Below are 72,089 nucleotides of genomic sequence, written 5' to 3'. Positions count from 1 at the left end.
TAAAACATGATAAACATCACATGCAATCAAATAGTGACATGATATGGCCAATATCATTTGCTCCTTTTGATCTCCATCTTCGGGGCTCCATGATCATCGTTGTCACTGGCATGACACCATGATCTCCATCATCATGATCTCCATCATCGTGTCTTCTTGAAGTTGTCTCGTCATCTATTACTTCTACTACTATGGCTAATGCTTTAGCAATAAAGTAAAGTAATTACATGACGTTTATGTTGACACGCAGGTCATAAATAAATTAAGACAACTCCTATGGCTCCTGCCGGTTGTCATACTCATCGACATGCAAGTCGTGATTCCTATTACAAGAACATGATCAATCTCATACATCACATATATCATTCATCACATCCTTTTGGCCATATCACATCACACGGCACATGCTGCAAAAACAAGTTAGACGTCCCCTAATTGTTGTTGCAAGTTTTTACGTGGCTGCTATAGGTTTCTAGCAAGAACATTTCTTACCTACGCCAAAACCACAATGTGATATGCCAATTTCTATTTACCCTTCATAAGGACCCTTTTCATCGAATCAGATCCGACTAAAGTGAGAGAGACAGACACCCGCTAGCCACCTTATGCAACTAGTGCATGTCAGTCGGTGGAACCAGTCTCACGTAAGCGTACGTGTAAGGTCGGTCCGGGCCGCTTCATCCCACGATGCCGCCGAATCAAGATAATACTAGTAATGGCAAGTAAATTGACAATATCGACGCCCACAACTGCTTTGTGTTCTACTCGTGCATAGAAACTACGCATAGACCTAGCTCATGATGCCACTGTTGGGGAACGTAGCATAATTTCAAAATTTTCTACGCATCACCAAGATCAATCTATGGAGTCATCTAGCAACAAGGGAGAGTGGAGTGCATCTACATACCCTTGTAGATCGCGCGCAGAAGCGTTCAAGAGAACGGGGTTGATGGAGTCGTACTCGTCGTGATCCAAATCACCGATGACCTAGTGCCGAACGGACGACACCTCCGCGTTCAACACACGTACGGTTGGGAAGAAGTCTCCTCCAACTTGATCCAGCAAGGGGGAAGGAGAGGTTGATGGAGATCCAGCAGCACGACGGCGTGGTGGTGGAAACTACGGCGATCTCGGCAGGGCTTCGCCGAGCACTGCGAGAAGGAGAGGTGTCACGGGAGGGAGAGGGAGGCGCCAGGGGTTAGGGTGCGGCTGCCCTCCCTCCCCCCACTATTTATAGGACCCCTAGGGGGCGCCGGCCCTAGGATATGCCATCTCCAAGGGGGCGGCGGCCAAGGGGGGTGGAGTGCCCCCCAAGCCAAGTGGGGAGCCCCCACCCCTAGGGTTTCCAACCCTAGGCGCAGGGGAGGCCCATGGGAGGGGTGCACCAGCCCATCTGGGGCTGGTTCCCCTCCCACTTCAGCCCATGGGGCCCTCCGGGATAGGTGGCCCAACCCGGTGGACCCCCGGGACCCTTCCAGTGGTCCCGGTACAATACCGATTACCCGAAAACCTTCCCGATGGCCGAAACTTGACTTCCTATATATAAATCTTCACCTCCGGACCATTCTGGAACTCCTCATGACGTCCGGGATCTCATCCGGGACTCCGAACAACTTTCGGGTTACCGTATACTAATATCTCAACAACCCTAGCGTCACCGAACCTTAAGTGAGAAGACCCTACGGGTTCGGGAGACACGCAGACATGACCGAGACGACTCTCCGGTCAATAACCAATAGCGGGATCTGGATACCCATGTTGGCTCCCACATGCTCCTCGATGATCTCATCGGATGAACCACTATGTCGAGGATTCGATCAATCCCGTATGCAATTCCCTTTGTCAATCGGTACGTTACTTGCCCGAGACTCGATCGTCGGTATCCCAATACCTTGTTCAATCTTGTTACCGGCATGTCACTTTACTCGTACCATAATGCATGATCCTGTGATCAACCACTTGATCACATTGAGCTCATTATGATGATGCATTACCGAGTGGGCCCAGAGATACCTCTCCATCATACGGAGTGACAAATCCAAGTCTCAATTCGTGCCAACCAAGCAGACACTTTCGGAGATACCCGTAGTGTACCTTTATAGTCACCCAGTTACGTTGTGATGTTTTGCACACCCAAAGCACTCCTGCGGCATCCGGGAGTTGCACAATCTCATGGTCTAAGGAAATGATACTTGACATTCGGAAAAGCTGTAGCAAACGAACTACACGATCTTTAAGCTATGCTTAGGATTGGGTCTTGTCCATCACATCATTCTCCTAATAATGTGATCTCTTTATCTATGACATCCAATGTCCATAGTCAGGAAACCATGACTATCTTTTGATCAACGAGCTAGTCAACTAGAGGCTCACTAGGGACGTGTTGTGGTCTATGTATTCACACATGTATTACGATTTCCGGATAACACAATTATAGCATGAATAATAGACAATTATCATGAACAAAGAAATATAATAATAACCATTTTATTATTGCCTCTAGGGCATATTTCCAACAGGCCAGCCGGCCCTTGGGGCGCGCCATGAGAGGAGGAGTCCTCCTCCTAGTAGGAGTAGGACTCCCCTTTTCCTAGTCCTACTAGGAGGGGGAAAGGAAGGAGGAGAGGGAGAAGGAAAGGGGGGCGCGGCCTACCCGGCCAGCCCTCTCTCTCTCCACTAAGGCCCATGTGGCCCATTAGTTCTTCGGGGGGGTTCCAGTAACCCTCCGGCGCTCCAGTTTTCTCCAAAATCACCCGAAACACTTCCGGTGTCCGAATATAGCCGTCCAATATATCAATCTTTATGTCTCGACCATTTTGAGACTCCTCGTCATGTTCGTCATCATATTCGGGACTCCGAACTACCTTCGGTACATCAAAACACATAAACTCATAATACCGATCGTCACCGAACGTTAAGTGTGCGGACCCTACGGGTTCGAGAACTATGTAGACATGACCGAGACACGTCTCCAGTCAATAACCAATAGCGGAACCTGGATTGTCATGTTGGCTCCCACATATTCTACGAAGATCTTTATCGGTCAAACCGCATAAGAACATACGTTGTTCCCTTTGTCATCGGTATGTTACTTGCCCGAGATTCGATCGTCGGTATCTCAATACCTAGTTCAATATCGTTACCGGCAAGTCTCTTTACTCATTCTGTAATGCAGCATCCCGCAACTAACTCATTAGTCACATTGCTTGCAAGGCTTATAGTGATGTGCATTACCGAGAGGGCCTAGAGATACCTCTCTGATACATGGAGTGACAAATCCTAATCTCGATCTATGCCAACTCAACAAACACCATCGGAAATACCTGTAGAGCATCTTTATAGTCACCCAATTACATTGTGACGTTTGATATCACACTAAGCGTTCCTCCGGTATTCGGGAGTTGCATAATCTCATAGTCATAGGAACATGTATAAGTCATGAAGAAAGCAATAGCAATAAACTAAACGATCATAGTGCTAAGCTAACGGATGGATCTTGTCCATCACCTCATTCTCTAATGATGTGATCCCGTTCATCAAATGACAACACATGTCCATGGCTAGGAAACTTAACCATCTTTGATTAACGAGCTAGTCAAGTAGAGGCCTACTAGGGACACTCTGTTTGTCTATGTATTTACACACGTAGTAAGTTTTCGATTAATACAATTCTAGCATGAATAATAAAAATTTATCATGATATAAGGAAATATAAATAACAACTTTATTATTGCCTCTAGGGCATATTTCCTTCATAGCCACCACGCATTTATAAACCAAGGCTTATAAACGTGTGCGGCCTAAATTAAAACATTTCACAATAATAGACATATATAACATGTCTTATTTATTCTGGGGACACCAAGTTCTTGCTGAAAATAAACTCCTAAAGTAGTTATAAATTTAGTTGTGATCTATCCATTTATTTCAGCACAACCTAAAACCTAAAGCTCTGATACCACTTTATAAAAAATAAAGGAAGCAAGGAGGCACGTCAATACCGCATGCAAAATATCTACCATTTGCTTTGAGTAGTCACGTACATTTACATGCACGCATCAATGCACGACATGCATGCAGCACCCGTCTTGTCTACTATACATGTAGCTTGCCTGCTAGATATCATGGTTAGTTGCATTTTCTTCCATCAATTGGCTAGCTAGCTCTTGTACTACATTGTGCTACCTCATAGGATGGTAGATATTTAGCATGCGGTATTGGCGTGCCTCCTTGCTTGCTTTATTTTTTGTTAAAGTGGTATCATAGCTTCAGGTTTTAGGTTGTGCTGAGATAAATGGGTAGATCGCGAATAAATTTATAACTATTTATCTACATTTTTTCGTATTTCCACTAACTAGAAATGTTTATATATATATTTTAGGCTCCTAGACTATAATCAGATCTTTTATTAGGGATTGTATAAATTGATTCACACAAAATGTAGTTGTTTTGCGTTGCCAATAGAAAATTTAGCAAATCTTACAATGGTTACTTCTAATTAAACTCTAGTGTGTTTTGTCATAGGATATCCGGCCATTAAAAAATATATTTATACAGTTTCTAGATCTTGATGACCAAATATTTCTTTTGCTGAACACTGTAGTAAAACAGATGTTAAAAGTAAAACTCTCTATTTGCTTTGGTTGTTGGGATAGTAATTTTCTTTCACCAGCTAGTCAGAAAATTTAAATATTTTTGTTTTCATCCTAATTAATTCTTAGACATACTTTAGAACGACTTTCACATGTATAGATAAAATAGGTGTACCAAAAAAAGTTCATAGTAACATTTACTTTTGAATTTCGAGGGTGAAATTCTTGTAAGGCGGGAAGGATGTAATAACCAAGATTTTGGGGTTATTATTTAATTTATGGAAATAGATGATTATTTTATAATGATTTTATTAAGCTAATAATTTTGGTTTAATAGTAATTTATTCAGATGAGAATAAGTGCATGCATTCATCTTTGAATGATATGGTGGAGAAGTAACTGTGTGACAGAAATAGATGAATAGAAATTTGCTTTGACTCTTGTCCAGGCCAACAACGAATTTACTAGAGCGTGTTTTGTTTGGAGGAATTAGAGATGGGGAATGAGAGTTGAGGGGTGAGGAGATTAAAAGTTCATTCTTTGATTAGAGAGAATGGGAGTGTAAGTGGGAAGGGAAATGGGAGTTTAAGTGGGAAGGGAAATAGGAGTTTAAGTGGGAAGAAGAATGGGAGTTGAGGAAGCCAATTCCCACTTATTTCTTCCTAGCGGGTACCCTGTTAATTTGTGAGATGAGTTTTATCCCATGCTAATTCTCATTATATACCAAACAATGGAATGGTAGTAAAACTCTACTTTCCATGCCTAATCCCTCCACAAACACCCTTGTGAAAACTCCCATTCCCATGTCCGAGTGGTTACGAAATAGGCTGTAGAAGTAGTATGTGTGCATAAATGTAATAATGAGAAGGATAACATGGGCTTCATGCTAGAGAAAGTTGCTTGTACATGTCATGCACCAGGGAGAAGAAAATATTACAGTAGTAGTACACGTAGCTGACAATTTCTTAGTGCTTAAGGACACATGCTCTTGATATGGTTAGAAGGCCAAGTGCCCTTTTACCTCACCATAGGGATAATGGCCAAGCGTTGGCCCATGGGTCATTTTAGCTAAGATATTTCTACAGTTCAACTGAAGATCGACTCCTATAAATAGGACACCCCTGTTGTTGGCTGGTGCAGCTCCAAACCACAGCTCCAAGAGAAAGCAAGAAGTGAGAAGATGCGAGTGTGTGTGTGTGTGAGAGAGAGAGAGAGGGAGGGAGAGAGAGATGAATAATTCATTCCAATTTCCATGTTTGTAAGATATTTACAGAGCATGCAGGACTGCTAGAGTGAAGAGCAAAGCCATTCAGAGAATATGAGTATATGTACGACTATTGGATTTTTATACGATGGTGATGGGTTTACCTTTTGGGAGAATTATTTCAAAGGAGAAACTTTGCTATTGAGGCAAGTATCTACTCTCCTAACTCCCGAATCTTACGTTATTGTTGTCTCCTTTGATTATCCGACTATGTTGTTGCATCATAGTCTTGTTATTTGCTTCATTGGCTTCTATGCCATTTGAAGGAGACATGTTGCCTTGGAAATCCATTTATTGATGGAATCGGTCTATTTTGAGAGGAACTCATGTAAAGACATGAGGGTATTGTATTGTATGATATTCCAGTGATCCTATTGTTGGTCTAGTCACATCATATTCTGTTCATATATATTAGTGTCATGAAGACAAACATATTGTACCGGTCATAGTTCTGGTATGGGGCTGTCTAGGCTCTCTGCAAAGAATGAAACTTGTTCGGAAGCTTGTTGATGATGGATCCGTAGGAGCGTTCGACACTAGTAAGTCGAGTGGTTGTTTCTTTGGGGATTAAAGAGCTCTACTCTACTAGCGCCTGTGTGGTTCTAGTCAAGATTGTCGACGTTGGAGTACCCCTCTTAAGAGTGTAACAATGTGAAATTTCACCCATATGACTCCTGGGTTGGGAAGCTTGCGGTCATGTGTGATACCAATAATTTCATGGGCCATTTTCGGTACATCTAGTTATGTTGTTCTGTTATCTATTCCAATGAAATTGGCTCCAACAATTGTCACATTATTTATCATCCTTTAAATATAGTTAACCCGTCGTTACTATATCAATATCCTTAAACTCTACTTTTGTTGAATAGTGTAGTATTTGCTTACTGAGTATGACTTGTCGTACTTACCCATGCTTTCTTTATTTTTAGATATAGTTGTCGATTAACATAAGCATGTTCGGAAGACGGACTCATACATAATAGACTTGACAAGTGGGTGGGAAGCGACTAGAGAATATAATATATTTTTTCAGCAACTGTAAATGCAAGGAAATTCTTAAAATGAATATATATGAGATTTTATGATCCACTGTTGGTTTATGCCTGCTTAATCACGCCTTGCGTGACTACATGCCTCTGGTCTATAGGTGAGCGACGGCTGTCTCGCTTGGGCCCAGTCTCGGGGCGTGACATTCGTTGTTTCACACACTACAAGAAAAAGACACATCCTTGACATTTTGGCCTCGAGAAAAAAATTATGTCATAGAAGTGACACTTCCATGACAATAATAGTGACGAAAACATGTATTATTGTGGATGTGGTGGGCACCTATTTCTATGCAGAAAAATATGACAGAAAATCCTTCTGTGATGAAAAAAATCCTAGTAGAATTGAGGGCAAGAATTTTTGGCGATTTCTTGGCTAAGTTCTGCCTCACACTTATATGATGGGTGGTCGGGACCAAGCGAGATGAAGAACTTGAGATGGTTGAGGGCCCTCATCTTCAAGTAAGATATGTTGGAGATAAACCATGTTTCTGAAGGAAATATTCCCTAGAGGCAATAATAAAGTTGTTATTTATATTTACTTATATCATGATAAATGTTTATTATTCATGCTAGAATTGTATTAACCGAAAACTTAGTACATGTGTGAATATAGACAAACAGAGTGTCCCTAGTATGCCTCTACTTGACTAGCTCGTTAATCAAAGATGGTTAAGTTTCCTAGCCATGGACATGTGTTGTCATTTGATGAACGGGATCACATCATTAGAGAATGATGTGATGGAAAAGACCCATCCGTTAGCTTAGCATGATGATCGTTTAGTTTGTTGCTATTGCTTTCTCCATAACTATACGTGTTCCTATGACTATAAGATCATGCAACTCTTGAATACCGGAGTAACACTTTGTGTGCTACCAAACGTCACAACATAACTGGGTGATTATAAAGGTGCTCTACAGGTGTCTCCAATGGTGTTTGTTGAGTTGGCATGGATCAAGATTGAGATTTGTCACTCCGATTGTCGGGGAGGTATCTCTGGGCCCTCTCGGTAATGTACATCACTATAAGCCTTGCAAGAAATGTAGCTAATGAGTTAGTTACGGGATGTGGCATTACGGAACGAGTAAAGAGACTTTCCGGTAATGAGATTGAACTAGGTATTGAGATACCGACGATCGAATCTCGGGCAAGTAACATACCGATGACAAAGGGAACAACGTATATCGTTATGCGGTTTGACCGATAAAGATCTTCGTAGAATATGTAGGAACCAATATGAGCATCTAGGTTCCGCTATTGGTTATTGACCAGAGACATGTCTCGGTCATGTCTACATAGTTCTCGAACCCGTAGGGTCTGCACGCTTAACGTTCGGTGACGATCGGTATTACGAGTTTATGTGTTTTGATGTACCGAAGGTAGTTCGGAGTCCCGGATTTGATCACGGACATCACGAGGAGTCTCGAAATGGTCGAGACATAAAGATTGATATATTGGAAGCCTATGTTTGGACATCGAAATGGTTCCGGATGAGTTCGGGCATTTTTCGGAGTACCGGGAGGTTACCGGAACCCCCCGGGGAGTATATGGGCCTTATTGGGCCTTAGTGGAAAAGAGGAGAGGGAAGGAAAAGGTGGGAGGCGCGCCCCCCCTAGCCCAATCCGAATTGGGAGGGGGGCAGTCCCCCCTTTCCTTTCTCCTCTCCTCCCCTTCCTTCTCTCCTACTTCTACTACATGGAAGGGGGGAATCCTACTGCCGGTGGGAGTAGGACTCCCCTAGGGTGCGCCATAGAGAGGGCCGGCCCCTCCCCTCCTTCACTACTTTATATACGGGGGAGGGGCACCCCATAGACACACAAGTTGATCATTGATCTTTTAGCCGTGTGCGGTGCCCCCCTCCACCATAATCCACCTCGGTAATATCGTAGCGGTGCTTAGGCGAAGCCCTGTTCGAGTAGCAACATCATCACCGTCATCGCGTCATCATGCTAACGAAACTCTCCCTCGAAGCTCTACTGGACCGTGAGTTCGCGGGACGTCACCGAGCCGAACGTGTGCAGATCGCGGAGGTGCCGTATCTTCGGTACGAGATCGGTCGATCGTGAAGACGTACGACTACATCAACCGCGTTGTCATAACGCTTCCACTTATGGTCTACGAGGGTACGTAGACGATACTCTCCCCTCTCGTTGCTATGCATCACCATGATCTTGTGTGTGCGTAGGAATTTTTTGAAATTACTGTGTTCCCCAACAGTGGCATCTAAGCCAGGTTCATGCGTAGATGTTATATGCACGAGTAGAACACAAAGGAGTTGTGGGCGTGGGTATATACATATTGCTTGTTGTCACTAGTTGATTCTTGATTCAGTGGCATTGGTGGATGAAGCGGCCCAAACTGACATTACGCGTACGCTTACGCGAGACTGGTTCTATCGACGTGCTTCGCACATAGATGGCTAGTGGGTGTCTGTTTCTCTAGCTTTAGTTGAATCGGTTTCAATGAACAGGGTTCTTTCTGAAGATCAAAAAGCAATCACTATACTACGTTGTGGTTTTTGATGCGTAGGTAAGAACGGTTCTTGCTCAGCCCGTAGCAGCCACGTAAAACTTGCAACAACAAAGTAGAGGACGTCTAACTTGTTTTTGCAGGGCATGTTATGATGTGATATGGTCAAGACGTGATGAGATATAAGTTGTTGTATAAGATGATCATGCTTTGTTGAAGTTATTGGCAACTGGCAGACGCCTTATGGTTGTCTCTTTATTGCATAAGATGCAAGTGCCAAATAATTGCTTTACTTTATCGCTATGCGATAGCAATAGTTGCAAGAGCAATAGTTGGCGAGACGACCATGTGACGACACGTTGATAGAGATCAAGATGATGGAGATCATGGTGTCATGCCGGTAACAATAGAGATCATGACGGTACATTGGAGATGGAGATCAAAGGCACAAGATGATGATGGCCATATCATATCACATATTTTTGATTGCATGTGATGTTTATCCTTTATGCATCTTATTTTTCTTAGTTCGGCAGTAGAATTATAAGATGATCTCTCACTAAATTTCAAGGTATAAGTGTTCTCCCTGAGTATGCACCGTTGCGACAGTTCGTCGTGCAGAGACACCACGTGATGATCGGGTGTGATAAGCTCTACGTTCACATACAACAGGTGCAAGCCAGTTTTGCACACTCGGAATACTCGGGTTAAACTTGACGAGCCTAGCATATGCAGATATGGCCTCGGAACACTGGAGACCTAAAGGTCGAGCGTGAATCATATAGTAGATATGATCACCATAGTGATGTTCACCATTGAAAACTACTCCATCTCACGTGATGATCGGACATGGTTTAGTTGATATGGATCATGTGATCACTTAGATGATTAGAGAGATGTCTATCTAAGTGGGAGTTCTCAAGTAATATGATTAATTGAACTTTAAATTTATCATGAACTTAGTCCTGATAGTATTTGCATATCTATGTTGTAGATCAATTGCTCGCGTATAGCTTCCCTGTTTTATTTATGATATGTTCCTAGAGAAGACTATGTTGAAAGATGATAGTAGCAACTATGCAGACTAGGTCAGTGATCTGAGGATTATCCTGATGCACCACTAGGTGATAGACCTATTGCAGGAGCAGATGCAGACATTATGAACGTTTGGCAAAGCTCGGTATGATGACTACTTGATAGTTTAGTGCACCATGCTTTACGGCTTAGAACCGGGACTTCAAAAACGTTTTGAACGCCACAGAGCATATAAGATGTTCCAAGAGCTGAAATTTGTATTTCAGACTCATGCCCGAGTCGAGAGGTATGAGACCTCTGACAAGTGTTTTGCCTACAAGATGGAGGAGAATAGCTCAACCAGTGAGCATGTGCTTAGAATGTCTGAGTACTACAACCGCTTGAATCAAGTGGGAGTTAATCCTCCAGATAAGATACTTATTGACAGAGTTATCTAGTCACGATCGCCAAGTTACTAGAACTTCGTGATGAACTATAATATGTAAGGGATGACGAAAACGATTCCTGAGCTCCTCGCGATGCTGAAATCAGCGAAGGTAGAAATCAAGAAAAGCATCAAGTATTGATGGTTGACAAGACCACTAGTTTCAAGTAAAGGGCAAGGGAAAGAAAGGGAACTTCAAGAATAATGGCAAGCAAGTTGCCACTCCCATGAAGAAGTCCAAAGCTAGACCCAAGCCTGAAACTGAGTGATTCTAGTGCAAAGGAAATAGTCGCTGGAAGTGGAACTGTCCTAAATACTTGGCGGATAAGAAGGATGGCAAAGTGAACAAAAGTATATATGATATACATGTTATTGATGTGTACTTTACTAGTGTTCATAGTAACTCCTAGGTATTTGATACCGATTCAGTTGCTATGATCAGTAACTCGAAACATGAATTACAAAATGAACAGAGACTAGTTGAGGGAAAAGTGATGATGTGTGTTGGAAGAGATTCCAAGGTTGATAAGCTCACCATCGCACACTCCCTTTACCTTCAGGATTAGTGTTGAACCTAAAATAAATGTTATTTGGTGTTTGCGTTGAGCATAAATATGGTTGGGTCATCTATATTGCAATACGGTTATTCATTTAAGATGAAAGAATCATTGTTGTTCTATTTACATGAATAAAACCTTCTATGGTCATACACTCAATATAAATGGTTTATTGAATCTCGATCGTAGTGATACACATATTCATAATATTGAAGCCAAAAGATGCAAAGTTAATAATGACAGTGCAACTTATATGTGGCACTGCCGTTTAGGTCATATTGGTGTAAAGCGCATGAAGAAACTCCATGCTGATGGACTTTTGGAATAACTTGATTATGAATCACTTGATGCTTGCGAACCATGCCTCATGGGCAAGATGACTAAGACTCCGTTCTTCGGAACAATGGAGCGAGCAACAGACTTGTTGGAAATAATACATACTGATGTGTGCGGTCCAATGAGTGTTGAGGCTTGCGGTGGGTATCGTTATTTTCCGACCTTCACAGATGATTTGAGAAGATATGGGTATATCTACTTAATGAAACATAAGTCTGAAACATTTGAAAAGTTCAAAGAATTTCAGAGTGAAGTGGAAAATCATCGTAACAAGAAAATAAAGTTTTTACGATCTGACACGGAGGCGAATATTTGAGTTATGAGTTTGGTCTTCATTTGAAACAATGTGGAATAGTTTCGCAACTCATGCCACCTAGAACACCACATCATAATGGTGTGTCCGAACATTGTAATCGTACTTTATTGGATATGGTGCGATCTACGATGTCTCTTACCGATTTACCACTATCGTTTTGGGGTTATGCATTAGAGACAGCTGCATTCACGTTAAATAGGGCACCATATAAATCTGTTGAGATGACACCGTATGAATTATGGTTTGGCATTAAACCAAAGTTGTCGTTTCTTAAATTTTGGGGTTACGATGCTTATGTGAAAAAGTTTCAAACTAGTAAGCTCGAACCCAAATCGGAGTAGTGCGTCTTCATAGATACCCAAAAAGAAACAGTTGGGTACACCTTCTATCACAGATCCGGAGGCAAGATATTTTGTTGCTAAGAATGGATCCTTTCTAGAGAAGGAGTTTCTCTCGAAAGAAGTGAGTGGGAGGAAAGTAGAACTTGATGAGGTAATTGTACCTTCTCCCAAATTGGAAAGTAGTTCATCACAGAAATCTGTTCCAGTGATTCCTACACCAATTAGTGAGGAAGCTAATGATGATGATCATGAAACTTCAGATCAAGTTACTATGGAACCTCGTAGGTCAACCAGAGTACGGTTCGCACCAGAGTGGTATGGTAATCCTGTTCTGGAAGTCATGTTACTAGACCATGACGAACCTACGAACTATGAGGAAGCGATGATGAGCCCAGATTCCGCAAAATGGCTTGAGGCCATGAAATCTGAGATGGGATCCATGTATGAGAACAAAGTATGGACTTTGATTGACTTGCCTGATTATCGGTGAGTCATTGAGAATAAATGAATCTTCAAGAGGAAGACAGACGATGATAGTAGTGTTACTATCTACAAAGCTCGAATTGTCACAAAAGGTTTTCGACAAGTTCTAGGTATTGACTACAATGAGATTTTCTCACTTGTATCGATGCTTAAAAGTCTGTCCGAATCATGTTAGCAATTGCCACATTTTATGAAATTTGGCAAATGGATGTCAAACCTGCATTCCTTAAATGGATTTCTTAAAGAAGAGTTGTATATGATGCAACCAGAAGGTTTTGTCGATCCTAAAGGTGCTAACAAAGTGTGCAAAGCTCCAGCGATCCATCTATGGACTGGTGCAAGCATCTCGGAGTTGGAATATATGCTTTGATGAGTTGATCAAAGCATATAGTTTTATACAGACTTGCGGTGAAGCCTATATTTACAAGAAAGTGAGTGGGAGCACTACAGCCTTTCTGATAAGTATATGTGAATGACATATTGTTGATCGAAAATAATGTAGAATTTTCTGGAAAGCATAAAGGAATGTTTGAAAGGAGTTTTTCAAAGAAAGACCTCGGTGAAGCTACTTACATATTCAGCATCAAGATCTATAGAGATAGATCAAGACGCTTGATATATTTTCAATGAGTACATACCTTGACAAGATTTTGAAGTAGTTCAAAATGGAACAGTCAAAGAAGGAGTTCTTGCCTGTGTTGCAAGGTGTGAAGTTGAGTAAAGACTCAAAACCCGACCACGGCAGAAAATAGAAAGAGAATGAAAAGTCATTCCCTATGCCTTAGTCATAGGTTCTACAAAGTATGCTATGCTGTGTACCAGGCCTATTGTGTACCTCACTATAAGTTTGGCAAGAGGGTACAATAGTGGTCCAGGAGTGGATCACTGGACAACGGTCGAAAATAATATTAGTGGAATAAGGAAATGTTTCTCGGTTATGGAGGTGAAAAAGAGTTCGTCGTAAAGAGTTACGTCAGCGCAAGCTTTGAAACCGATCGGGATGACTCTAAGTCTCGATCTAGATACATGTTGAAAGTGGGAGCAATTAGCTAGAGTAGCTCCGTGCAAAGCATTCATACATAGAAAATTTGCAAAATACATATGGCTCTGAATGTGGCAGACCCGTTGACTAAATTTCTCTCACAAGCAAAACATGATCACTCTTTGGGTATTAATCACATAGCGATGTGAACTAGATTATTAACTCTAGTAAACCCTTTGGGTGTTAGTCACATGGAGATGTGAACTAATCACATAAAGATGTAAACTATTGGTGCTAAATCACATGATGATATGAACTAGATATTGACTCTAGTGCAAGTGGGAGACTGAAGGAAATATGCCCTATAGGCAATAATAAAGTTGTTATTTATATTTCCTTATATCATGTAAATGTTTATTATTCATGCTAGAATTGTATTAACCAGAAACTTAGTACATGTGTGAATACATAGACAAACAGAGTGTCCCTAGTATGCCTCTACTTGACTAGCTCGTTAATCAAAGATGGTTAAGTTTCCTAGCCATGGACATGTGTTGTCATTTGATGAACGGGATCACATCATTAGAGAATGATGTGATGGACAAGACCCATCCGTTAGCTTAGCACGATGATCGTTTAGTTTGTTGCTATTGCTTTCTCCATAACTATACATGTTCCTATGACTATAAGATCATGCAACTCCCTAATACCGGAGGAACACTTTGTGTGCTACCAAACGTCACAACGTAACTGGGTGATTATAAAGGTGCTCTACAGGTGTCTACGGTGGTGTTTGTTGAGTTGGCATGGATCAAGATTGGGATTTGTCACTCCGATTGTCGGAGAGGTATCTCTGGGCCCTCTCGGTAATGTACATCACTATAAGCCTTGCAAGCAATGTAGCTAATGAGTTAGTTACGGGATGTAGCATTACAGAACGAGTAAAGAGACTTGCTGGTAACGAGATTGAACTAGGTATTGAGATACCGACGATCGAATCTCGGGCAAGTAACATACCGGTGACAAAGGGAACAACGTATGTCGTTATGCGGTTTAACCGATAAAGATCTTCGTAGAATATGTAGGAACCAATATGAGCATCTAGGTTCTGCTATTGGTTATTGACCGGAGACATGTCACGGTCATGTCTACATAGTTCTCGAACCCGTAGGGTCCGCACGCTTAACGTTCGGTGACGATCGGTATTACGAGTTTATGTGTTTTGATGTACCGAAGGTAGTTCAGAGTCCCGGATTTGATCACGGACATCACGAGGAGTCTCGAAATGGTCGAGACATAAAGATCGATATATTGGAAGCCTATGTTTGGACATCGGAATGGTTCTGGATGAGTTCGGGCATTTTCCGGAGTACCAGGAGGTTGCCGGAACCCCCCCCCCCCCCCGGGGAGTATATGGGCCTTATTGGGTCTTAGTGGAAAAGAGGAGAGGGAAGGAAAAAGTGGGAGGCGCGCCCTCCTAGCCCAATCCGAATTGGGAGGCCCCCCCTTTCCTTTCTCCTCTCCTCCCCTTCCTTCTCTCCTACTTCTACTACATGGAAGGAGGGAATCCTACTCCCGGTGGGAGTAGGACTCCCCTAGGGCGCGCCATAGAGAGGGCCGGCCCCTCCCCTCCTCCACTCCTTTATATACGGGGGAGGGGGGCACCCCATTGACACACAAGTTGATCATTGATCTTTTAGCCGTGTGTGGTGCCCCCCTCCACCATAATCCACCTCGGTAATATCGTAGCGGTGCTTAGGCGAAGCTTGTTCCGGTAGAAACATCATCATCGTCATCACGCCGTCGTGCTGACGAAACTCTCCCTCGAAGCTCTACTGGATCGTGAGTTCGCGGGACGTCACCGAGCCGAACGTGTGCAGATCACGGAGGTGCCGTATCTTCGGTACTAGATCGGTTGATCGTGAAGATGTACGGCTACATCAACCGCGTTGTCATAACGCTTCCGCTTATACTCTCCCCTCTCGTTGCTATGCATCATCATGATCTTGCGTGTGCGTAGGAATTTTTTTAAAATTACTGTGTTCCCCAATAGTTTCTATCTTAAAACACTTTATCCGACTATTGTGCTATTTCAAACAAAACTAATTTTATGCACATGAGCCATACAAACTTCCTTTGAAGCCACATATAGCTAATTGGCCCTCTTCTGAAGGAGGGATGTTGAGTACACAATATACTCATTGCCCTACTTTTGTTGCACTTCGGAGGTCTATGAAGACGAGGGTGCAGACTACAACTAATATGACAATCTTGAGGAGTGAGGTCTCGTGAACTACATCGACTGCATGTGGCTAAGATAGAGTCACTGCGTATTTTTACTTTCCGCTACTTCTTTGAATGTAATAAATGTCATGAGACGTTGCACTATGTATGTCTTGTGGCAAGTTATAAAACTTGGAATACATTTTAAACGTTTTGCATTGATACCATTTCATTATGCTTTCAAGTTGATCCTGAATTGACAATATACATAGGAAGGTCTAGATGTTAAATTTGAGGTTCTCACATAGTCCATATCGAAGGGGCAGAAGTTAGAGCTTATGGTGCACACTAGTCGATGTACCTTTTTTTAGAAACAATAGCACTGTCTCATTTTCATCCATGTAATATGTAACATGTAACATGTACGAATAACATGTAACATGTACCTTTTTTAGAAGCGAGATATAGGTCGGTACAACAAGTAACATGTACGAATAACACTGTCCCATTTTCATCCATGTCTCACTTATTGGGTAACCAGTAGTTAGTGGCTTTGTCTCGGTGCCTACTGCTACACGCAGCAACCATTCGCCTCAGTGACAACAAGTAGTGGGCTGGCCCATCATAGGATTTTTTTTGTATTCTTCTTTTTATTGCGAGGCTTCTCATTCACAAAAAAAAGAACATGCATTTAAAAATGTTTATGTAGCGCAAAAGTTTTGTTCGCGCAAGTTGAAAAAATGTTTGCAACATTAAAAAATGTGAACACGTTTAGAAAATAATGTTTATGAAATTTTGAAAATTTTTAGTGTGTATCAAAAAATGTTCAATGCATATCAAAACAATGTTCATGTGTATACGAAGAATGTACAACATGTATTCAGAAAAATGTACAATGTGAACATATTCAAGGTGTATCTGAAAAACGATTCACATATATTTAAAAACTTTTAATTTGTATTCTAAAAATGTTCAATTTTTATTTAAAAACTATTTACCATGTATTCAAAAAATATTCAAATATGTATCTGAAAAATTATCGTATATTTAAGGAATGTTCAATGTGTAGCAAAATAAATATTCATGGCGTATAAAAGATGTAGAATATTTACTAAAGAAATTCGAAAATTTCTGGAAAAATAAAATAAAAATAAAAAGTAAATAGGAAAAAAAGAATGAATCAAAAGGAAAACCTATTGGGCAGGCTCACAAGTGTTTGTTGGCGCTAGACAGTCAAAATCCACAAAAAGTCATGCGCTCGCTAGGAATCCGATCACGAAACTCGGGGAGGTCCTATTTGGCGAATCCTATTTTAGCACTGCAGGCCGCTGGTTACTACTGTTTTCCGCAAACCAGCGCCTGCAGCAGGGTTAGTTGGGCTCAGCCCATTCTACTTTTCTTGTTCTGCTTTTAAGCGTCAAAAAGAGGTGCGTGCACCAGGGTTCGAACTCGCGATGAGTGCGTTGCGAGGGAACAAGTAGAACCAGAACACCAGCTTGCACGCTGTTGTAAATGGTCTCGTTTTGTTCCTTTCATCCTTTTTCAAATAATTTGTTTGGTTTTATTTTTTCCGGCTTTTTGGCCTTCTCTCTTCTTGCTTTTTGTTTTTTGTTTTCCTTTTGCTTTTTAAATTTCGCAACATTTTTTCAAACCAATTGACTTTTCTTTTAGATTGATGAACTTTTTCCAAATTCGATGAACTATTTTCAAAATCAATGAACTTTTTCAGATGAATTCGATGAAGTCGTTTCTGATTTTGATGTTTTTTTTCAGATTTATGAACTTTTTCAAAATTTATGAACATTTCTTCAAATTCTATGAATTTTTTCAAATCCAATGAACTTTTTTCAAATTCATGAACTTTTTTTAAAATTCGTGAACATTTTTTTCCAAATGGGTGAACTTTTTTTTCAAAAATTCGATGAACTTCTATTAAAATTAATGAAATTTTTGTTAAACCGATGAACTTTTTTCGAACTCGATGAACTTTTTCCATTTTTTTGTAATTTTCTGAAAATTTGACGAACTTATTTTCAAATCCCATGAAATTGTTTTTGAATTTATGTTTTCTTTTTTTGGATAATTTATATTGGGTATATGTAAGGTTTCACTAAATCAAAACATTAAGTAGTATTGTTTTCTTGTTAGTAGACAATAAAGTTTCTTTTGTGTCGTGGTTAGTGTGGATGGCTGTCAACATTGTGATTCCAGGTTCGAATCCCAGCAATCCCAATGGCGGTGGTAGATTCAAACATTTTTAAAATTTTGAATACTGACATAATTTTTCAGAAACGGGAACTCTTTTCAGCTCTGTGATTTAAAAAACTCAATAGTTTTTGAATTAGTGAACAATTTTTGAAATGCCGAACTAAATTTGAAGACATGAACAATTTTTGGAAAGCAACATTTTTCAAATATGTGTTTTTTAAACCAGAACAGATTTTGAAATTCACGAACAAAATCTGAAAAGCAAGCAGTTTATCAAATTTGTGAACAAATTTTGAAAACAGGAATATTATGAAATTCCAACCATTTTAAAATCATGAACATTTTTTGTAAATTTGAGAAACTTTTTTAAATGTTTTTAATTAATTATAGTTTCTGAAAGAAAACATGTTTTTAACATTTTAAGCATTTTCTAAATTGAGAATGAAAAGAAAAAAACAAAAGAATTAGAAAATCGAAACAAAAAAATATAAACTAAAAATAAAAATAAAAAACCCAAAAAACTAAAAAGAAACAGAAAAGAATCAGCCCAAGAACCTTGTAGAAAGTTAACAAAACCGGTAAAGCCAAATAGAACCTGGTAGAAGGTTCCTAAAACCAGGAGTAATGTATCGGCTTTACTAGGCTGGCCAAATATGTCGTCGCTCAAATGCGTCAAATAGAGAATTCTACATGACTCTGGTCTCGTAGTATGCAGATATAGCATTTGTGCATCGCCATTCCCTACCGCTCTCGTAAGAGCATCTCCAACAAACGCGCGGTAGGGCGGCGCGCTAAAAAACTTTGAAAGGATCGATATGGTTGACTAGAGGGGGGGGGTGAATAGGCAACTAACAATTTTTTAGCTTTTCTTTAACAAGTTAAAGTTTGCATCAAAATAGGTTGTCTAGAAATGCAACTAGGTGAACAACCTATATGATGCAACGAGGATAGGTACACAAGCAAGCAAGAGATATAAAACATGTAAGCTTGCTTAAATAAAGGCACGAGATAACCAAGAGTGGAGACGATGGAGACGAGGATGTGTTGCCGAAGTTCCTTCCCTTTGAGAGGAAGTACGTCTCCGTTGGAGCGGTGTGGAGGCACAATGCTCCCCAAGAAGCCACTAGGGCCACCGTATTCTCCTCACGCCCTCACACAATGCGAGATGCCGTGATTCCACTATTGGTGCCCTTGAAGACGGCTATTGAACCTTTACAAACAAGGTTGGGGCTCTCTCCACAACTTAATTGGAGGCTCCCAACGAAACCACGAAGCGTCACCAGAATGGAATATGGCTCCGAGGTGACCTCAACCGTCTAGGGTGCTCAAACACCCAAGAGTAACAAAATCCACACAAGAAAGTATGGGGGAACCAAATATCCTTTGGTGGAAGTGTAGATCTAGGTCTCCTCCTTCAATCCCTAGCAAATCAACAAGTTTGAGTGGCTAGAGAGAGAGATCGGGCAAGAGAGCTTGAAGGGCATCAATGGTGGAGTGAGAGAAGTCAAAGGTAGGTGTGGTAGGTGGGAGAAGCTCCCTTATATAGTCACCCTCAATATCCAACCGTTACTATGATTTTAGCACTACAGCGGTACAACCGGTCCTCGTCCCGGTACAACCGGGACTCACGGTGTATCTGCAGAACCCTACCAAGCGGTACAACCGGACCAGGGGGGCGGTAGTACCGGCTAAGAAAAATAACCGGACTAACCGCCTGGCCACCGCACAAACACCGCATCAAAACAGGAGCTTGACCGGTACTTGGGCGGTGCCTGGCCGGAACAACCGTATGGCCTTGAGCTCTTGGGTGGCTAAGTCCTGAGCGGAAGAACCGCTCGGACCACCGGTGGTACCGATCATCGTGGAACGACCGGACCAACCGGGCCACTACCGCCCAAGAACCGCATCAAACCAGAAGCGAGAGCGGTACTGGAGCGGTGCATGGACGGAACCACCGCCCCAGCTGTTGCGGAGCATGGTGGCGGTACCACCGCCCGGAGGCAGCGGTACAACCGCTCGAGCACAACTGGTGAGCGACAAGACCCAGCGGTACAACCGCTCCAGAGAGCAGTACAACCGCTGGGCAGAAACAGTGAGCAGAAAAGAAAAGAGGGGAAGAGGCAAGGAAAACTCTCTCTCTCACACACACCTGAGGAAGGCAAAGAGAGGGTGAGAAAAGTGTACGTGAACTGATTCCCCCAGAGCTTTCTAATGAGGATTCCCTCTTGATAGTACGGGTACTCTACGACCAAAGAAAATAAAACCGTAGAGGACACGTCTTCGATCTTTTCCTTCGAGAGGTAATGGCAATCCGATGTAAGTCTAAGCATCGAGAACCTGAAACATAAAGCACACGTTTAGACCACCAAGGGTTGTCATCATCATCCAAAATATAAAGTTGGGAAATGCCCTTTCAATCTCTCCCTTTTTGGTGGATGATGACAACAACACGATTTGCAAGAGATAAGTCAATGAAATCTAGACGGAATTCCCCCTGAATGTGTGCCCCAACAAGTACTAGCTGTTAGAAAGCATGAGCACACTTTCAGGACTAGACTCCCCCTAGATTTTATAGACTCATCACTCTGAGCTCAAAAGGATAGACAATATAATACTTAGAGGCAATAATAACGATTAAGACCTACGAACAGAAAGGTAAACGGAGTAGCAAGTCTCACACACAGCACGGAACGAACCAAGTCCACAAACAAACACAAAACACGAGAACAAGAGAAAACAACCCAAGCAAATCCCCGAGACCTATAGAACCCTCTCCCCCTTTGGCGTCAAGACACCAAAAATGAAAAGTGCGAAGCTAGCGACCCAAAGCTCAGGCGTCCTCCTCTGACTCCTCAGTCGCATCTGGATCTTCATCATCAGAGTCGTCATCGTCGTCGTGATCAGATTCTTCCATGGCATTGTCCGCTGCTGCAAACGAGGATGATGGCTGGGGAGGGGCTTCATCATCAGTCCAGGTGCTATGGATAGAGATCCAACGCTCCTCTGGGGTGATGCTCTTCTCAGAGCCACTCTGAACCTGCATGTTGAGGTGCTTCATCATTGCAATTTGGCAACGCCGTGCAAGCTTCTCATTGACATGTGCCTCATACATCTTCTTCTGGATGTCAGCCTCGAGACAAAAGGTCTTCTTCACTTTGGCAATAAGTTTGGCCACCCACGAAGGCTTGGCCCCTAGCTCCAGCTCAAAGTCCTCATCGTCAGAAGTAGCATAGACATCCTCAGGAGCATGTTCAGGGAAGCGAGGCTCGGCATGCTTCTTCTTCTTAAGGAGCTTGACCTCATGAACAGTGAGGTTGTCTGGAGAAGTGAGGAGCTCTCCAGGACGACGAACAGCCCACACAAAGTTCAGAAAGCACATGACAAACGGAGCGTAGATTGAGACTTTACGCTAGATGACCATGTTGTACATCTCATGCCACAGCCAATTGGACACATCAAACGTTGCCCCTGTCCCACCATGGTCTTCATAGCAACCATCAAATCAACTAGATAGCCATGAATCTCATCTTGATTGCCCACCTTGGGCAAAAGCACATTGCGGAACACTCGGTGCATGATGTCATAGACCTTCTCCAAATCCTTGGATTCTCCAATAATCCCACGGCCCCTAATGTACAGAGGGGCAAGCTTCTCCTTAGGCATGGACTCAGGAAAATCATGAGGGCGAATGCCACCCCTTCCTTGCAGGCCGGTATCCTCGTACCCAATAGCATTGCAGAAAGCCCTCCAGGGAACGTGAAACAATTCATCGCGACACATGAAGGTGAGAGTGCGCGCATCATCTTCTCCAAAATGAACCGTGGCATAGAACTGATGGATAAGTTGAACATCAAAGTCACAGTTGACTGACATGATCTTGACAAGATCAAACTCCTCGCAGAGAGCTAGTGCCTCACCAAAATACTCCATGTTGTTTCTCCAATGATCAAAATCAATTGTCCACTGCTTGGCATATCTGTTCTTGTTGTGCTCAAAGAGTTCATGAACAATCCGCACTTGCATCTCATTCCGGAACTAAACAGTGGTCCAACGGGGAGCAATGGGAACCTCATACGGATTCTTTGAGCGGTAGGCTTCCCAATCCTTGGCTTTCCAACGATGCAACGGCATGACAACACGTTGCTTAGCAGCTACAGACTTTTCACGGCAAGTGGGCTTGGTGGGAATCACAACTTCTTCATCGTCTGACACAACCGATCGCAAGGTCCTTCGTGCCCTCTTCTTGGTCTTGCGAGGAGCAGAGCGAAAACTAGAGCCACCTGAACACACACACGAAAAGAACACACAAAAACCCAACAAGGATGAGAGGATTGCACCACTAGCAGAAAAGGAACAAGTTGCAACAACAGAGAAGATAGAACAATGCTTAGTGGTTGATATACTCCGGTTGTACCGGATCTTCCGCCGGTAGTACCGCTCCAGCGGTTGTACCGCCCGTAGGGGCGGTAGAACCGCTGACAGTGGCACTACCAGGGAAGATAGATCTAACCGAGTCATACGAATCACACAAGTAATATTCCGAATTCTAAGTGCTGCTAACAAGACAGGAGGCTAACAAAGAACTCTTCTAAGCTATAGAACGAACACTAAATGCGGAAAGATGGGTAAAGCCCTAGGCAAGGAATAACCCTAAACAAACATCTAGAGGCAAAGAACACGAGGCATTACCACCATCCATGGGAAGAGATCGGAAGGCCTCCACGGAGAGCCAAGGATACGAAGCGCGAGACGCACTCCGGGGCAGGGGTAGAGATGGCCGGCGGCTAGGGCAAGAAAAAGAGGAACGAGGACGAAGGGAAAAAGACAGCCCTTCAGCCTCGTCGAGTATATATAGGCCCGTACGCACGCCCCGGTAGAACCGCTTAGGGGAGCGGTTGTACCGCTCGTCTGGTACAGACCGGTGGATGGAGGCGGTACTTCCGGTGCCTGGAAGGCAGCGGTAGTACCGGACGTGGGTTACCGTGGGATTGTGCGGTGGAACCGCCCAGGCACCGAACGGAAACCCTTGGGACAGCACAACCCGGTACCAGCGATAGAACCGCTCGGGGTGCCGGTTGTATCGCCCGACCACCTAAGCCCAAGCCAAGATCAAATGAGTGCAATCCGAAGGGAGGAAGAAGGGGCACAAAAACATGAGAGAAACAACACCCTAGGAGAACCTAACACAAAGAGCAAAGAGAGAAAGAGAGAAAACAACACGAGAGCAGCAAGGCTAACTCCAACTCCCTGAAGAGAGGACGGTGGCCGAGGCCACCTATGTTTGAGTCAATTGGTATGGCACCGCGAAGAATTATCCTTGGGTCCATGACCAAAACTCGTCTTTGAAGCACAAGTACCATCAAATATGGCTAATGTGAAAGACACAATCAATTTATGCATAATGGGGGGAGGGAGAGTTCATTGAGAGAACAACACTCCCCCTATGTCCATGCCTACACCTAAACTAGACAACAAGTTGAGCATGGTAGGGTGTGCAAGGGTTCAAGCCACATTGCTCGAATCAATGATATTTAGCTGATGCCTTAACTCGCGAAATCTTGCTTCATCCAAGGGCTTCGTGAAAATATCTGCAAGGTTGTCATGAGTGTTGACATAGTTGAGATCGATCTCTCCTCGTCTAATGTGATCCCGGATAAAGTGATACCGGATCTCAATATGCTTCATCTTGAAATGTTGCACCGGATTGAGAGAGATCTTGATGGCACTTTCATTGTCGCACCAAAGAGGCACTTTGTCACAAGTGACACCGTAATCCTTTAAAGTTTGCCTCATCCATAGGAGTTGAGCACAACAACTACCGGCAGCAACATACTCCGCCTCAGTGGACGAGAGAGACACACAACTTTGCTTTTTGGAAGACCAACTTACCAAAGAGCAACCAAGGAATTGGCACCCTCCGGAAGTGGACTTCCTATCCACTTTGTCTCCCGCCCAATCGGAATCTGAGTACCCTACAAGCTTGAAGTTTGATCCTCTGGGGTACCATAGGCCAAAGTTTGGGGTATGAGCCAAATATCAAAAGATTCGTTTGACCGCCACATAGTGACTTTCCTTAGGTGCGGCTTGAAACCGTGCACAAATTCCCACACTCAACATGATGTCAGGTCTAGATGCACAAAGGTAAAGCAAGGATCCAATCATGGAACGATATACCTTTTGATCCATCACTTCACCATTGGGATCTAAGTCAGGTTGGCACTTGGTGGGCATTGGAGTGGAAGCCGGCTTGACGTCACTTAGCTTGAATCTCTTGAGCATGTCTTGAGTGTATTTGGATTGATTGATGAAAGTTCCTTCTCTTCTTTGTTTCACTTCGAACCCTAGAAAGAACTTCAACTCTCCCATGGAGGACATCTCGAAATTTGAGGTCATGAGAGCGGCAAATTCCTCATTGAAAGCTTTGTTAGGAGAACCAAAGATAATATCATCAACATATAATTGGCACACAAACAACTCCCCTTTGACCTTCTTAGTAAAAAGAGTGGGGTCGATTAGCCCAACTTCAAAACCACGGTCTTGTAACAACTCGGTAAGGTGGTCATACCACGCATGTGGGGCTTGTTTAAGGCCATGGAGCGCCTTATCGAGTTGATACACATGATCGGGAAAGTAGGGATCCTCGAACCCGGGGGGTTGCTTGACGTAAACCAATTCATTAATGGGACCATTAAGAAAAGCACTCTTCACATCCATTTGTTGTAACTTAAAATTATGATGAGAAGCATATGCAATTAACAAGTGAATGGATTCAAGACGAGCAACGGGAGCAAAGGTTTCACCATAGTCGATACCCTCGACTTAGGAGTAGCCTTGTGCTACCAAATGAGCCTTGTTGCGAATGATAATCCCATGGGCATCTTGCTTGTTCTTGAATATCCACTTGGTTCCAACGACATTGTGGTTCCCCGTTGGCCTTGGCACCAATCTCCACACTTTGTTGCGCTCGAAGTTGTTGAGTTCGTCGTGCATGGCATTGAGCCAATCCGGATCTTCTAGCGCCTCATAGACCTTGTGGGGTTCCACACAAGAGACAAACGCGTGATGCTCACAATAATTTGCTAATTGTCTATGAGTGCTTACCCCCTTTCTTAAGCTTCCAAGCACATTCGTCATGAGATGATCCTTGGTGGAGAGCTTGGATGCAATCTTGGTGGCACGACGCTCTAATTCCTCCTCGGTGGTGAGTTGAGGAGCGGTTACTTGATCATCTTGAGCGCCGTCATGAACTTGTTCTTGATCTTGAACTTGCTCGGGGGAGAGAACTTGACCTTGGGCATCACTTGGTGTGTCAACACCGTCTTGAGTATGATCTTGCCCTTGGTCTTGTTCATGAGGTTGAGGGCCTTCACTTTGTTCTTCGGAAGCGTGTGGGCCTTGGGTTGGTGATGGCTCCACTTGAGTGGAGCATTGTCCTTCTCCTTCGGCCACAAGGGGTTCCTCAATGGGTAGGATAAAACCAACACCCATTCTTCTTATGGCTTGAGGAGGAATTTCATCACCTACATCACAAGTGCCACTTTGCTCCACTTGGGAGCCGTTATTCTCATCAAACTCCACGTTACACGTCTCCTCAATAAGTCCCATGGATTTATTGAGGACATGGTAAGCATGAGAGTTTGTAGCATAACCAACAAATATGCCCTCATGAGCTCTAGCCTCAAATTTAGACAACCGAACACCTTTCTTGAGAATGAAACACTTACACCTGAACACCCGGAAGTACTTGAGGTTGGACTTGTTACCGGTGAGTATCTCATATGGAGTCTTGTTCAAGCCCTTGCAGAGGTAGAGCCGATTGGATGCATGACACGCGGTGTTGATGGCTTCGGCCCAAAAGTTGTACAGAGACTTGAACTCCGCCATCATGGTCCTTGCCGCATCCATCAACGTCCGGTTCTTCCTTTCCGCAACACCGTTTTGTTGAGGGGTGTATGGTGCGGAATATTGATGCTTGATTCCCTCATCACTAAGAAATTCATCCATGGTGTAGTTCTTGAACTCGGTGCCGTTGTCACTTCTATTGTCAAGATCTTTGCATTGTGTTGACGTTGTGCTTCATTTGCAAAGTCAATGACGGTTTGTTGGGTCTCGCTCTTCCTCTTGAAGAAATACACCCACGTGTACCTTGATTAGTCATCCACAATCACCAAGCAATACTTCCTACCTCCAAGACTATCGAAGGATGGAGGCCCAAAGAGATCCATGTGAAGGAGCTCCAAAGGCCTCTTTGAATAAATGATAGTCGTGGGAGGGTGAGCCTTCTCATGTAGCTTTCCTTCGATACAGGCACTGTAAGCACAATCTTTAGCAAAACTAACATTCGTTAGTCCACGGACATGGTCCCCCTTGAGGAGACTTTGCAAAGATCTCATATTGACATGAGCTAAACGGCGATGCCAAAGCCATCCCACATCAACTTTAGCCATTAGGCATGTCGCGGTCTTAGTGGGTCGCTCCGAAAAGTTAATCACATATAGACCGTTCTCGACATGCCCAACAAAGGCTACTTTAAGAGTCTTGCTCCACAAGAGGGCCATGGTATCAATATCAAAGAAAGTGGCAAAGCCCATGATTGCAAGTTGACGAACGGAAAGTAAATTGTATGCAAGGGACTCAACAAGCATGACCTTCTCGATCGTGAGATCATGAGAGATGACCACCTTGCCAAGTCCCAATACCTTAGAAGATGAGGCGTCACCCCACTCGACATTGGTGGGCATAGATGGAACCTTGTGCACGTCCACCACCAAGTCCTTACTTCCGGTCATATGATTTGTAGCTCCGCTATCAAGCAACCATGATCCACCACCGGAAGCAAACACCTACAAGAGATCAATGCTTGGTTTTAGGTACCCATTTTGTAATGGGTCCTTTGATGTTAGTAACAAGGGTCTTAGGAACCCAAATAGACCATTCAATGTATTCATGAAGAGAACCAACAAATTTGGCATAAACATGCCCATCACTAGCACGGCATAACACATAATAAGGATTAAAATCGCCGGCTTTGTTGGGAGGGGTGACATTGCCCTTCTTGACATTATTCTTCTTCTTCTCCTCGGGGGCACTCTCTCCCTCCCTCACAAAGGTTTGCATGAGAGGAGGAGGCCGTTTGGTCTTGTCATTCTTCTTCTTGTTCTTGGAGTCGGGGACGTACCCAACCCCTTCCTTGGCCACACCTCCCTCTTGGTTGGTCAAGAGATCGTTGAGGTTCTTCTTGCCTTGTATGCAAGTCGCAAGACCTCTCTCAAGTTTCTCCTTCAACTTAGCATTTTCCTCAACAAGATGTATATGCTCACAACACGGGTTAGTAGCATTTGCATTATCAATTAAAACCATATGAGGAAAAGTTGCTTTCTCCTTAGTTAGCTTCACTTGGAGTTGACATGAGACTCCTTGAGACTAGCGTGAATACCCTTCAAGGCCTTGTGGGCCTTGTCAAGTATATCAAACTCCTCTTTGAGTCTAGCAAGATCAACCCCGAGTTTGGCCTTCTCGAAATTTAGCACACGAGAAACAACGAGGGCATGATCATAATCTTTCTCTAACTTAGCATGATCTACGCTGTGTGACTCCTCAAGAGCCAAACGAAGACCACGCTCTTCCTCAAGAGCATTGGAGAGATCCGAAATCTCATCGGCATAGTCACGACTATGTCCTTCCATCTTAGAGATGGTGTCTTCGTGAGCCTCGATCATGTCATTGGCCTCACCAAGTTGTTCCGAGAGAGCAATAAAGTGCTTCTTGGATTTTCCCTTGAGTTTGCCCATAAAGGCCTCAAACTCGTTAGCCTCCACATTAGCTCCCTCAAATTCATTAATGCTATCCGTTTGGGAAGGATGATTAATGATGGTAGTTTTGATGTTGGAGGTTACCTTGTTGGTGGCTTTAGCCATGAGGCACTTGGCGGTGATGCTCTCGTTGGGTGAGTCGAAGAGAGACACCCGTGACGTTGTTGCAATGGCAACGGAGGCCATGGCAACCGACTCATCATCTTCATCATCGTCATCGTCCTCATTGTACTCTTCTTGCACAACCAAGGCCTTGGGATGAGTCTTCTTGGTGAAGTTGTTCTTGTTGGGGAACGACTTGGCCTTGTCCTTTCGGATGAGTTTGCCACCATTGTCTTCCCTCTTCTCATACGGGCATTCCGCAACGAAATGACTCACGTTGCCGCAATTGTAGCAAGTCCTTACACGTTGCTTGCCCCTTGTACCACTCGAGTTGTTTTTGCTAAAGTTTGGCCTTGAGTTTTTCTTGCTCCAAAATTGCCTTGAAGCAAGTGCCATGTGTTCATGATATGCATACTTCGTATCTTCGGGGTTGCTCTCCTCTTCTTCCTCTTCTTCGTCTTAGACTATGAGCTTGGCCTTCAATGCAAGGTTAGGCTTCTTTGCCCGTTGAGAACGGAGCACCGCATTGTCGGTGGTCTTGTCCAAAATGTTCATGGCCACAAACTCATCCAACACTTCGCTTGAGGTCAAAGTGTGGAAGTCCGGTCTTTGACGAATGACGGAGGACATGGCCTTGTGATAGGGCATCATTGCCTTGAGGAATTTGCGCTTGATCCAATTGTCATCCGTGTCCTTGCTCCCGTGATCTCGTAGTGAGACCGCGAGTTTGGTTACTCTCCGATAGAGCTCACGAGGTTCTTCATCTTCCTTCATTGCAAACTCATCGGCCTCATCTTGTACCACTTCATAGTTGGAGCGTTGAATGCTTGCGCTTCCCCGGTAGAGAGACACGACACAATGCCATGCATCTTTGGCCAAGGCGAAAGGACGAAGATGAGGTAGGTCTTTGGGTGGAATAGCATCTTGAATGATGAAGAGAGCATTCTCATTGAATTGATTGTCCGCGGCTTCTCGAGGAGTGAAGTTTCTTGGATCATGTGGATAGAAACCTTCTTCAATGATTCTCCAAGGTTAGTGTTCACATGATTTAAATGACGTTTAAAGCGGTAAACCCAAGAATCAAAATCCTCATTTTTCACAATCTTAGGGGGAGGACCAGCATGATTCAAATGAGTGGAAGGAACCGGTCCACCATAAACCAGTGGTGGTTCCACATGGGCAAAGATGCCGGTGCCATTCTTGCCACTAGAAGAAGGAGCCTTTTCACTACTAGCTTCCCCCTTGTCGGGGATAGCATCCGTCACCTTGTTGGCGGGATCACCCACTTTCAACAGTGCAGTGGATAGTTTAAGCCCCTCAAGAAATTTAGTAAACATGCTTTCGACTTCGGTCTTCATGGAGGTTTTCAATGTCTCCAAGGCCACATTGAACTCCTCACGGGAGACCGAAGTTCCCCCATCTCCCGTAGACGAGATCGGATTCACACCGGAGTGTTCCTCCACACCGTCTACGGTATCAACCATACTCTTTGGACGGTAAAGTCCTTAATAAAGAGACGAGGCTCTGATACCAATTGAAAGGATCGATATGGTTGACTAGAGGGGGGGGGGTGAATAGGCAACTAACAATTTTATAGCTATTCTTTAACAAGTTAAAGTTTGCATCAAAATAGGTTGTCTAGAAATGCAACTAGGTGAACAACCTATATGATGCAACGAGGATAGGTACACAAGCAAGCAAGAGATATAAAACAAGTAAGCTTGCTTAAATAAAGGCACGAGATAACCAAGAGTGGAGACGATGGAGACGAGGATGTGTTGCCGAAGTTCCTTCCCTTTGAGAGGAAGTACGTCTCCGTTGGAGCGGTGTGGAGGCACAATGCTCCCCAAGAAGCCACTAGGGCCACCGTATTCTCCTCACGCCCTCACACAATGCGAGATGCCGTGATTCCACTATTGGTGCCCTTGAAGACGGCTATTGAACCTTTACAAACAAGGTTGGGGCTCTCTCCACAACTTAATTGGAGGCTCCCAACGAGACCACGAAGCGTCACCACAATGAAATATGGCTCCGAGGTGACCTCAACCGTCTAGGGTGCTCAAACACCCAAGAGTAACAAAATCCACACAAGAAAGTATGGGGGAACCAAATATCCTTTGGTGGAAGTGTAGATCTAGGTCTCCTCCTTCAATCCCTAGCAAATCAACAAGTTTGAGTGGCTAGAGAGAGAGATCGGCAAAGAGAGCTTGAAGGGCATCAATGGTGGAGTGAGAGAGGTCAAAGGTAGGTGTGGTAGGTGGGAGAAGCTCCCTTATATAGTCACCCTCAATATCCAACCGTTACTGTGATTTTAGCACTGCAGCGGTACAACCGGTCCTCGTCCCGGTACAACCGGGACTCACGGTGTATCTGCAGAACCCTACCAAGTGGTACAACCAGACCAGGGGGGCGGTAGTACCGGCTAAGAAAAATAACCGGACTAACCGCCTGGCCACCGCACAAACACCGCATGAAAACAGGAGCTTGACCGGTACTTGGGCGGTGCCCGGCCGGAACAACCGTATGGCCTTGAGATCTTGGGTGGCTAAGTCCTGAGCGGAAGAACCGCTCGGACCACCGGTGGTACCGGTCATCGTGGAACGACCGTACCAACCGGGCCACTACCGCCCAAGAACCGCATCAAACCAGAAGCGAGAGCGGTACTGGAGCGGTGCATGGACGGAACCACCGCCCCAGCTGTTGCAGAGCATGGTGGCGGTACCACCGCCCGGAGGCAGCGGTACAACCGCTCGAGCACAGTGTTGGGGAACGTTGCAGAAAACAAAAATTTTCCTACTCGTCTCACCAAGATCCATCTAGGAGTTCATCTAGCAACGAGTCATCGGATGCATCTACATACCTTTGTAGATCGCGCACGGAAGCGTTCAAAGAACGGTGATGATGTAGTCGAACACGACGTGATCCAAATCACCGATGACCAAGCGCCGAACGGACGGCACCTCCGCGTTCAACACACGTACGGGACGGGGAACGTCTCCTCCTTCTTGATCCAGTAAGGGGGAAGGAGAGGTCGATGAAGATCCAGCAGCACGACGGCGTGGTGGTGGATGCAGGGCGTCACAGTAGCAGGGCTTCGCCTATACTACGAGAGAGAGACGTAACGGGGAGAGAGGGAGGCGCCAGGGGCTGGGGTTTGAAGTCCCTCCTCTCCCCCACTATATATAGGGGTGCTAGGGGGACGCCGGCCCTAGTAGATGGAATCTACTAGGGGGGGGGGGCGGTGGCCTAGGGTGGGGGGCTTGCCCCCCAAGCAAGGGGGCGCCCCCTTTAGGGTTTCCCCTCAACCCTAGCCGCATGGGCCCTAGGGGGGGTGGCGCCCCAGCCCACTATGGGCTGGGTTCCCTCCCACTTCAGCCCATGGGGCCCTCCGGGATAGGTGGCCCCACCCGGTGGACCCCCGGGACCCTTCCGGTGGTCCCGGTACAATACGGGCGACCCCGAAACTTGTCCCGATGGCCGAAACAGCACTTCCTATATATAATTCTTTACCTCCGGACCATTCCGGAACTCCTCGTGACGTCCGGGATCTCATCCGGGACTCCGAACAACATTTGGGTTACTGCATATACATATCTTCACAACCCTAGCGTCACCGAACCTTAAGTGTGTAGACCCTACGGGTTCGGGAGACAAGCAGACATGACCGAGACGACTCTCCGGTCAATAACCAACAGCGGGATCTGGATACCCATGTTGGCTCCCACATGCTCCACGATGATCTCATCGGATGAACCACGATGTCGAGGATTCAATCAACCCCGTATGCAATTCCCTTTGTCAATCGATATGTTACTTGCCCGAGATTCGATCGTCGGTATCCCAATACCTCGTTCAATCTCGTCACCGGCAAGTCACTTTACTCGTACCGTAATGCATGATCCCGTGACCAGACACTTGGTCACTTTGAGCTCATTATGATGATGCATTACCGAGTGGGCCCAGCGATACCTCTCCGTCATACGGAGTGACAAATCCCGGTCTTGATCCATGTCAACCCAACAGACACTTTCGGAGATACCCGTAGTCTACCTTTATAGTCACCCAGTTACGTTGTGACGTTTGGTATACCCAAAGCATTCTTACGGTATCCGGGAGTTACACGATCTCATGGTCTAAGGAAAAGATACTTGACATTGGAAAAACTCTAGCAAACGAACTATACGATCTCATGCTATGTTTAGGATTGGGTCTTGTCCATCACATCATTCTCCTAATGATGTGATCTCGTTATCAATGGCATCCAATGTCCATAGTCAGGAAACCATGACTATCTGTTGATCAACGAGCTAGTCAACTAGAGGCTTACTAGGGACATGTTGGTGTCTGTTATTCACACATGTATTACGATTTCCGGATAACACAATTATAGCATGAATAAAGACAATTATCATGAACAAGGAAATATAATAATAATGCTTTTATTATTGCCTCTAGGGCATATTTCCAACACACAGCTGGTGAGCGACAAGACCCAGCGGTACAACCACTCCAGAGAGCGGTACAACCGCTGGGCAGAAACAGTGAGCAGAAAAGAAAAGAGGGGAAGAGGCAAGGAAAACTCTCTCTCTCACACACACCTGAGGAAGGCAAAGAGAGGGTGAGAAAAGTGTACGTGAACTGATTCCCACAGAGCTTCCTAATGAAGATTCCCTCTTGATAGTACGGGTACTCTACGACCAAAGAAAATAAAACCGTAGAGGACACGTCTTCGATCTTTTCCTTCGAGAGGTAATAGCAATCCGATGTAAGCCTAAGCATCGAGAACCTGAAACATAAAGCACACGTTTAGACCACCAAGGGTTGTCATCATCATCCAAAACATAAAGTTGGGAAATGCCCTTTCAAACTTTTACAACGCTGAAAGAGCGTTTTGGCGCGCGGGGGAGGATGGTTGCTTTTTCAGGCGTTGCAAATTTTAGCGCGCCCCTGTAGAGCTTCAGCAGGTGCGATAAAATCTACAGCTTGCGACCAGCCGACTCTTGGCAAATATGAAACAACACACCAATTTAACTATATCATGATCTCAAACGTAAACAAATATGCAAAATGAAAAGTTGGAGCAACATAGCATAGTTCAAATGCATGGAAAAACAAAAGAACAAGTTAGCACTTGAAACACAGAAGATAAAGCATGAACATGGAAAAATAAAGAAATGACACTTACCCTATCTCTATCATTAGTGCCACTTGGGTTTATCTTGTCAACCGAGGTCATTGCCGCCGCCCACTTTTGAGAATCTTTGTTGATCATCGACCACCGGGAGCGAAGAGATTTATTGGTGCGCTCAATTCCTCTCTTGTTGTGTGTACCAAACAACTCCTTCATCCAAAACCAATATGTATCTCTAGTTTGGTCCGTCCGAACGGTGGCATCCATAGACACATTCAAGCATGTCTTGCATGCAAAACGTCTTCATCAATGGTGTAGTTGCACGCCCTTTCTTTCGGTGCATCGACGATACCCTCACCATCCTCATCCACTTCATACTCATGATCATCTTCATGCACTTCATTGGTTTGAGACCAATGAGAATTGTTGGAGCCAACACCCATAGTTGACATATATGTGTCATCATTGAAACTACAAAGTATGATAAAGGAAACAAATCAAGGTACCCATATGTATACATTTATCTAACAACAACAAAAAGGGAGGGGGTCATACCTTGTGGGCATTTCCTCAAACACCTTGTGGGCATCCGCCGCTGGTGCAACAAATTGTGAGCTCTCCGGTGCTTCGGGCGGCCAAACGCGCTGCGGAATTCTTCTTCAGACGCCTAGAAGCGCCGTCCAATTTCCTCTTCTTTTGGGACGTCTCGCCGTCGCTGTCACCGCCGCCTTTGGTCGGGTGGAGCCGGAGCCCCATGGCTTCACGGCAGGCGGTGGTGCGACATCACCCTGCGAGGTCGTCTGGGGCGCCATGAAAAGGCCATGCGCGAGACCGGTGCTTGGAGGAGGAGGGGCGCTGGTGGCGAAGCTAAAGGTCAACCCGACGCTAGGGTTTGCGGCGGCGGCAGAGGGGGTCGCGGGTGTAGGGAGGGGTCAGGGGATGTCGACGCGGCCTTTCATCGGTGCAATATCGCTGGCGGCGGCGCAGGGCAGGGTGGCCGGAGAGGTCAGGGCGGGAGTTGCTTGCTCGCGCACAAATCTTCGCTATCCAGCACGAGGAGCGGGCGCACCAAAAAAGCAAAGTGCAATGCCGTTTTCCCAACACTCTGAACCTACTTTACCGCGTGCGGTGTTTTAGCGTGTCTGCTGAAGCGCCAGTTTTAATCACGCGCGCAATATAGTCGTTTTTTACAAGGGGGCTGCTAATCGAGCGAGCTTGTTGGAGACTAGAAGCATATGCGCGCCTTGCTGCGCCGTTCTACTTTTCTATCATTTATTTATTTGATTGTTAATTCACGACTATATTTCTTAGTGACACTTAACCCATCAAGTGTCGGACACACGTAGTTGGATGTTTGACCCAAACCGTAAATAATACCTATTGTTGGATGGTTAGAAGGACATTTGCATCCCCGCCGACCAGAGTTCAAGTCTCAGACTTGACATTGGTGCTCGCATTTTTCTGTATTTATTTCAGTCCTTTTGGCCATGTGCGTTCAGTGGGAGATGTTACCGTCGATTATGAAGACATCTGTGGCAATTTCGTCAATCTCAAGATGATGTAAGGGCTCAGTCTCTTAGAAATGCTCATAAGAATAGGATAAGAGTGCGTACACTTATACGGATAAATGTATGTGAGCAACTTTGATTATACTGGGTTGAAAAAACAATAATTACTCATCTAGTAAGATACTGTGATTATCTAAAAAAACTAAGTGGTTCTTCTAAAAAAATAGAAGAGATGGTCATTTTGACCCTCCCAGCCCTGAAGCGCTCAGAGCCCTTCCATTCTAGGAGCCTAGATATTGTAATGATGCTCTCATCTCGGCGAGACGGAACTCGGTCTGCTAGCAGGCGAGATATCTCTTGCGCATCGCCATTCGCTAACCGATGGGGACCCATACCAGAACTGTAGGGAGCAAAGGAAACAGTTCGACAAGGCTGAATTGCACAAATCAGCAGAGGACATCACGCCATCACTTAAACTGCCTACACACACACGACGACCGTGTGATATCTCGCTCCGTGCGCACTTCTCCCCGTCCTCCTTGTCTTGCTCCTCACTCCGCGCGCGCGGCCACAACCGCACGTCCACACGGCGCGTGCGCTCACTCTCGACACGTCACTCTACGACGCCGCCAAATCCTCGCCGGTCGCCGCAACCCGCTCGAACTAGCCACTGAATCGACACGACTCTTCCCGAACGAGCCAACGGAGCTCCAAAGTCCAAACCGTAGGCCGCTCAAACCGCCGGCCGAGAGAGCGCGCGGCGCGATCCACTGCACCGCGGCCGGCGGCACGCAGAGAAATCGGTCGCTGTCCATTTTCCGTCCGGCGCACGGCGGAGAGCAAGAAGGCCTATTTCTACTTCTTCCTCGACGCCGCGAATCTTGACTCATAGTATCGCGACCGCGACGGCGCCTACCCAGATAAACTTCTAGCGCCGACGGTTTTGTTCCGCCGAGGCAGTATTCGCACCAAGGAGGACAGCGCGCAGCAGGCACGCACTCATGCTGAACCTGTACCCGAGGCTGGCGACGGGCGGCGCGCTGGCGGTCGACGACGACGAGCCGCACATCTGCTACGCCATCATGGCGGCGCTGGTGTCGCTGCTGCTCTTCTGCGTGCTCCTCGCCGTCGTCAGCCCCGCCAGGGCCTGCGCCATCACCAGCCTTCTCGTCCTCCTGTTCGGCCTCGTCGCCTTGCTCGCGCCAGCGCGCGGCACCGTCCCGGTGCACAGGAACGGGAGCGGCCTCGGCGCGCGGCCGCCCGCGCCAACCGTGCGGCTGGTGCGCCGGTGCACGTGCGGGCTGACGGACGCGGCGATCGGCGCGCTGCCGACGTTCGCGTATGACGGCCCAAAGGCTAACAAGGGCGGCGGCGACGAGCCGCGCGCGAGCTGCCAGCTGCTGTGCGCGGTGTGCCTGGAGGACGTGCAGGGCGGCGAGATGGTGCGGCAGCTGCCGCCGTGCAGGCACCTGTTCCACGTGGACTGCATCGACATGTGGCTGCACACCCACCGGACGTGCCCGCTCTGCCGCTGCGAGCTCTCGCCGCGGAAGGCCGCCGCGAAAGCCGTCGCCGCGACCGCTACGGGGTCATCCGCCCACCCCTTGCCACCGGTGTGAAACTGATACACACTACCGCTGTTGCTGCATCCTGTAGCCACATTCCTTCCTTCATTCCTTTCTGCGAATTCGAATTACCCACGCGGCAATTAAGCCAATGTAGTGGAGAAAGAAGATGATTCAGTGTTCGATTTAGTACTGTGGGCGTACGTGCAATTCATTTGGTGTATTCAGTAATACAGAATGAAACGATCTGGCAGAGATTCCATTAGGCGGTGGTCAATCGGGGCGTTGGAACTTAGCAGGCGCGAGGGATAAGCTTGAGGCATAGCGACACTGATCACTTCCCAACTCTAGATAATCCGGAAATCTATCCGATGGAGACTCGTACCGAATTCGTACGGCGGGGCAGTGTCGCGCACGCCTGGAATTTGCCCAAGCAGGCATGGGCGCAGCGTAATCGCCGAAGGCCGGCGCGGCGCGCCCGCGTCGAGAGCGTGACAGGGCTGCCATTGCGCTTGCATTGCACCGACCTCATCTACGCCTGGCCTGAGCAGACTATGCTTATGATGATCACAATTGGTAATCTGGGGAGGGTACGAGCGTGTTGATAGGTGACTTGACTTGACAATGGAGGACGTGAGACACTCCACGCCAGGCTTTCTTGCAGGTTTGCAGCATGGAAGTGAGCTCCGAATGTCCTGCGTACGTATGTTTAAGCTTAGAGCATCTTCAGCTGTTCGGCCCTTAAAAGTTTGAAATAGCGTCGTCGTCTGGGAGCCAACCGGCGATAAAATCAGCATGGGGGCTCGGGTTCCGAGCTGACTCTCCAAGTTCGCCCCCAGCCGCTAATTTCGGCCTAATTTCGACACAAATTGGTCCAAATGCGGCCCACATTCGGCGTGTTTCGGCACAAATTCAACTAAAACTAATTTTTATCACATAGTTCGTCACAGAAATCAATACAGATCAAATAGTTCAACGAATCAAAGTCACAATTCAAACACAAATAAAAACTCACACGTCGAGCTAGGCGTTGTCTTTGAGCCTTCATAGGTGCTCCACCAGATCGTGCTGCAGTTCTTGATGCACCTGTGGATCTTGGATCTCCTGACGCATATTGAGAAAGGCATCCCAGGTTGCCGGTAACTGGTGGTCAACTTGCGCAAGAGGACCCTGCTTGTAATATGGTTCAATGTCAAACACTGGCTCTTCCTGCTTGCTCTCAATGATCATGTCGTGCAAAATGACACAGCAAGTCAAGACTTCCCACATTTGATCTTTCGACCAAGTCAGAGCGGAGTACCGGACAACAACAAATTGAGATTGAAGCATACCAAATGCCCGCTCGACATCCTTCTTGCAAGCTTCCTGGCACTTGGCAAAGTAGGAGCTCTTGCCTCCTGACACAAGGTTTGAGATAGTCTTCATAGATATGGACCATCTCGGATAGATGCCATCTGCTAGATAGTATCCCTTGTTGTAGTGGCACCCATTGACCTTGAAGTTCACCGGAGGAGCATGACCTTCAACAAGCTTGGCAAAGACATTCAAGCACTGCAGTACGTTGATGTCATTGTGAGTTCCTAGTGTTGAAAATATGCCCTAGAGGCAATAATAAAATGGTTATTATTATATTTCCTTGTTCATGATAATTGTCTATTGTTCATGCTATAATTGTATTAACCGGAGACCGTAATACATGTGTGAACATATAGACCACAACATGTCCCTAGTGAGCCTCTAGTTAGCTCGTTGATCAATAGATGGTTATGGTTTCCTGACCATGGACATTGGATGTCGTTGATAACGGGATCACATCATTAGGAGAATGATGTGATGGACAAGACCCAATATTAAGCGTAGCACAAGATCATGTAGTTCGTTTGCTAAAGCTTTTCTAATGTCAAGTATCATTTCCTTAGACCATGAGATTGTGCAACTCCCGAATACCGTAAGAATGCTTTGGGTGTACCAAACATCACAACGTAACTGGGTGACTATAAAGGTGCACTACAGGTATCTCCGAAAGTGTCTGTTGGGTTGGAACGAATCGAGACTGGGATTTGTCACTCTGTATGACGGAGAGGTATCTCTGGGCCCACCCGGTAATGCATTATCATAATGAGCTCAATGTGACTAAGGAGTTGGTCACGAGATCATGCATTATGAAACGAGTAAAGTGACTTGCCGGTAACGAGATTGAACTAGGTATTGGGATACCGATGATCGAATCTCGGGCAAGTAACATACCGATGGAGAAAGGGAATTGTATACGGGATTGATTGAGTCCCCGACATCGTGGTTCATCCGATGAGATCATCGTAGAACATGTGGGAGCCAACATGGGTATCCAGATCCCGCTGTTGGATATTGATCGGAGAGATGTCTCAGTCATGTCTACATGCCTCCCGAACCCGTAGGGTCTACACACTTAAGGTTCGATGACGCTAGGGTTATAGAGAAAGTTTGTACGTGGTTACCGAATGTTGTTCGAAGTCCCGGATAAGATCCCGGACGTCACGAGGAGTTTCGGAATGGTTCGGAGGTAAATAATAATATATAGGAAGTGAGGTTTTGGCCACCGGAAGTATTTCGGGTGTCACCGGTAATGTACCGGGACCACCGGAAGGGTTCCAGGGGTCCACCGGGAGGGGCCACCAGCCCCGGAGGCTTGCATGGGCCAAGAGTGGGAAGGGACCAGCCCCTGAGTGGGCTGGTGCGCCTCCCACCAAGGCCCAAGGCACATCTAGGAGGAGAGGGAGGAAACCCTAGGCGCAGATGGGCCTAAAGGCCCACCCTAGGGCGCGCCCCCCTCTCCCCCTCTTGGCCGCCCCCTCCAATCCCATCTAGGGCAGCCGCACCCCCTAGGGTGGGAACCCTAGAGGAGGCGCAGCCACCTCTCCTCCTCCTATATATAGTGGGGTTTTTTGGGGCTGCCAAGGACACGAGTCTCTCTCCCTCGGCGTAGCCCTACCTCTCTACATCCTCATCCTTCGTAGTGCTTGGCGAAGCCCTGCTAGAAACCACGCTGCTCCAACACCACCACGCCGTTGTGCTGCTGCTGGAGTTGTCTTCCCCAACCACTCTCTCCTCCTTGCTGGATCAAGGCACGGGAGACGTCACCGGGCTGCACGTGTGTTGAACGCGGAGGCGCCGTTGTTCGGCGCTTAGATCGGAATCGACCGCAATCTGAATCGCTGCGTGTACGACTCCTCCAACCACGTTCTTGTAATGCTTCCGCATCGCGATCTTCAATGGTATGAAGATACACCCCCTCTCTCGTTGCTAGTCTCTCCATAGATTGATCTTGGTGATGCGTATAATTTTTTTAATTTCTGCAACGATCCCCAACAGTGGCATCACGATCTAGGTCTATGCGTAGTTTCTATGAACGAGTAGAACACAAGTTGTTCTGGGTGTAGATTTTTTCAATTTACTTGCCGTTACTAGTCTTATCTTGATTCGGCGGCATCGTGGGATGAAGCGTCCCGGACCGACCTTACACGTACGCTTACGTGAGACAGGTTCCACCGACTGACATGCACTAGTTGCATAAGGTAGCTAGCGGGTGTCTGTCTCTCCCACTTTAGTCGGATCGGATTCGACGAAAAGGGTCCTTATGAAGGGTAAATAGAAATTGTCATATCACGTTGTGGTTTTGGCGTAGGTAAGAAACGTTCTTGCTAGAAACCTATAGCAGCCACATAAAAACTTGCAACAACAATTAGAGGACGTCTAACTTGTTCTTGCAGCATATGCCGTGTGATGTGATATGGCCAAAAGGATGTGATGAATGATATATATGTGATGTATGAGATTGATCATGTTCTTGTAATAGGAATCATGACTTGCATGTTGATGAGTATGACAACCGGCAGGAGCCATAGGAGTTGTCTTAATTTATCCATGACCTACGAGTCAACATAAATGCCATGTAGGTACTTTACTTTGTTGCTAACCTTTAGCCATAGTAGTAGAAGTAATAGTTGGCGAGACAACTCCATGAAGACACGATGATGGAGATCATGGTGTCATGCCGGTGATGATGGTGATCATGCCGTGCCTCGAAGATGGAGATCAAAGGCGCAAGATGATATTGGCCATATCATGTCACTTTATGAATTGCATGTGATGTTTATCATGTTTGCATCTTATTTGCTTAGAACAACGGTAGCTTAAATAAGATGATCCCTCACTAAAATTTCAAGAAAGTGTTCCCCCTAACTGTGCACCGTTGCGAAGGTTCATTGTTTTGAAGCACCACGTGATGATCGGGTGTGATAGATTTTAAAGTTCGAATACAACAGGTGTAAGCCAGATTTACACATGCAAAACACTTAGGTTGACTTGACGAGCCTAGCATGTACAGACATGGCCTCAGAACACGAGAGACCGAAAGGTCGATCATGAGTCGTATAGTAGATACGATCAACATGGAGATGTTCACCATTGATGACTAGTCCGTATCACGTGATGATCGGACACAGCCTAGTCGATTTGGATCATGAATCAATTAGATGACCAGAGGGATGTTTTATCTAAGTGGGAGTTCATTAAGTAATTTAGATGAACTTAATTATCATGAACTTAGTCTAAAATTGTCTTTACAAATCTATCTTGTAGATCCAATGGCCCACTCTAATGTTGCCCTCAACTTCAACGCATTCCTAGAGAAAACCAAGCTGAAAGACGATGGTAGCAACTATACGGACTGGGTCCGTAACCTGAGGATCATCCTCATAGCTGCCAAGAAAGCATATGTCCTTGAAGCACCGCTAGGTGATGCACCCATTTTCCCAGCAACTCAAGACGTTATGAATGTCTGGCAGTCGCGTAGTGATGATTACTCCCTGGTTCACTGCGACATGCTTTACAGCTTAGAATCGGGGCTCCAAAAGCGTTTTGAGCAGCATGGAGCATATGAGATGTTCCAAGAGCTGAAAATGGTTTTCCAAGCTCATGCCCGGGTTGAGAGATATGAAGTCTCCGACAAGTTCTATAGTTATAAGATGGAGGAAAACAGTTCTGTCAGCGAGCATATACTCAAAACGTCTGGGTTGCACAACCGCTTGTCTCAGCTGGGAGTTAATCTTCCAGATGACTCGGTCATTGACAGGATCCTCCAGTCGCTTCCACCTAGCTATAAGAGCTTTGTGATGAACTACAATATGCAAGGGATGGAGAAGTCCATTCCTGAGTTATTTTCAATGCTGAAATCAGCGGAGGTGGAAATCAAAAAGGAACATCAAGTGTTGATGGTGAATAAAACCACTAGTTTCAAGAAAGGCAAGGGTAAGAAGAACTTCAAGAAGGACGGCAAGGGAGTTGCCGCGCCCGGTAATTCAGTTGTCGGGAAGAAGCCAAAGAATGGACCCAAGCCCGAGACTCAGTGCTTTTATTGTAAGGGAAGTGGTCACTGGAAGCGGAACTGGCCCAAGTACTTAGCGGATAAGAAGGCCGGCAACGCCAAAGGTATATGTGATATACATGTTATTGATGTGTATCTTACCAGCGCTCGTAGTAGCTCCTGGGTATTTGATACCAATGCGGTTGCTCATATTTGTAACTCAAAACAGGAGCTGCGGAATAAGCGGAGACTGGCGAAGGACGAGGTGACGATGTGCGTCGGGAATGGTTCCAAGGTCGATGTGATCGCCGTCGGCATGCTCCCTCTACATCTACCTACGGGATTAGTTTTAAACCTCAATAATTGTTATTTAGTACCAGCTTTGAGCATGAACATTGTATCTGGATCTCGTTTAATGCGAGATGGCTACTCATTTAAATCTGAGAATAATGGTTGTTCCATTTATATGAGAGATATGTTTTATGGTCATGCCCCGCTGGTCAATGGTTTATTCTTGTTTAATCTCAAACGTGATGTTACACATATTCATAGTGTGAATGCCAAGAAGTGTAAGGTTGATAATGATAGTCCCACATACTTGTGGCACTGTCGTGTTGGTCACATTGGTGTCAAGGGCATGAAGAAACTCCATGCATATGGACTTCTAGAGTCTCTTGATTATGAATCATTTGACACGTGCGAACCATGCCTTATGGGCAAAATGACCAAGACTCCGTTCTCCGGAACAATGGAGCGAGCAACCAACTTATTGGAAATCATACATACCGATGTGTGTGGTCCAATGAGCGTTGAGGCTCGCGGTGGCTATCGTTATGTTCTCACCCTGACTGATGACTTAAGTAGATATGGGTATGTATACTTAATGAAACACAAGTCTGAGACCTTTGAAAAGTTCAAGGAATTTCAGAGTGAGGTAGAGAATCAACGTGACAAGAAAATAAAGTTCTTACGATCAGATCATGGAGAATACTTGAGTCACTAGTTTGGCACACACTTAAGGAAATGTGGAATTATTTCACAACTCACGCCGCCTGGAACACCTCAGCGAAATGGTGTGTCCGAATGTCGTAATCGCACTCTATTGGATATGGTGCGATCTATGATGTCTCTTACAGATCTACCACTATCATTTTGGGGTTATGCTTTAGAGACTGCCGCAATCACTTTAAATAGGGCTTCATCGAAATCCGTTGAGACGACATCGTATGAATTATGGTTTGGAAAGAAATCTAAATTTCTGAAAGTTTGGGGATGCGATGCTTATGTCAAGAAACTTCAACCTCAAAAGATCGAACCCAAGTCGGAAAAATGCGTCTTCATAGGATACCCTAAGGAAACTATCGGGTATACCTTCTACCTCAGATCCGAAGGCAAGATCTTTGTTGCCAAGAATGGATCCTTTCTAGAGAAAGAGTTTCTCTCGAAAGAAGTAAGTGGGAGGAAAGTAGAACTGGATGAGGTACTACCTCTTGAACCGAAAAGTAGCACAGCTCAGGAAGATGTTTCTGTGGTCCCTGCACCGACTAGAGAGGAAGTTAATGATGATGATCATGAACCTTTGGATCAAGTTGCTACTGAACTTCATAGGTCCATGAGGACACGTTCCGCACTAGAGTGGTACGGCAACCCTGTCTTGGAAATCATGTTGTTAGACAACGGTGAACCTTGGAATTATGAAGAAGCGACGGCGGGCCCGGATTCCAATAAATGGCTCGAAGCCATGAAATCCGAGATAGGATCCATGTATGAAAATGAAGTATGGACTTTGACAGACTTTCTCGATGATCGGCAGGCCATAGAAAATAAATGGATCTTTAAGAAGAAGACTGACGCGGATGGTAACGTGACCATCTATAAGGCTCGACTTGTCGCTAAGGGTTATCGACAAGTTCAAGGGGTTGACTACGATGAGACCTTCTCACCCGTAGCGAAGCTGAAGTCCGTCTGAATCATGTTAGCAATTGCCGCATTCTATGATTATGAGATATGGCAAATGGACGTCAAAACTGCATTCCTTAATGGTTTCCTTAAGGAAGAATTGTATATGATGCAGCCAGAAGGTTTTGTCGATCCTAAGAATGCTGACAAGGTATGCAAGCTCCAGCGCTCAATCTATGGGCTGGTGCAAGCATCTCAGAGTTGTAACATTCGCTTTGATGAGATGATCAAAGCGTTTGGGTTTACACAGACTTATGGAGAAGCCTGTGTTTACAAGAAAGTGAGTGGGAGCTCTGTAGCATTTCCCATATTATATGTGGATGACATACTATTGATGGGAAATGATATAGAATTTTTGGAAAGCATAAAGGCCTACTTGAATAAGTGTTTTTCAATGAAGGACCTTGGAGAAGCTGCTTACATATTAGGCATCAAGATCTATAGAGATAGTTCGAGATGCCTTATTGGTCTTTCACAAAGCACATACCTTGACAAGATATTAAAGAAGTTCAATATGGATCAGTCCAAGAAGGGGTTCTTGCCTGTATTGCAAGGTATGAAATTGAGCACGGCTCAATGCCCGACCTCGGCAGAAGATAGACAAAAGATGAGTGTCATCCCCTATGCCTCAACCATAGGGTCTATTATGTATGCCATGCTGTGTACGAGACCTGATGTGAACCTTGCCGTAAGTTTGGTAGAGAGGTACCAAAGTAATCCTGGCATGGAACACTAGACAGCGGTCAAGAATATCCTGAAGTACCTGAAAAGGACTAAGGATATGTTTCTCGTTTATGGAGATGCTGAAGAGCTCGTCGTAAAGGGTTACATCAATGCTAGCTTTGATACAGATCCGGATGACTCCAAGTCACAAACCGGATACGTGTATATTTTGAACGGTGGGGCAGTTAGTTGGTGCAGTTGCAAGCAAAGCATTGTGGCGGGATCTACATGTGAAGCGGAGTACATAGTAGCCTCGGAGGCAGCATAGGAAGCAGTCTGGATGAAGGAGTTCAACACCGACCTAGGAGTCATTCCCAATGCATCGGGCCCAATGACTCTCTTCTGTGACAACACTGGAGCTATTGCCCTTGCCAAGGAGCCCAGGTTTCACAAGAAGACCAGGCACATCAAGCGTCGCTTCAACTCTATTCGTGAACATATTCAGGATGGATACATAGATATTTGTAAAGTGCATATGGATCTGAATGTTGCAGATCCGTTGACTAAACCTCTTCCACGAGAAAAACATGATCAACATCACAACTCTATGGGTGTTCAGTTCATCACAATGTAACTACATTATTGACTCTAGTGCAAGTGGGAGACTGTTGGAAATATGCCCTAGAGGCAATAATAAAATGGTTATTATTATATTTCCTTGTTCATGATAATTGTCTATTGTTCATGCTATAATTGTATTAACCAGAGACCGTAATACATGTGTGAATACATAGACCACAACATGTCCCTAGTTAGCCTCTAGTTGACTAGCTCGTTGATCAACAGATGGTCATGGTTTCTTGACCATGGACATTGGATGTCGTTGATAACGGGATTACATCATTAGGAGAATGATGTGATGGACAAGACCCAATCTTAAGCATAGCACAAGATCGTGTAGTTCGTTTGCTAAAGCTTTTCTAATGTCAAGTATCATTTCCTTAGACCATGAGATTGTGCAACTCCCGGATGCCGTAGGAATGCTTTCGGTGTACCAAACGTCACAACGTCACTGGGTGACTATAAAGGTGCACTACAGGTATCTCAGAAAGTGTCTGTTGGGTTGGCACGAATCGAGACTGGGATTTGTCACTCCGTATGACGGAGAGGTATCTCTGGGCCCACTCGGTAATGCATCATCATAATGAGCTCAATGTGACTAAGGAGTTGGTCCCGGGATCATGCATTACAGAACGAAAGTGACTTGCCGGTAACGAGATTGAACGAGGTATTGGGATACCGACGATCGAATCTCGGGCAAGTAACATACCGATGGACAAAGGGAATTGTATACGGGATTGATTGAATCCCCGACATCATGGTTCATCCGATGAGATCATCGTGGAACATGTGGGAGCCAACATGGGTATCCCGATCGCGCTGTTGGTTATTGATCGGAGAGATGTCTCAGTCATGTCTACATGCCTCCCGAACCCGTAGGGTCTACACACTTAAGGTTCGATGACGCTAGGGTTATAGGGAAAGTTTGTACGTGGTTACTGAATGTTGTTCGGAGTCCCGGATAAGATCCCGGACGTCACGAGGAGTTTCGGAATGGTCCGAAGGTAAAGAATAATATATAGGAAGTGAGGTTTTGGCCACCGGAAGTATTTCTGGTGTCACTGGTAATGTACCGGGACCAACGGGAGGGGCCACCAGCCCCGGAGGTTTGCATGGGCCAAGAGTGGGAAGGGACCAGCCCCTGAGTGGGCTGATGCGCCTCCCACCAAGGCCCAAGGCGCAGCTAGGAGGAGAGGAGGGAAACCCTAGGCGCAGATGGGCCTAAAGGCCCACCCTAGGGCGCGCCCCCAATCCCCCTCTTGGCCGCCCCCTCCAATCCCATCTAGGGCTGCCGCAGCCCCTAGGGTGGGACCCTAGAGCGGGCGCAGCCACCTCCCCTCCTCCTATATATAGTGGGGGTTTTGGGGGCTGCCAAGGACACGAGTCTCTCTCCCTCGGCGCAGCCCTACCTCTCTACATCCTCATCCTTCGTAGTGCTTGGCGAAGCCCTGCTGGAAACCACGCTGCTCCAACACCACCACGCCGTCGTGCTGCTGCTGGAGTTGTCTTCCCCAACCACTCCCTCCTCCTTGCTGGATCAAGGCACGGGAGACGTCATCGGGCTGCACGTGTGTTGAACGCGGAGGCGCCGTTGTTTGGTGCTTAGATCGGAATCGACCGCGATCTGAATGGCTGCGTGTACGACTCCTCCAACCGCGTTCTTGTAACGCTTCCGCATCGCGATCTTCAAGGGTATGAAGATACACTACCCTCTCTCTCGTTTCCAGTCTCTCCATCAATTGATCTTGGTGATGCGTAGAATTTTTTTAATTTCTGCAACGATCCCCAACACCTGGCATACCAAAGAAGGAGTCCCAAATCCAGAGGTCATGTGTGGCCACTGCCTCAAATACCACACTGCAAGCTGCCTTGGTGCCTTTGTACATCCATTGCCAAGAAAATGGACAGTTTTTCAATGTCCAGTGCATGCAGTCTATGCTTTCAAGTATCCCAGGAAATCCTCTTATTGTATTCTGTGCTAGGATCCGAGCAGTGTCTTCATCATTGGGTGATCGCAAGTATTGTGGTCCAAACACTGCCACCACTACCCTGCAGAACTTTTACAAACACTCAATGGTGGTGGACTCTACCATGTGTCCATAGTCCTTCAGTATATCACCGGGAGCTCCGTATGCAAGCATCCTCATAGTTGTCGTGCACTTATGGAGTGAGGTGAATCCAAGTGTGCCGGTGCAATCCTTCTTGCACTTGAAGTAGTTTTCAAACTCCGTCATGGAATTCACAATCCTGAGGAAGAGCTTTTGGCTCATCCGATAACGACGCCGAAATACTTTCTCATCGTGCAGTGGAGCATCGGCGAAGTAGTCAGCGTAGAGCAAGCAATAGCCCTCCGAACGATGCCTCTGCTTGCTCCTCTGGTGGCCCGATGCCGAGCCACCTCATCGCGGCTTTGCATTGCTCGCGAACAGGTCGGCCAAAGCGGCGAGGACCATGAGGTGCTCTTCATCCTGGGCATCGGCCTTGGCTTCCTCCTCCAGCAGCGCCGCAAACGCCTCCTCGTCGTCCAAGTCCATCGCCGAGTAGACAAACCGCCGAACACCCGGCGGGCGTGGTAGGCGCATAGCCGTCGGTATCCCCGCCTGTGTGGCCGGAGCGCCGGAAAGCTCGACCAGGAGTGGGATGGAAGATGACGCGGTGAACCCTCTCTTTTTCGGCAGGAAAATGACCTTCCTAGCGATGGTGGGTAGGTGGGTGTCGTCGGGATCGGCACGACGGAGGAAGGGGTAGTGCGCGCGGGGCAAATCCGGACGTGGTAAAATCGTTTTTTGCCTGACAATGGTGGCCCATGCCCCGGTTTCCTTTTGCCGGAGCCCCCAAGCGCCCCCTGAAGGAAATATGCCCTAGAGGCAATAATACAGTTATTATTTATTTCCTCATATCATGATAAATGTTTATTATTCTTGCTAGAATTGTATTAACCAGAAACATAATACATGTGTGAATACATAAACAAACATAATGTCACTAGTATGCCTCTGCTTGACTAGCTCATTGATCAAAGATGGTTGAGTTTCCTAACCATAGACATGAGTTGTCATTTGATTAATGGGATCACATCATTAGGAGAATGATGTGATTGACTTGACCCATTCCGTTAGCTTAGCACTTGATCGTTTAGTTTAATGCTATTGCTTTCTTCATGACTTATACATGTTCCTATGACTATGAGATTATGCAACTCCCGAATACCGGAGGAACACTTTGTGTGCTACCAAACGTCACAATGTAACTGGGTGATTATAAAGGTGCTCTACAGGTGTCTCCGACGGTGTTCGAGGAGTTGGCATAGATCAAGAATAGGATTTGTCACTCCGATTATCGGAGAGGTATCTCTGGGCCCTCTCGGCAATGCACATTACTATAAGCCTTTCAAGCAATGTGACTAATGAGTTAGTTGCGGGATGATGCATTACGGAACGAGTAAAGAGACTTGCCGGTAACGAGATTGAGCTAGGTATTGAGATACCGACGAGACAAAGGGAACAACGTATGTTGTTATGCGGTTTGACCGATAAAGATCTTCGTAGAATATGTATGAACCAATATGAGCATCCAGGTTCCGCTATTGGTTATTGACCGGATACATGTCTTGGTCATGTCTACATAGTTCTCGAACCCGTAGGGTCCGCACGCTTAAAGTTCTGTGACGATCGGTATTATGAGTTTATATGTTTTGATGTACCGAAGGTAGTTCGGAGTCCCGAATATGATCACGGACATGAGAAGGAGTCTCGAAATGGTCGAGACATAAAGATTGATATATTGGAAGCCTACATTTGGACATTGGAAGAGTTCCGGGTGAAATCGGGATTTTACCGGAGTGCCGGAGGGGTTACCGGAACCCCCGGGGGTTAATGGGCCTTGTTGGGCCCTATTGGAGAGAGAGAGAGGGGCCGGCCAGGGCAGGCCGCGCGCCCCCTCCCCCTCTGGTCCGAATTGGACTAGGAATTGCGGGGGGGGGGGGGGGGGGGGCTTTCCTTCTCCTTCTCCCCCGGAAAGAGGGGAGTCCTACTCCTACTAGGAGAAGGACTCCTCCTCCTGGCACACCCTACAGGGCCGGCCTGCCTCCCCCTTGCTCCTTTATATACGGGGGCAGGGGGCACCCTAGAACACACAAGTTGATCATTGATCTCTCCCAGCCGTGTGCGGTGCCCCCCTCCACCATAATCCACCTCCGTCATATCGTAGCGGTGCTTAGGCGAAGCCCTGCGACGGTAGCTTCATCAACATCGTCACCACGCCGTCATGCTGACAAAACTCCCCCTCGAGCTCTACTGGATCGTGAGTTCGCGGGACGTCACCGAGCTGAACGTGTGCTGAACGCAGAGATGCCATAGGTTCGGTACTGAGGATCGGTCGATCGTGAAGACGTACGACGACATCAACCGCGTTGTCATAATACTTCCGCTTAACGGTCTACGAGGGTACGTGGACAACACTCTCCCCTCTCGTTGCTATGCATCACCATGATCTTGCATGTGCGTAGGATTTTTTTTGAAATTACCACATTCTCCAACAGTGGCATCCGAGCCAGGTTTATGCGTAGATGTTATATGCACGAATAGAACACAAGTGAGTTGTGGGCAATACAAGTCATACTGCTTACCAGCATGTCATACTTTGGTTTGGCGGTATTGTTGGATGAAGCGGCCCAGACCGATATTACGCGTACGCTTACGCGAGACTGGCTCTACCGACGTGCTTAGCACATAGGTGGCTGGCGGGTGTCAGTTTCTCCAACTTTAGTTGAACCAAGTGTGACTACGCCCGGTCCTTGAGAAGGTTAAAACATCACTAACTTGACGAACTATCGTTGTGGTTTTGATGCGTAGGTAAGAATGGTTCTTGCTCAGCCCGTAGCAGCCATGTAAAACTTGCAACAACAAAGTAGAGGACGTCTAACTTGTTTTTATAGGGCATTTTGTGATGTGATATGGTCAAGACATGATGCTATATTTATTGTATGAGATGATCATGTTTTGTAACGGAGTTATTGGCAACTGGCAGGAGCCATATGGTTGTCGCTTTATTGTATGCAATGCAATCACCCTGTAATTGCTTTACTTTATCACTAAGCGGTAGCGATAGTTGTAGAAGCAATAGTTGGCGAGACGACAACGATGCTACTATGGATATCAAGGTGTCGCACCGGTGATGATGGTGATCATGACGGTGCTTTGGAGATGGAGATCAAAGGCAAAAGATGATGATGGCCATATCATATCACTTATATAGATTGCATGTGATGTTCATCCTTTATGCATCTTATTCTGCTTTGTTTGACGGAAGCATTATAAGATAATCTCTCACTAAATTTCAAGGTAAAAGTGTTCTCCCTGAGAATGCACCATTGCCAAAGTTTGTCGTGCCGAGACACCATGTGATGATCGGGTGTGATAAGCTCGATGTTCACCTACAACGGGTGTAAGACAGTTTTACACACGCAGGATACTCGGGTAAACTTGACGAGCCTAGCATATGCAGATATGGCCTCGGAACACTGAGACCGAAAGTTCGAGCATGAATCATATAGTAGATATGATCAACATAGTGATGTTCACCATTGAAAACTACTCCATCACACGTGATTATCGGTTATGGTTTAGTTGATATGGATCACGTGATCACTTAGATGATTAGAGGGATATCTATCTAAGTGGGAGTTCTTAAAGTAATATGATTAATTGAACTTAAATTTATCATGAACTTAGTAGCTGATAGTATTTTGCTTGTCTATGTTATTGTAGATAGATGGCCCGTACTGTTGTTCCGTTAAATTTTAATGCGTTCCTTGAGAAAGCAAAGTTGAAAGATGATGGTAGCAATTACACGGACTGGGTCCGCAACTTGAGGATTATCCTCATTGCTGCACATAAGAGTTATGTCCTGGAAGCACCTCTAGGTGCCAGGCCTGCTGCGGATGCTGCTGATGACGTTAAGGACATCTGGTAGAGTAAAGCTGATGACTACTCGATAGTTCAGTGTGCCATGCTTTACGGCTTAGAACCGGGACTTCAATGACGTTTTGAACATCATGGAGCATATGAGATGTTCCAGGAGTTGAAGTTAATATTTCAAGCAAATGCCCGGATTGAGAGATATGAAGTCTCCAATAAGTTCTACAGCTGCAAGATGGAGGAGAATAGTTCTGTCAGTGAACATATACTCAGAATGTCTGGGTATCATAACCACTTGACTCAATTGGGAGTTAATCTTCCTGTTGATAGTGTCATTGACAGAGTTCTTCAATCACTGCCACCAAGCTACAAGAGCTTCGTGATGAACTATAATATGCAAGGGATGAATAAGACAATTCCCGAGCTCTTCGCAATGCTAAAGGCGGCGGAGGTAGAAATCAAGAAGGAGCATCAAGTATTGATGGTCAACAAGACCACCAGTTTCAAGAAAAATGGTAAAGGGAAGAAGAAGGGGAACTTCAAAAAGAACAACAAACAAGTTGCTGCTCAGGAGAAGAAACCCAAGTTTGGACCTAAGCCTGAGACTGAGTGCTTCTACTGCAAACAGACCGGTCACTGGAAGCGGAACTGCCCCAAGTATTTGGCGGATAAGAAGGATGGCAAGATGAACAAAGGTATATGTGATATACATGTTATTGATGTGTACCTTACTAGAGCTCACAGTAGCACCTGGGTATTTGATACTGGTTCTGTTGCTAATATTTGCAACTCGAAATAGGGACTACGGATTAAGCGAAGACTGGCTAAGAACGGGGTGGCGACGCGCGTGGGAAATGGTTCCAAAGTCGATGTAATCGCCGTCGGCACGCTACCTCTACATCTACCTTCGGGGTTAGTTTTAGACCTGAATAATTGTTATTTGGTGCCAGCGTTAAGCATGAACATTATATCTGGACATTGTTTGATGCAAGACGGTTATTCATTTAAATCTGAGAATAATGGTTGTTCTATTTATATGAGTAATATCTTTTATGGTCATGCACCCTTGAAGAGTGGTCTATTTGTGATGAATCTCGATAGTAGTGATACACATATTCATAATGTTGAAGCCAAAAGATGCAAAGTTGATAATGATAGTGCAACTTATTTGTGGCACTGCCGTTTGGGTCATATTGGTGTAAAGCGCATGAAGAAACTCCATACTAATGGACTTCTGGAATCACTTGATTATGAATCACTTGGTACTTGCAAACCATGCCTCATGGGCAAGATGACTAAAACGCCGTTCTCCGGAACAATGGAGCGAGCAACAGATTTGTTGGAAATCATACATACTGATGTATGTGGTCCGATGAATATTGAGGCTCGCGGCGGGTATCGTTATTTTCTCACCTTCACAGATGATTTGAGCAGATATGGGTATATCTACTTAATGAAACATAAGTCTGAAACATTTGAAAAGTTCAAAGAATTTCAGAGTGAAGTGGAAAATCATCGTAACAAGAAAATAAAGTTTCTACGATCTGATCGTGGAGGAGAATATTTGAGTTACGAGTTTGGTCTACATTTGAAACAATGCAGAATAGTTTCGCAACTCACGCCACCCGAAACACCACAGCGTAATGGTGTGTCCGAACGTCGTAATCGTACTCTACTAGATATGGTGCGATCTATGATGTCTCTTACTGATTTACCGCTATCGTTTTGGGGTTATGCTTTAGAGACGGCTGCATTCACATTAAATAGGGCACCATCTAAATCCGTTGAGACAATGCCTTATGAATTGTGGTTTGGCAAGAAACCAAAGTTGTCCTTTCTTAAAGTTTGGGGTTGAGATGCTTATGTGAAAAAACTTCAACCTGATAAGCTCGAACCCAAATCGGAGAAATGTGTCTTCATAGGATACCCAAAGGAGACTATTGGGTACACCTTCTATCACAGATCCTAAGGCAAGACATTCGTTGCTAAGAATGGATCCTTTCTAGAGAAGGAGTTTCTCTCGAAAGAAGTGAGTGGGAGGAAAGTAGAACTTGATGAGGTAATTGTACCTGCTCCCTTATTGGAAAGTAGTTCATCACAGAAACCGGTTTCTGTGACACCTACAACAATTAGTGAGGAAGTTAATGATGTTTATCATGAATATTCAGATCAAGTTACTGCTAAACCTCGTAGGTCAACCAGAGTAAGATCCGCACAAGAGTGGTACGGTAATCCTATTCTGGAGGTCATGTTACTTGACCAAGGCGAACCTACGAACTATGAAGAAGCGACGGTGAGCCCAGATTCCGCAAAATGGCTTGAGGCCATGAAATTTGAGATGGGATCCATGTATGAGAACAAAGTATGGACTTTGGTTAACTTGCCCGATGATCGGCAAGCCATAGAGAATAAATGGATCTTCAAGAAGAAGACTGACGCTGACGGTAATGTTATTGTCTACAAAGCTCGACTTGTTGCGAAAGGTTTTCGACAAGTTCAAGGAGTTGACTACGATGAGACTTTCTCACCCGTAGCGATGCTTAAGTCTGTCCGAATCATGTTAGCAATTGCCTTTATGATTATGAAATTTGGCAAATGGATGTCAAAACTGCATTCCTGAATGGATTTCTGGAAGAAGAGTTGTATATGATGCAACCAGAAGGTTTTGTCGATCCAAAGGGAGCTAACAAAGTGTGCAAGCTCCAGTGATCCATTTATGGAATGGTGCAAGCCTCTCGGAGTTGGAATAAATGTTTTGATAGTGTGATCAAAGCATATGGTTTTATGCAGACTTTTGGAGAAGCCTGTATTTACAAGAAAGTGAGTGGGAGCTCTACAGCATTTTTAATATTATATGTGGATGACATATTGCTGATTGGAAATGATATATAATTTCTGGATAGCATAAAAGGATACTTGAATAAGAGTTTTTCAATGAAAGACCTCGGTGAAGCTGCTTATATATTGGGCATCAAGATCTATAGAGATAGATCAAGACGCTCAATTGGACTTTCACAAAGCACATACCTTGATAAAGTTTTGAAGAAGTTCAAAATGGATCAAGTAAAGGAAGGATTCTTGCCTGTGTTACAAGGTGTGAAGTTGAGTCAGACTCAATGCCCGACCACTGCAGAAGATAGAGAGAAAATGAAAAATGTTCCCTATGCTTTAGCCATAGGCTCTATCATGTATGCAATAATGTGTACCAGACCTGATGTATGCATTGCTATAAGTTTAGCAGGGAGGTACCAAAGTAATCCAGGAGTGGATCACTGGACAGCGGTCAAGAACATCGTGAAATACCTGAAAAGGACTAAGGATATGTTTCTCGTTTATGGAGGTGACAAAGAGCTCATCGTAAATGGTTACGTCGATGCGAGCTTTGACACTGATCCGGACGATTCTAAATCGCAAACCAGATACATGTTTACATTGAATGGTGGAGCTGTTAGTTAGTGCAGTTCTAAACAAAGCGTCGTGGCGGGATCTACGTGTGAAGCTGAGTACATAGCTGATTCGGAAGCAGCAAATGAAGGAGTCTGGATGAAGGAGTTCATATCCGACCTAGGTGTCATACCTAGTGCATCGGGACCAATGAAAACCTTTTGTGACAATACTGGTGCAATTGCCTTGGCAAAGGAATCCAGATTTCACAAAAGAACCAAGCACACCAAGAGACGCTTCAATTCCATCCGGGATCAAGTCCAGGTGGGAGACATAGAGATTTGCAAGATACATACGGATCTGAACGTTGCAGACCCGTTGACTAAGCCTCTTCCACGAGCAAAACATGATCAGCACCAAGACTCCATGGGTGTTAGAATCATTACTGTGTAATCTAGATTATTGACTCTAGTGCAAGTGGGAGACTGAAGGAAATAAGCCCTAGAGGCAATAATAAAGTTATTATTTATTTCCTCATATCATGATAAATTTTTATTATTCATGCTAGAATTGTATTAACCGGAAACATAATACATGTGTGAATACATAAACAAACATAATGTCGCTAGTATGCCTCTACTAGACTAGCTCATTGATCAAAGATGGTTGAGTTTCCTAACCATAGACATGAGTTGTCATTTGATTAACGGGATCACATCATTAGGTGAATGATGTGATTGACTTTACCCATTCTGTTAACTTAACACTTGATCGTTTAGTTTACTGCTATTGCTTTCTTCATGACTTATACATGTTCCTATGACTATGAGATTGTACAACTCCCGAATACCGGAGGAACACTTTGTGTGCTACCAAACGTCACAACGTAACTGGGTGATTATAAAGGTGCTCTACAGGTGTCTCCGATGGTGTTCGTGGAGTTGGCATAGATCAAGAATAGGATTTGTCACTCCGATTATCGGAGACGTATCTCTGGGCCCTCTCGGTAATGCACATCACTATAAGCCTTGCAAGCAATGTGACTAATGAGTTAGTTGCGGAATGATGCATTACAGAACGAGTAAAGTGACTTGCCGGTAACGAGATTGAGCTAGGTATTGAGATACCGACGATCGAATCTTGAGCAAGTAACATACCGATGACAAAAGGAACAACTTATGTTGTTATGCGGTTTGACCGATAAAGATTTTCGTAGAATATGTAGGAACCAATATGAGCATCCAGGTTCCGCTATTGGTTATTGACCGGAGACATGTCTCGGTCATGTCTACATAGTTCTCGAACCCGTAGGGTCCGCACGCTTAAAGTTCTGTGCGATATTATGAGTTTATATGGTTTGATGTACCGAAGGTAGTTCGGAGTCCCGGATATGACCACGGACATGACGAGGAGTCTTGAAATGGTCGACACATAAAGATTGATATATTGGAAGCCTACATTTGGACATCGGAAGAGTTCTGGGTGAAATCGGGATTTTACCGGAGTGCCGGAGGGGTTATCGGAACCCCCCCGGGGGTTAATGGGCCTTGTTGGGCCCTAGTGGAGAGAGAGAGGGGCCGGCCAGGGCAGGCCGTGATACGTCTCCAACGTATCTATAATTTTTGATTGCTCCATGCTATCTTATCTACTGTTTTGGACATTATTGGGCTTTATTATCCACTTTTATATTATTTTTGGGACTAACCTATTAACCGGAGGCCCAGCCCAGAATTGCTGTTTTTTTGCCTGTTTTAGGGTTTCGAAGAAAAGGAATATCAAACGGAGTCCAAACGGAATGAAACCTTCTGGAACATGATTTTCTCAACAAACAAGACCTGCGAGACTTGGACCCTACGCCAGGACACAAAAGAGGAGGCCACGAGGTAGGGGGGCGCGCCTACCCCCCCCCCCCAGGCGCGCCCTCCACCCTCGTGGGCCCCCTGTTGCTCCAGCGACGTACTCCTTCCTCCTATATATACCTACGTACCCCCAAACGATCAGATACGGAGCCAAACCCCTAATTCCACCGCCGCAACTTTCTGTATCCACGAGATCCCATCTTGGGGCCTGTTCCGGAGCTCCGCCGCAGGGGACATCGATCACAGAGGGCTTCTACATCATCACCAAAGCCTCTCCGATGAAGTGTGAGTAGTTTACTTCAGACCTACGGGTCCATAGTTATTAGCTAGATGGCTTCTTCTCTCTTTTTGGATCTCAATACAATGTTCTCCCCCTCTCTTGTGGAGAACTATTCGATGTAATCTTCTTTTTGCGGTGTGTTTGTTGAGACCGATGAATTGTGGGTTTATGATCAAGTCTATCTATGAATAATATTTGAATCTTCTCTGAATTCTTTTATGTATGATTGGTTATCTTTGCAAGTCTCTTCGTATTATCAATTTGGTTTGGCCTACTAGATTGACATTTCTTGCAATGGGAGAAGTGCTTAGCTTTGGGTTCAATCTTGCGGTGTCCTTTCCCAGTGACAGTAGGGGCAGCAAGGCACATATTGTATTGTTGCCATCGAGGATAACAAGATGGGGTTTTCATCATATTGCATGAGTTTATCCCTCTACATCATGTCATCTTGCTTAAGGCGTTACTCTGTTTTTAACTTAATACTCTAGATGCATGCTGGATACCGGTCGATGAGTGGAGTAATAGTAGTAGATGCAGGCAGGAGTCGGTCTACTTGTCTCGGATGTGATGCCTATATACATGATCATACCTAGATATTCTCATAACTATGCTCAATTCTGTCAATTGCTCAACAATAATTTGTTCACCCACCGTAGAATACTTATGCTCTCGAGAGAAGCCACTAGTGAAACCTATGACCCCCAGGTCTATCTTTATCATATTAATATCCTACTACTTAGTTATTTCCTTTGCTCTTTCCTTTGACTTTATTTTACTTATCTTTATCACAAAAATACCAAAAATATTATCTTTATCATATCTATCAGATCTCACTCTCGTAAGTGGTCGTGTAGGGATTGACAACCCCTATTCGCGTCGGTTTTGAGGATTTATTTGTTTTGTGCAGGTACGAGGGACTCGCGCGTAGCCTCCTACTGGATTGATACCTTGGTTCTCAAAAATTGAGGGAAATACTTACGCTACTTTGCTGCATCATCCCTTCCTCTTCGGGGAAAACCAACGCAGTGCTCAAGAGGTAGCAAGAAGGATTTCTGGCGCCGTTGCTGGGGAGGTCTACACAAAAGTCAACATACCAAGTACCCATCACATACCCTTATCTCCCGCATTACATTATTTGCCATTTGCCTCTCATTTTCCTCTCCCCCACTTCACCCTTGCCATTTTATTCGCCCTCTCTCTCTATCCTCCCTCTCTTTCTCTATTTGCCCTTTTTTTCCCGCTTGCTTTTTGTTTGCTTGTGTGTTAGTTCGTTTTCTTGTCGTTGTGGCTAGTCCCTTATCTTCTCCGTTGTCTCCCGAGAGTGAAATTCTAAATTTTAAGCAAAGGGAGGGAGAAAATCTAAGAGATGCTTGGTATAGAATTTGCAATGCTCAAAATAGATCTACTAGGAAGCAATCTACTTCCGTTCTTCTTCGCAATTTTTATGTAGGCATTACTCCTTGGCACAGATATGTTCTTGATACTATTATCGGAGGGAACTTCTTGGGTAGCCATACTTTTGATTCTTATAATGCTATGATAGATTTATTTGGCTCACCCCCTCTTTTGGTTAATGGAACTGTATTAACTTTAGAGCATGTAATGCAAAGGCTTGAAATTATTGAAAATAAGGTTGCTACAGTAGATTTAATTGAAAATTTGGATAAAAAGATCCACAACCGAATCTCTCAATATGGATCTAAAGTAGGAGTTACTTTGAAAAATATTAAATAAAAGGAGCCCATAGTTAATGAGAAAATAAATCACTATTCCACTAGGATCGATAAACTTGAAGATATTATTACCAACTTGGGAACCGCTTTTTCTTCCGTAACAAATACTCCAAGTCCTCCCACTAAAATACCAAGCTTATGTATGTTCCTAAAAATAAGGGTGAATCCTCTAGTAAGAAAAATGCGGATCTCAAATCTATAAGTATTCATCCCAATCTTTTTGCTATCATTAAGGAACCATTTGTTACAAATGATTTTTTCGATCTTGTGCCTAAAAGTTTGATAATTAATGAAAATAAAGAAATTCCTAAAGATGGTAGATGCCTCATTGAAGAATTACCTACCAAACATGGCAATACCTAGATCTATCCTTACTTGTTATGCCTAGCTAGGGGCGTTAAACGATAGCGCTTGTTGGGAGGCAACCCAATTTTATTTTAATTCTTTGCTTTTTGCTCCTGTTTAGTAATAAATAATTTATCTAGACTCTGTTTTGGTTGTGTTTTTGTGTTAAATTAGTGTTTGTGCCAAGTAGAACTGTTGGGAAGACTTGGGGAAAGTCTGGTTACGCTTGCTGTAAAAAACAGAAACTTTAGCTCTCATGAGAACTGATGCCATTTTTATTTGGAAAGTGATATTTAGTTAATTCGTTTTGAAGATGATTAATAGATAAATTCCTCACGTCCAGCAATTTATTTTAGAATTTTTGGGGTTCCAGATCTTGCGCTAGCTACAAATTACTACAGACTGTTCTGTTTTTGACAGATTCTGTTTTTCGTGTGTTGTTTGCTTATTTTGATGAATCTATGGCTAGTAAAATAGTTTATAAACCATAGAGAAGTTGGAATACAGTAGGTATAACACCAATATAAATAAATAATGAGTTCATTACAGTACCTTGAAGTGGTCTTTTGTTTTCTTTCGCTAACGGAGCTCACGAGATTTTCTACTTTAAGTTTTGTGTTGTGAAGTTTTCAAGTTTTGGGTAAAGATTTGATGGATTATGGAACAAGGAGTGGCAAGAGCCTAAGCTTGGGGATGCCCATGGCACCCCCAAGATAATCTAAGGACACCTAAAAGCCAAAGCTTGGGGATGCCCCGGAAGGCATCCCCTCTTTCGTCTACTTCTATCGGTAACTTTACTTAGAGCTATATTTTTATTCGCCACATGATATGTGTTTTTCTTGGAGCGTCTTGTATTATTTGAGTCTTTTCTTGTTAGTTTACCACAATCATCCTTGCTGTACACACCTTTTGAGAGATCCATACATGATTTAGAATTTGTTAGAATACTCTATGTGCTTCGCTTATATCTTTTGAGTTATGTAGTTTTGCTCTAGTACTTCACTTATATATTTTAGAGCATGATGGTGGATTTGTTTTATAGAAACTATTGATCTCTCATGCTTCACTTAGATTATTTTTAGAGTCTTAAATAGCATGGTAATTTGCTTAAAATCCTAATATGCTTAGTATACAAGATTGATAATAAAACTTTCTTATGAGTGTGTTGAATACTATGAGAAGTTTGATGCTTGATAATTGTTTTGAGATATGAAGATGGTGATATTAAAGTTGTGCTAGTTGAGTAGTTGTGAATTTGAGAAATACTTGTGTTAAAGTTTGTGATTCCCGTAGCATGCACGTATGGTGAACCGTTATGTGATGAAGTCGGAGCATGATTTATTTTTTGATTGTCTTCCTTATGAGTGGCGGTCGGGGATGAGGAATGGTCTTTTCCTACCAATCTATCCCCCTAGGAGCATGCGTGTAATACTTTGCTTTGATAACTTGTACATTTTTGCAATAAGTATATGAGTTCTTTATGACTAATGTTTAGTCCATGGATTATACGCACTTCTCTCACCCTTCCACCTTTGCTAGCCTCTCTAATACTGCGCACGTTTCGCCGGTATCATACACCCACCATATACCTTCCTCAAAACAGCCACCATACCTACCTATTATGGCATTTCCATAGCCATTTCCATAGCCAATACCATGCAACTTTCCACCGTTCCATTTATTATGACACACTCCATCATTGTCATATTGCTTAGCATGATCATGTAGTCGACATCGTATTTGTCGCAAAGCCACCGTTCATAATTCTTTCATACATGTCACTCATGAGTCATTGCATATCCTAGTACATCGCTGGAGGCATTCATATAGAGTCATATTTTGTTCTAAGTATCGAGTTGTAATTGTTGAGTTGTAAGAAAAATAAAAGTGTGATGATCATCATTATTAGAGCATTGTCCCAGTGAGGAAAGGATGATGGAGACTATGATTCCCCCACAAGTCGGGATGAGACTCCGGACTAAAAATAAAAAAGAGAGAAAAGAGGCCATAAAAAGAGAAGGTCCAAATAAAAAAAATAAAAAATGAGAGAAAAAGAGAGAAGGGGCATTGCTACTATCCTTTTACCACACTTGTGCTTCAAAGTAGCACCATGATCTTCATGATAGAGAGTCTCCTATGTTGTCATATACTAGTGGGAATTTTTTATTATAGAACTTGGCTTGTATATTCCAATGATGGGCTTCCTCAAATTGCCCTAGGTCTTCATGAGCAAGCAAGTTGGATGCACACCCACTTAGTTTCTTTTTGAGCTTTCATACACTTATAGCTCTAGTGCATCCGTTGCATGGCAATCCCTACTCACTCACATTGATATCTATTGACGGGCATCTCCATAGCCCGTTGACACGCCTAGTTGATGTGATACTATCTTCCCCTTTTTGTCTTCTCCACAACCACCGTTCTATTCCACCTATAGTGCTATGTCCATGGCTCACGCTCATGTATTGCATGAAAATTGAAAAAGTTTTGAGAATGTCAAAAGTATGAAACAATTGCTTGGCTTGTCATCGGGGTTGTGCATATTTAAATATTTTGTGTGGTGAAGTTGGAGCATAGCCAGACTATATGATTTTGTGGGGATAACTTTCTTTGGCCATGTTATTTTGAGAAGACACCATTGCTTTGTTAGTATGCTTGAAGTATTATTATTTTTATGTCAATATTAACTTTTGTCTTGAATATTTCGGATCTGAATATTCATACCACAATTAAGAAGAATTACATTAAAATTATGCCAAGTAGCACTCCGCATCAAAAATTCTGTTTTTATCATTTACCTACTCGAGGACGAGCAGGAATTAAGCTTGGGGATGCTTGATACGTCTCCAACGTATCTATAATTTTTGATTGCTCCATGCTATATTATCTAAGGTTTTGGACATTATTGGGCTTTATTATCCACTTTTATATTATTTTTGGGACTAACCTATTAACTGGAGGCCCAGCCCAGAATTGCTGTTTTTTGCCTGTTTTAGGGTTTCGAAGAAAAGGAATATCAAACGGAGTCCAAACGGAATGAAACCTTCGGGACTTTGATTTTCTCAACAAACAAGACCCGGGAGACTTGGAACCTATGTCAAGACACAAAAGAGGAGGCCACGAGGTAGGGGGCGCACCTACCCCCCCCCCCCCAGGCACACCCTCCACCCTCGTGGGCCCCCTGTTGCTCCAGCGACGTACTCCTTCCTCCTATATATACCTATGTACCCCCAAATGATCAGATATGGAGCCAAACCCCTAATTCCACCGCTGCAACTTTCTACATCCATGAGATCCCATCTTGGGGCCTGTTCCGGAGCTCCGCCGGAGGGGGCATCCATCACGGAGGGCTTCTACATCATCACCATAGCCTCTCCGATGAAGTGTGAGTAGTTTACTTCAGACCTTCGGGTCCATAGTTATTAGCTAGATGACTTCTTCTCTCTTTTTGGATCTCAATACAATGTTCTCCCCCTCTCTTGTGGAGAACTATTCGATGTAATCTTCTTTTTGCGGTGTGTTTGTTGAGACCGATGAATTATGGGTTTATGATCAAGTCTATCTATGAATAATATTTCAATCTTCTCTGAATTCTTTTATGTATGATTGGTTATCTTTGCAAGTCTCTTCGAATTATCGGTTTGGTTTGGCCTACTAGATTGATCTTTCTTGCAATGGGAGAAGTGCTTAGCTTTGGGTTCAATCTTGCGGTGTCCTTTCCCAGTGACAGTAGGGGCAGCAAGGCACGTATTGTATTGTTGCCATCGAGGATAACAAGATGGGGTTTTCATCATATTGCATGAGTTTATCGTCTACATCATGTCATCTTGCTTAAGGCGTTACTCTATTTTTAACTTAGTACTCTAGATGCATGCTGGATAGCGGTCGATGAGTGGAGTAATAGTAGTAGATGCAGGCAGGAGTCGGTCTACTTGTCTCGGACGTGATGCCTATATACATGATCATACCTAGATATTCTCATAACTATGCTCAATTCTGTCAATTGCTCAACAGTAATTTGTTCACCCACCGTAGAATACTTATGCTCTCGAGAGAAGCCACTAGTGAAACCTATGGCCCCTGGGTCTTTCTTTATCATATTAATCTCCTACTACTTAGTTATTTCGTTTGCTCTTCACTTTGCCTTTATTTTACTTTGCATCTTTATCACAAAAGTACCAAAAATATTATCTTTATCATATCTATTAGATCTCACTCTCGTAAGTGGCCGTGTAGGGATTGACAACCCTATTCGCATTGGTTGCGAGGATTTATTTGTTTTGTGCAGGTACGAGGAACTCGCGCGTAGCCTCCTACTGGATTGATACCTTGGTTCTCAAAAACTGAGGGAAATACTTACCCTGCTTTGCTGCATCATCCCTTCCTCTTCGGGGAAAACCAACGCAGTGCTCAAGAGGTAGCAGGCCGCGCACCCCTCCCCCTCTGGTCCAAATTGGACTAGGAAGGGGGGCGCCCCCCTTTCCTTCTCCTTCCCCCCTTCCTTTCCCCCTCCTAGTAGGAGTAGGAAAGAGGGGAGTCCTACTCCTACTAGGAGAAGGACTCCTCCTTCTGGCGCGCCCTACAGGGCCAGCCGGCCTCCCCCTTGCTCCTTTATATACGGGGGCAGGGGGCACCCTAGAACACACAAGGTGATCAGTGATCTCTCCCAGCTGTGTGCAGTGCCCCCTCCACCATAATCCACCTCGGTCATATCGTAGCGGTGCTTTGGCGAAGCCCTGCGATGGTAGCTTCATCGACATCGTCACCACGCCGTCGTGCTGACGAAACTCTCCCTCGAGCTCTACTGGATCGTGAGTTCACGGGACGTCACTGAGCTGAACGTGTGCTGAACGCGGAGGTGTCGTACGTTCGGTACTGAGGATCGATCGATCGTGAAGACGTACGACTACATCAATCGCGTTATCATAGCGCTTCCGCTTAACGGTCTACGAGGGTACGTGGATGACACTCTCCCCTCTCATTGCTATGCATCACCATGATCTTGCGTGTGCGTAGGAATTTTTTTGAAATTACTATGTTCTCCAACACCCCCCAGTGCGCTAGGTTCGGCCTGGGATCGCCAGGCCAAAAATGGGCCTAACTGGCGGAATTCGGCGTCCTGGGGGTCCGACTGAGGTTTTTTCGGCGCCTGCGTAAAAAAACTCGTCCTGGAGGGCTGTTGGGGACACGAGTGGAGATGCTCTTATCCCCTGTTCACGCGAATAGTATGGTATGGTGTGTGGCTTACGTGTTTCATGGTCTCCACATTCAACAATTGTACCTGCATGGAGAGTAGTACTATCTAGGGACCCTCTATTTATAGGTTGCCTGAACTTTTTTCATGCTAAGTCACTTTTTCTCATCGATGTTTATTATTAGTTTTTTTTCTCTATTTTTCAAATACACAAAGATTGTGTATCTTTTAGTTGATAGAATAGAGAAGAATGGGTACAATAAAGGGTACACCACATGACATGAACATGGTGCCCAGAGAAGAGAGAGACGGGGTGCTCAGCTTGAACAGGGAAAAGGAACACAACTAAACCCACCAAACCTAGAACTAGAGGAGCATGCCGAATCAGCAGGACATCGAACATCTCCAAATTTAACACTGGGGATACCACGAGCGTGCAAAATAGCACCTTTAAGAAGGGGAACAACGTCGTGACGACATCGTACCTAATGCTCGTAGAGGGGGTAGGGATAAAGGCCATGACAACGCCTCCAGAAAGGGAAACGACACCCGCGAGTGTCGCTGCTCCTAATATCTGCAAGCCGAGCATGGATTTCGCCTGGACTGAGTCCAAGCAATCCCAAAGCCACCAGTTCAGGATTCAAATATGTTGGAGCCAACCTGCCTGCTGACCGCTACCTCATAATGGGGTGGGGCTGCACCTGCCACCGATGAAAAATGTGAGCTTTGAAGTTGACATGACATGTAGGTGGACGGGATCAGAGATGCAGCGGGGTAGAGAGCGAACAAGAATGGAAGGATAACGACTGACACCGCCACCAATCCGGAGCCGGTAGGGAACGCAGATCCGTACTACCAGAGGTGGAGCCACCAGAACACCGGCAAACCAAAGCTGGAAGGGACACAGCAGCCGGTTCGCCGGGACCGAAACCGTGCCGGTAGATGATGCCGGTTTTCCTCTCGCGTGTGTAGAGCACATCAAGACACCAAGGATAGAAGGTTACCCTTGTCAATTCATGGCGTGGGCGCAAAGTGTGGATCAACACATACAGAAAATACGTAGAGCACACGATGATCCACCCAGGTTCAAGCTGCATGTTGCGTAATACACTACTCCTGCTATGTGGTTTTTCCTATGGTGATGGACAGAGAGCTACAAGCCTTCCCTAGGAAGGGGAAATGATGCCTTGAACTCCTAAGTGTATCTACTAAGTGTCCAACTGGTCCCTTTTTCAGTAGCCCGGTCCTCCTTTTATAATTCAAGGGGTACCACAACAGCTATGGCAGACTATACCTTCCTCTAACAAAGTAGGTAGAAACATTAAATGCACGACGATGTGTCACCGTATTCTAGCTTCCGAGAATGAGTGTCTTTCTTTTCACTTCTGCTTTAGGTATTTACCTGGTATTAGCGCGACACATACTAATACAGGTGTCTGTCGCCTGGTGAGTGAAGTGGTGAATCATCCCCCGCGCTACTATAACTCCACTGGCACGCTTGCACACTTGATGCATGTCGCAAAGATCTGTGTGTATAGAACTGGCACACCACGCGTCGGGTAGTGGCTTGTTGTTCCCGCTTGCCGGATGCGGGCCAGATGGAGCGGGCGTTGCCAGATGTAGCAGTTGTTCCCGGGTTTGTCCTAGGCTTGAGTCGTTGCCAAATCTCTTGGGTAACTTCCCCTGGCGCACCTTGTTGCTACTGTGAGATATGATAGATCTTGACAAAGATCTGCATACCACTACGGTCTTGAATCCACATTGAGATGTGGATTTCTTCTGGATGTTGTAGTCAGGAAGAGTCTTCACGAAGATATGCAAACCACCATTGATCCAGGGTGGTGGTCTGGTTGTCGGAGAGCTTCACATGTTGTTCCTCCCGGCAGGGAGGCTACTATGGTCCGTGCGTGGTTGGGTGTGTGACCAAGGACACTAGAGAGCCCAAGTCCATGGACGTCAGGACAGATGTCGTGTTGATAAAGATCCATCGCGAGGATTCTCCAGCCATGCGAGGAACACCGTGACCACACACATGCGTAGGGGTCATCATCATAGCTCGGATGAAGCTCCGTCGGGGATCGAGGGTGGCCTGCACCGAGGCAAGACCGAGCCCCGGTCACTGTCGGTGTCAAAACTGGCGGATCTCGGGTAGGGGGTCCCGAACTATGTGTCTAAGGCGGATGGTAACAGGAGGCAGGGGACACAATGTTTACCCAGGTTCGGGCCCTCTCGATGGAGGTAATACCCTACTTCCTGCTTGATTGATCTTGATGATATGAGTATTACAAGAGTTGATCTACCACGAGATCGTAGAGGCTAAACCCTAGAAGCTACCCTATGATTATGATTGTTGTTGTCCTACGGACTAAACCCTCCGGTTTATATAGACACCAAAGGGGGCTAGGGTTACACAGAGTCGGTTACAAGGGAGGAGATATACATATCCGAATTGCCAAGCTTGCCTTCCACGCAAAGGAGAGTCCCACCCGGACACGGGACGAAGTCTTCAATCTCGTATCTTCATAGTCCAACAATCCGGCCAAAGTATATAGTCCGTCTGTCCGAGGACCCCCTAATCTAGGACTCCCTCAGTAGCCCCTGAACCAGACTTCAATGACGATGAGTCTGGCGCGCAGATTATCTTCGGCATTGCAAGGCGGGTTCCTTCTCTGAATACTCCATAGAAGATTTTGAACACAAGGATCGTGTCTGGCTCTGCAAAACAAATTCCACGTACCACTGTAGAGAGTATATTATCCCACGAATCTAATCTGCTGACAACTTTTTATAACGTGACATCGCGCTACGGCCCGGTCTTTATTCGAACCGTTTTTCTCAACCAGCTACTGCACATATTACGAGGCGGTTTTCTTGGCATGTCTTGTTGAAGCAGAGATCGTGTCCCCTTATCACGGGATTCTCATCAATACGGGTGTGGGTAACCCAACCGCGCCTGCTGGTATAACTGCTCGATTTTAGGCAAGTTCCGAACGGCCACGCGGAGGACGCTTGATATTCAACCTCTTTATAAAGGGGCCAAGGCCTGTCCTTTTATTCTCACGCTCGATCCTTCCCTTCCCCCACCTTGAGTTCCAACACCCAAGGCTCAGGCTAAGCGCTTCGGACCTTCAACCATGTCCGGATCCAACCTTTAAGGTCGGTGGATGGCCTCTTCTGTCACAGAGGAGGACATCAAGAATCTAAGAGAAGCCAGGTATGTGACCACCGAAATCTCGCACAGGCTGCCTGCTCAAGGGCAGGTCATCCCCACTCCCGAACCCAATGAGAGTGTCGTATTTGTTTCCCACTTCCTCCGAGGGCTAGGCTTTAGTCTTGATCCCTTTGTTAGAGAGCTGATGTTCTATTACGGGCTCGATTTCCACGATCTAGCCCCAGATTCCATCCTTCACATCTCGTCGTTTATCATCGTGTGTGAGGCTTTCCTCCGCATCACCCCACACTTCGGCCTATGGCTCAAGACCTTCAATGTGAAGCCGAAGATGATCGATGGGCGACACGCAGAATGCGGAGGTGCCATAATAAGCAAATGCATCGATGCTCCATGGCCAAATGATTCCTTCCCGGAGGTGTCCAACTTATGGCAACAGGAGTGGTTTTACATCACAGCTCCCCGAAGTACTAAGTGGGTAGGTGCCCCTGCCTTCCGTTTGGGCCCCCTCCCACAACTGGCGTCATGGGTCAACAAGGGGCTGGACTGGGGGCTAGTTAATGACGTGCCGACATTGCAAAGTCGCATCTGTGATCTCCTCAAGAGGGACGTCGGTCTCGTCAAGGTAATGCAAGTTATGCTAGTTCGTCGGGTCCTGCCATGCCAACATCGATCTCTCCGTATGTGGGAGTTCAACCTGTAAGGACCGCGAACTATTCAGCAATTCTTCGGCATGACACTCGAAGGGATATATGGATTGTTCTTCGGATCACGAATAAAGTGTCCGGACACCACCGAGGATGCAGGCCTAAACTGCAATCGTCCAGATACCCATGTAAGTAATTCTGTGGCCGAACACATCGTCTTTTCATTTGTCATAACATCATTCTGAGAAAATTGCTCTTGACCAGGACTGGGTAAGAAAGGCGAAGATGATCAGGTGTTCGGCCCCGCTTCCCGAAGGCTCACCGGACCCTGTACTAGCTAGGATGCTTGAGCACGCACCTTATCAAGTGCCATCAGCGGAAGATAAAGGGAGGGATAAAGAAGCCGAAAGTGGGCCTCATGCATTACTCATCTAAACCGGGGGAATTAGTGTCTCCGCGAAGGAGGATAATCAGGGAGAAGAATCTAGATTCCCCTCTCCCCAAGGAAGGAAAAGGACCGCCCCTGAAGACTTGGAAAGGATGGTTTCCAAACAAGGGAAGAAACCTTCGCCAGCGGCCCTGCCCCGGAGGGCGTCCTTACCGCACAGTGCCCGCAAGGGGGCCAGCCCTCCACCGAGCTGTAAGTGAATCAAGAGTACTTTTGGTAAATATATCCTGCTTTATCTCTGAGGACAATAACCGAGACATATATCATGCAGTCCAACTCGTAGCCCTTCTCAACAGAGTTCATCTTCGGGGGATCTTCTTCCGGAGATGGAGAGTGAAACGCCTCCCCCTGTCTCCCCGCCTCCTAGGGCGGACGACCCTGAGGTGTCATCACGAAGCATTCTCCTGATCCGCCGAGGCTAGAAGGTAACCCTTCGGCCACCCGAAGTCCGGAGTATTCGACTTCTAAGGAGAGCAACAGAAAGAGTCTGGGATTGTCCGGTGCACAACCGGACGTGTTGATGGGTCTTTTGGAGCAAGCGGCTATCTCAGAGGAGCATCGTACTTTAATGGGTATGGTGGTTGAGACGATCTCATCCGCCAAAAGTGGGTTGCATGAAGCTTTTACGAGCCTGCTAAGAGGCTTTGAGGTACGCAAAGTAATATATAAATTTTTTTTGATGGTACCGCATACGCTAGGTGTGCTCTATACAGATAGTAGCCCCTGAGACTCTGGTTGCTGTCCAGAGACGTCAAACAAAGGATCGTAGTCCCAGGTAATGATCGCGCTGCTTTCATGTGCAGGCGGCTGATGGTCCGGTGGCTGGCTGGACTGCTGAGTTTGCCGGACTTAGCCGGCAACTTGACGCGGCAGATGCTGACATCGCTCTTGTGAACAAGCATCTTGACGAGGCACATGGTATGTATTTTCGGGTGGTCAACAAATATTAAGAGGATCATGATGCTAGTATCTATAATATGCTGTGACTGCAGATGGAGCTGCCGCCGTGGAAACCCTTCGGGCGGAACTTGCCCGAGCCAAGGAACAAGCCAAGAGGAGTGATGCGGCCGCCCTAAAGGCGGCCGAAGAGTTAAGAGCCGAATGGGCTGCTCATCGCCAGATCAAGGATAAAATAGCCAAGATGGCCGTTGAGCTGAAGGATGCCGCCGACCGGTATGAGCTTCTTGAAAAGGAAAGCCAAGTGAAAGCGGCGGACCTGGAGAAAACCATGGTAGCATCCAAGGAGACTCGCTCTAAAATCAGAGCGATGAAGGAGGAGCTTCGTCAAGCCGGAGATATCACGGCTGGGAAGCCCTTTTTTTGCGGACTAAGTTCGGAGATCCGTAGTATGCCCCTCTGGATCAATTATGGAGTGCTGCAGATGCGTATTCGGACCTGGCAATGAGTGCTACTGATGCGACTGAGTTTTTCAAAGATCAAAAAGATCACAAAGTGGAAAGGTTGTTCTGGTCACAGTTCAGTGCTCCAACACATCCGCTGCTGTTAAATGAGCAAATGGTCGAGTGGGCTGAGCTCCATAGGTTGTCCGAGCTTGCCATGAGGTCTGTCATGGATCATCTTTGGCCGGAAGGACCAAGGCCGAATAGTTATTTTGGTTTAGTGCAATGATTCCTTGGTGCTGTGCCGCATATCGACGCTGCAAAGAGGTCGGCATGCATAGAGGGTGCGAGGATGGCTCTTGCCCGTGTTAAGACATACTGGGCAGAGATGGATGCCAACGCTATTGCCACCCGGGGTCCGTCCGTAGGCCAGGTCTCGGCCGAGCACTATTTTGAAGAAGTCCTAGAAGGCACTCGTTTGATAGAGGCTCAGTGCTCGAAGAGTATGATGTTCGAGTGACATGTATCCCAATTGTAAAAACAATGCTATTTGGATATAAAGGTTGTGTTTATACTTTTGCCAGGAAGTATTGTGATACCTCCTGTGCAGCCGTTTATGTATGTATATCCTGAAAGTTTGCAGTCGTCGGCTTCATCCCCCACGCATATAATGCGGGGGTGTTCGGAAAAACACGTATTCACACTTGATCCAACGTCTTGGTCCATTAAGGAGGTGATAGCGCGGCGAACAAGGAAATCAGACTATATTGCTTTAACACTTTCACTTAGCCGTAGGAGTTTGACAGTGGGGCTACTATATAGCCCCTGGTACTTCCACTCTTATCCGAATACGATGCGCGTACATACATGATCGGAAAATCGGTCCTTCATTAATGCGGAGGAATCGCGAAGATTCCGCTAAGTCCTCGAGTGGTTGACCAGTCTCGCGCTTTATCATGACAGTCAGTTTTCGGCTTTCTCTACTAAGGTGCTCATCCAGATGAATCAGGGCACAATCGCAGTAGTTCTCCCGGTGCCACCTTAGCTGATAGAGTGGAACGTAAGGTAGCAAAACATGGGAGCCGGGCAAACCCAACTATTAACCAAAGACATGATTCAGAGCTGATGCATATAAGGCCAAACTCGCGACGCCGAGCACTCCCTAAGGTATTCGGTCTTTACAACGTATACTGGGCTGAGTAACGCCCTCGACAATTAGCCCTGAATTTCCAGGTACGTGCATTAGTCCGACGTGACGAAATTTCAATAACGCCAGCATCCCTCTTGGTTATGTTTAGTATCCCGAGGGTGTGAAACAACAAGAGACAGTAAAAAAGGTTTACCAGGGTCTTAATCTAAAAAGAAACCTTTGAGCGGGGCCCTGCTGCACGTCTGCGCCTGTGTCTCCGTTGTGCCGTATCCTGGAAGGGTGTAGCACAATTATCATCTGTAAAAGAGAGAAACCCAGGTGAAAGTCATCGTGCGAAAAATTGGTTATTCTTAATAAACCATTAAAATTCAATCTAAATAAGGTCAAGCAGAGCTGTAGGCCTTTGTACATGCGGGAAGCCCCTAGCGCCACCTATGGGGGTATATCCCTCGACCCAATCTCAGGTTTATCTGAGCTGTTACAGCTAGGGGTGCGCCGGACTCGTCCAGCGTGTCTGCGGTCCTAACGAACGATCATTTATTCTGGTTGTAGAGGTCGTTCAATGTTTGGCTGCTAAAGCCGCCACACATTCTTCCGCACATAAGGAACGCTCTGTGTTTCCGCTGACTATGATGATGCCACGCGGACCGGGCATCTTAAGCATAAGATAAGCTTAATGCGGTATTGCATTAAAACGAGCGAAGGCCGTTCTTCCGAGTAGTGCTTGATAGCCGCTTCGGAATGGAGCGATGTCGAAGGTTAAGTTTTCACTTCGGAAGTTGTCGGGAGAACCAAATACAACCTCTAGTACTAGAGAGCCCGTGCAGCGGGCCTCTGTGCCTGGTATTACTCCTTTAAAGGTAGTATTTCTTTGGCTGATTCTTGTCTGGTCTATCCCCATTTTGCGGACTATGTCCTGATATATCAGATTAAGACTACTGCCGCCGTCCATAAGGACTCGGGTGAGATGGTATCCGTCAATTATTGGGTCTAGTACCAAGGCGGCCGATCCTCCGTGCCGGATACTAGTCGGGTGATCCCTGCGATCAAAAGTGATCAGGCAGGCCGACCAAGGATTGAACTTGGGGGTGACGGGCTCTACGGCGCATATGTCTCGGAGTGCGCATTTGCTCCTCCTTGTTACGTGAATCATGTTCATTGTTTTGACCTCTGGTGGGATTTTTTTTTCTGTCCCCCAGTGTTCGGCTGGCGAGGCTCATCCTCGTCTTCACTTGGTGTCTCCCCCCTTATGTTCGGCGTTTAGCTTGCCGGCCTGCTTGAAGACCCAGCATTCTCTGTTGGTGTGATTTGCCGGTTTGTCGGATGTGCCATGAATTTGATATAATCTGTCTAGAATCTTGTTTAGGCTGGACGGTCCCATCATTGCTGCCTTTGAATGGCTTTTTCCGTTGACCGGGTCGAGAGCCCCTAAATCCAGCGTTTACCACCATGTTGTCTGGGCTGTCTTCATTGTCTCGATGCTTTCTTTTATGTCGTCATGGTTTTCCATTGCCATCCCTGACTTCAGATGTGCCTAGGTCGCTGGTGCCGCTACGGGCCAGCCAGCTGTCTTTGCCCACACAAAAGCGGGTCATAAGGCTTGTTAGGGCTGCCATTGTCCTCGGTTTTTCCTGGCCGAG

The 72,089-nt window shown here is 45.4% G+C and overlaps 1 protein-coding gene across 1 annotated transcript; it reads left to right on the top strand.

Annotated features, from left to right (window-relative positions):
* Positions 1–35,340: 35,340 nt before the first annotated feature.
* LOC125521706 (uncharacterized) lies at positions 35,341–36,660 on the top strand. The gene has a single exon (XM_048686765.2). The coding sequence runs from the start codon at positions 35,832–35,834 to the stop codon at positions 36,447–36,449; it is 618 nt and encodes a 205-aa protein (XP_048542722.2). The 5' UTR covers positions 35,341–35,831; the 3' UTR covers positions 36,450–36,660.
* Positions 36,661–72,089: the final 35,429 nt, after the last annotated feature.

Source organism: Triticum urartu, chromosome 7A (genome assembly GCF_056163025.1).
Source record: "Triticum urartu cultivar PI428250 chromosome 7A, HENAU_Tu73, whole genome shotgun sequence".
NCBI lineage: Eukaryota > Viridiplantae > Streptophyta > Magnoliopsida > Poales > Poaceae > Triticum > Triticum urartu.
This window is presented reverse-complemented; position numbering and strand designations above follow the sequence as displayed.

Excerpts from the sequence above, each read along its gene's own strand:
- LOC125521706 (XM_048686765.2), top strand. The coding sequence starts at position 35,832 with ATGCTGAACCTGTACCCGAGGCTGGCGACGGGCGGCGCGCTGGCGGTC.